Raw genomic sequence first — 72,089 nt, 5'->3', positions numbered from 1 at the left:
GCTCCCAAGTCGAGAGCACATCGGCCCGCTACAGTCCGCGGTAGTGCAATCCCCACCGCAGGCATGCCGCGCTAATATTCCGTTTCACATTTGCCAAAGCTTTAGGATGCACTTTCCATCAATAACCTCCATTAATACAGGCAACAGCGCAGTCAACAGATACACGGGTTCAATCACATTGCCTTAGGCGTTTTAGACTTCTATTCGTCCTTGGTCACAGGCATGATTTGGCAGCAAAGTAACTGGCAAAAGACTTCTGATGCATTTCACTAATACCTTTAATTGCCCACAGGTGCGGCTTCACGTAACGTTCGAAATTGCATTATGGGTTCAGTAGTCTTTAAGCAAACACCACAGTTCATGATAACACTTAATGTTGCCAAATCATATTAATAATAACATCAAAATATAGCCATTAGTGGGCTCCCCATGATCGGCATTCAGCGTTGTTAAAATATACTTTGCCAAATTGATGGACCGGAACTTGCTCCCAAGTCGAGAGCACATCGGCCCGCTACAGTCCGCGGTAGTGCAATCCCCACGGCAGGCATGCCGGGCTAATATTCTGTTTCACATTTACCAAAGCTTTAGGATGCACTTTCCATCAATAACCTCCGTTAATACAGGCAACAGCGCAGTCAACAGATACACGGGTTCAATCACATTGCCTTACGCGTTTCAGACTTCTATTCGTCCTTGGTCACAGGCATGATTTGGCAGCAAAGTAACTGGCAAAAGACTTCTGATGCATTTCACTAGTACCTTTTATTGCCCACAGGTGCGGCTTCACGTAATGTCCGAAATTGCATTATGGATTCAGTAGTCTTTAAGTAAACACCACAGTTGATGATAAAACTTAATGTTGCCAAATCATATTAATAATAACATCAAAATATAGCCATTAGTGGGCTCCCCATGATCGGCATTCAGCGTTGTTAAAATATACTTTGCCAAATTGATGGACCGGAACTTGCTCCCAAGTTGAGAGCACATCGGCCCGCTACAGTCTGCGGTAGTGCAATCCCCACGGCAGGTGTGCCGCGCTAATATTTCGTTTCACATTTGCCAAAGCTTTAGGATGCACTTTCCATCAATAACCTCCATTAATACAGGCAACAGCGCAGTCAACAGATACACGGGTTCAATCACATTGCCTTACGCGTTTCAGACTTCTATTCGTCCTTGGTCACAGGCATGATTTGGCAGCAAAGTAACTGGCAAAAGACTTCTGATGCATTTCACTAGTACCTTTTATTGCCCACAGGTGCGGCTTCACGTAATGTTCGAAATTGCATTATGGGTTCAGTAGTCTTTAAGTAAACACCACAGTTCATGATAAAACTTAATGTTGCCAAATCATATTAATAATAACATCAAAATATAGCCATTAGTGGGCTCCCCATGATCGGCATTCAGCGTTGTTAAAATATACTTTGCCAAATTGATGGATCGGAACTTGCTCCCAAGTCGAGAGCACATCGGCCTGCTACAGTCAGCGGTAGTGCAATCCCCACGGCAGGCATGCCGCACTAATATTCCGTTTCACATTTGCCAAAGCTTTAGGATGCACTTTCTATCAATAACCTCCGTTAATACAGGTAACAGCGCAGTCAACAGATACAGAGGTTCAATCACATTGCCTTACGCGTTTCAGACTTCTATTCATCCTTGGTCACAGGCATGATTTGGCAGCCAAGTAACTGGCAAAAGACTTCTGATGCATTTCACTAGTACCTTTTATTGCCCACAGGTGCGGCTTCACGTAATGTTCGAAATTGCATTATGGGTTCAGTAGTCTTTAAGTAAACACCACAGTTCATGATAAAACTTAATGTTGCCAAATCATATTAATAATAACATCAAAATATAGCCATTAGTGGGCTCCCCATGATCGGCATTCAGCGTTGTTAAAATATACTTTGCCAAATTGATGGACCGGAACTTGCTCCCAAGTCGAGAGCACATCGGCCCGCTACAGTCCGCGGTAGTGCAATCCCCACGGCAGGCATGCCGCGCTAATATTCCGTTTCACATTTGCTAAAGCTTTAGGATGCACTTTCCATCAATAACCTCCGTTAATACAGGCAACAGCGCAGTCAACAGATACACGGGTTCAATCACATTGCCTTACGCGTTTCAGACTTCTATTCGTCCTTGGTCACAGGCATGATTTGGCAACAAAGTAACTGGCAAAAGACTTCTGATGCATTTCACTAGTACCTTTTATTGCCCACACGTGCGGCTTCACGTAATGTTCGAAATTGCATTATGGGTTCAGTAGTCTTTAAGTAAACACCACAGTTCATGATAAAACTTAATGTTGCCAAATCATATTAATAATAACATCAAAATATAGCCATTAGTGGGCTCCCCATGATCGGCATTCAGCGTTGTTAAAATATACTTTGCCAAATTGATGGATCGGAACTTGCTCCCAAGTCGAGAGCACATCGGCCCGCTACAGTCCGCGGAAGTGCAATCCCCACGGCAGGCATGCCGCGCTAATATTCCGTTTCACATTTGCCAAAGCTTTAGGATGCACTTTCCATCAATAACCTCCGTTAATACAGGTAACAGCGCAGTCAACAGATACACAGGTTCAATCACATTGCCTTACGCGTTTCAGACTTCTATTCATCCTTGGTCACAGGCATGATTTGGCAGCAAAGTAACTGGCAAAAGACTTCTGATGCATTTCACTAGTACCTTTTATTGCCCAGAGGTGCGGCTTCACGTAATGTTCGAAATTGCATTATGGGTTCAGTAGTCTTTAAGTAAACACCACAGTTCATGATAAAACTTAATGTTGCCAAATCATATTAATAATAACATCAAAATATAGCCATTAGTGGGCTCCCCATGATCGGCATTCAGCGTTGTTAAAATATACTTTGCCAAATTGATGGACCGGAACTTGCTCCCAAGTCGAGAGCACATCGGCCCGCTACAGTCCGCGGTAGTGCAATCCCCATGGCAGGCATGCCGCGCTAATATTCCGTTTCACATTTGCCAAAGCTTTAGGATGCACTTTCCATCAATAACCTCCGTTAATACAGGCAACAGCGCAGTCAACAGATACACGGGTTCAATCACATTGCCTTACGCGTTTCAGACTTCTATTCGTCCTTGGTCACAGGCATGATTTGGCAGCAAAGTAACTGGCAAAAGACTTCTGATGCATTTCACTAGTACCTTTTATTGCCCACAGGTGCGGCTTCACGTAATGTTCGAAATTGCATTATGGGTTCAGTAGTCTTTAAGTAAACACCACAGTTCATGATAAAACTTAATGTTGCCAAATCATATTAATAATAACATCAAAATATAGCCATTAGTGGGCTCCCCATGATCGGCATTCAGCGTTGTTAAAATATACTTTGCCAAATTGATGGACCGGAACTTGCTCCCAAGTCGAGAGCACATCGGCCCGCTACAGTCCGCGGTAGTGCAATCCCCACGGCAGGCATGCCGCGCTAATATTCCGTTTCACATTTGCCAAAGCTTTAGGATGCACTTTCCATCAATAACCTCCATTAATACAGGCAACAGCGCAGTCAACAGATACACGGGTTCAATCACATTGCCTTAGGCGTTTCAGACTTCTATTCGTCCTTGGTCACAGGCATGATTTGGCAGCAAAGTAACTGGCAAAAGACTTCTGATGCATTTCACTAATACCTTTAATTGCCCACAGGTGCGGCTTCACGTAACGTTCGAAATTGCATTATGGGTTCAGTAGTCTTTAAGCAAACACCACAGTTCATGATAACACTTAATGTTGCCAAATCATATTAATAATAACATCAAAATATAGCCATTAGTGGGCTCCCCATGATCGGCATTCAGCGTTGTTAAAATATACTTTGCCAAATTGATGGACCGGAACTTGCTCCCAAGTCGAGAGCACATCGGCCCGCTACAGTCCGCGGTAGTGCAATCCCCACGGCAGGCATGCCGGGCTAATATTCTGTTTCACATTTGCCAAAGCTTTAGGATGCACTTTCCATCAATAACCTCCGTTAATACAGGCAACAGCGCAGTCAACAGATACACGGGTTCAATCACATTGCCTTACGCGTTTCAGACTTCTATTCGTCCTTGGTCACAGGCATGATTTGGCAGCAAAGTAACTGGCAAAAGACTTCTGATGCATTTCACTAGTACCTTTTATTGCCCACAGGTGCGGCTTCACGTAATGTCCGAAATTGCATTATGGATTCAGTAGTCTTTAAGTAAACACCACAGTTGATGATAAAACTTAATGTTGCCAAATCATATTAATAATAACATCAAAATATAGCCATTAGTGGGCTCCCCATGATCGGCATTCAGCGTTGTTAAAATATACTTTGCCAAATTGATGGACCGGAACTTGCTCCCAAGTCGAGAGCACATCGGCCCGCTACAGTCTGCGGTAGTGCAATCCCCACGGCAGGTGTGCCGCGCTAATATTTCGTTTCACATTTGCCAAAGCTTTAGGATGCACTTTCCATCAATAACCTCCATTAATACAGGCAACAGCGCAGTCAACAGATACACGGGTTCAATCACATTGCCTTACGCGTTTCAGACTTCTATTCGTCCTTGGTCACAGGCATGATTTGGCAGCAAAGTAACTGGCAAAAGACTTCTGATGCATTTCACTAGTACCTTTTATTGCCCACAGGTGCGGCTTCACGTAATGTTCGAAATTGCATTATGGGTTCAGTAGTCTTTAAGTAAACACCACAGTTCATGATAAAACTTAATGTTGCCAAATCATATTAATAATAACATCAAAATATAGCCATTAGTGGGCTCCCCATGATCGGCATTCAGCGTTGTTAAAATATACTTTGCCAAATTGATGGATCGGAACTTGCTCCCAAGTCGAGAGCACATCGGCCTGCTACAGTCAGCGGTAGTGCAATCCCCACGGCAGGCATGCCGCACTAATATTCCGTTTCACATTTGCCAAAGCTTTAGGATGCACTTTCTATCAATAACCTCCGTTAATACAGGTAACAGCGCAGTCAACAGATACAGAGGTTCAATCACATTGCCTTACGCGTTTCAGACTTCTATTCATCCTTGGTCACAGGCATGATTTGGCAGCCAAGTAACTGGCAAAAGACTTCTGATGCATTTCACTAGTACCTTTTATTGCCCACAGGTGCGGCTTCACGTAATGTTCGAAATTGCATTATGGGTTCAGTAGTCTTTAAGTAAACACCACAGTTCATGATAAAACTTAATGTTGCCAAATCATATTAATAATAACATCAAAATATAGCCATTAGTGGGCTCCCCATGATCGGCATTCAGCGTTGTTAAAATATACTTTGCCAAATTGATGGACCGGAACTTGCTCCCAAGTCGAGAGCACATCGGCCCGCTACAGTCCGCGGTAGTGCAATCCCCACGGCAGGCATGCCGCGCTAATATTCCGTTTCACATTTGCTAAAGCTTTAGGATGCACTTTCCATCAATAACCTCCGTTAATACAGGCAACAGCGCAGTCAACAGATACACGGGTTCAATCACATTGCCTTACGCGTTTCAGACTTCTATTCGTCCTTGGTCACAGGCATGATTTGGCAACAAAGTAACTGGCAAAAGACTTCTGATGCATTTCACTAGTACCTTTTATTGCCCACACGTGCGGCTTCACGTAATGTTCGAAATTGCATTATGGGTTCAGTAGTATTTAAGTAAACACCACAGTTCATGATAAAACTTAATGTTGCCAAATCATATTAATAATAACATCAAAATATAGCCATTAGTGGGCTCCCCATGATCGGCATTCAGCGTTGTTAAAATATACTTTGCCAAATTGATGGATCGGAACTTGCTCCCAAGTCGAGAGCACATCGGCCCGCTACAGTCCGCGGAAGTGCAATCCCCACGGCAGGCATGCCGCGCTAATATTCCGTTTCACATTTGCCAAAGCTTTAGGATGCACTTTCCATCAATAACCTCCGTTAATACAGGTAACAGCGCAGTCAACAGATACACAGGTTCAATCACATTGCCTTACGCGTTTCAGACTTCTATTCATCCTTGGTCACAGGCATGATTTGGCAGCAAAGTAACTGGCAAAAGACTTCTGATGCATTTCACTAGTACCTTTTATTGCCCAGAGGTGCGGCTTCACGTAATGTTCGAAATTGCATTATGGGTTCAGTAGTCTTTAAGTAAACACCACAGTTCATGATAAAACTTAATGTTGCCAAATCATATTAATAATAACATCAAAATATAGCCATTAGTGGGCTCCCCATGATCGGCATTCAGCGTTGTTAAAATATACTTTGCCAAATTGATGGACCGGAACTTGCTCCCAAGTCGAGAGCACATCGGCCCGCTACAGTCCGCGGTAGTGCAATCCCCATGGCAGGCATGCCGCGCTAATATTCCGTTTCACATTTGCCAAAGCTTTAGGATGCACTTTCCATCAATAACCTCCGTTAATACAGGCAACAGCGCAGTCAACAGATACACGGGTTCAATCACATTGCCTTACGCGTTTCAGACTTCTATTCGTCCTTGGTCACAGGCATGATTTGGCAGCAAAGTAACTGGCAAAAGACTTCTGATGCATTTCACTAGTACCTTTTATTGCCCACAGGTGCGGCTTCACGTAATGTTCGAAATTGCATTATGGGTTCAGTAGTCTTTAAGTAAACACCACAGTTCATGATAAAACTTAATGTTGCCAAATCATATTAATAATAACATCAAAATATAGCCATTAGTGGGCTCCCCATGATCGGCATTCAGCGTTGTTAAAATATACTTTGCCAAATTGATGGACCGGAACTTGCTCCCAAGTCGAGAGCACATCGGCCCGCTACAGTCCGCGGTAGTGCAATCCCCACGGCAGGCATGCCGCGCTAATATTCCGTTTCACATTTGCCAAAGCTTTAGGATGCACTTTCCATCAATAACCTCCATTAATACAGGCAACAGCGCAATCAACAGATACACGGGTTCAATCACATTGCCTTACGCGTTTCAGACTTCTATTCGTCCTTGGTCACAGGCATGATTTGGCAGCAAAGTAACTGGCAAAAGACTTCTGATGCATTTCACTAGTACCTTTTATTGCCCACAGGTGCGGCTTTAAGTAATGTTCGAAATTGCATTATGGGTTCAGTAGTCTTTAGGTAAACACCACAGTTCATGATAAAACTTAATGTTGCTAAATCATATTAATAATAACATCAAAATATAGCCATTAGTGGGCTCCCCATGATCGGCATTCAGCATTGTTAAAATATACTTTGCCAAATTGATGGACCGGAACTTGCTCCCAAGTCGAGAGTACATCGGCCCGCTACAGTCCGCGGTAGTGCAATTCCCACGGCAGGCATGCCAAACTAATATTCCATTTCACATTTGCCAAAGCTTTAGGATGCACTTTCCATCAATAACCTCCATTAATACAGGCAACAGCGCAGTCAACAGATACACGGGTTCAATCACATTGCCTTACGCGTTTCAGACTTCTATTCGTCCTTGGTCACAGGCATGATTTGGCAGCAAACTAACTGGCAAAAGACTTCTGATGCATTTCACTAGTACCTTTTATTGCCCACAGGTGCGGCTTCACGTAATGTCCGAAATTGCATTATGGGTTCAGTAGTCTTTAAGTAAACACCACAGTTGATGATAAAACTTAATGTTGCCAAATCATATTAATAATAACATCAAAATATAGCCATTAGTGGGCTCCCCATGATCGGCATTCAGCGTTGTTAAAATATACTTTGCCAAATTGATGGACCGGAACTTGCTCCCAAGTCGAGAGCACATCGGCCCGCTACAGTCCGCGGTAGTGCAATTCCCACGGCAGGCATGCCAAACTAATATTCCGTTTCACATTTGCCAAAGCTTTAGGATGCACTTTCCATCAATAACCTCCATTAATACAGGCAACAGCGCAATCAACAGATACACGGGTTCAATCACATTGCCTTACGCGTTTCAGACTTCTATTCGTCCTTGGTCACAGGCATGATTTGGCAGCAAAGTAACTGGCAAAAGACTTCTGATGCATTTCACTAGTACCTTTTATTGCCCACAGGTGCGGCTTTAAGTAATGTTCGAAATTGCATTATGGGTTCAGTAGTCTTTAGGTAAATACCACAGTTCATGATAAAACTTAATGTTGCCAAATCATATTAATAATAACATCAAAAAATAGCCATTAGTGGGCTCCCCATGATCGGCATTCAGCATTGTTAAAATATACTTTGCCAAATTGATGGACCGGAACTTGCTCCCAAGTCGAGAGTACATCGGCCCGCTACAGTCCGCGGTAGTGCAATTCCCATGGCAGGCATGCCAAACTAATATTCCGTTTCACATTTGCCAAAGCTTTAGGATGCACTTTCCATCAATAACCTCCATTAATACAGGCAACAGCGCAGTCAACAGATACACGGGTTCAATCACATTGCCTTACGCGTTTCAGACTTCTATTCGTCCTTGGTCACAGGCATGATTTGGCAGCAAACTAACTGGCAAAAGACTTCTGATGCATTTCACTAGTACCTTTTATTGCCCACAGGTGCGGCTTCACGTAATGTCCGAAATTGCATTATGGGTTCAGTAGTCTTTAAGTAAACACCACAGTTGATGATAAAACTTAATGTTGCCAAATCATATTAATAATAACATCAAAATATAGCCATTAGTGGGCTCCCCATGATCGGCATTCAGCGTTGTTAAAATATACTTTGCCAAATTGATGGACCGGAACTTGCTCCCAAGTCGAGAGCACATCGGCCCGCTACAGTCCGCGGTAGTGCAATCCCCACGGCAGGTGTGCCGCGCTAATATTTCGTTTCACATTTGCCAAAGCTTTAGGATGCACTTTCCATCAATAACCTCCGTTAATACAGGCAACAGCGCAGTCAACAGATACACGGGTTCAATCACATTGCCTTACGCGTTTCAGACTTCTATTCGTCCTTGGTCACAGGCATGATTTGGCAGCAAAGTAACTGGCAAAAGACTTCTGATGCATTTCACTAGTACCTTTTATTGCCCACAGGTGCGGCTTCACGTAATGTTTGAAATTGCATTATGGGTTCAGTAGTCTTTAAGTAAACACCACAGTTCATGATAAAACTTAATGTTGCCAAATCATATTAATAATAACATCAAAATATAGCCATTAGTGGGCTCCCCATGATCGGCATTCAGCGTTGTGAAAATATACTTTGCCAAATTGATGGATCGGAACTTGCTCCCAAGTCGAGAGCACATCGGCCTGCTACAGTCAGCGGTAGTGCAATCCCCACGGCAGGCATGCCGCACTAATATTCCGTTTCACATTTGCCAAAGCTTTAGGATGCACTTTCCATCAATAACCTCCATTAATACAGGTAACAGCGCAGTCAACAGATACAGAGGTTCAATCACATTGCCTTACGCGTTTCAGACTTCTATTCATCCTTGGTCACAGATATGATTTGGCAGCCAAGTAACTGGCAAAAGACTTCTGATGCATTTCACTAGTACCTTTTATTGCCCACAGGTGCGGCTTCACGTAATGTTCGAAATTGCATTATGGGTTCAGTAGTCTTTAAGTAAACACCACAGTTAATGATAAAACTTAATGTTGCCAAATCATATTAATAATAACATCAAAATATAGCCATTAGTGGGCTCCCCATGATCGGCATTCAGCGTTGTTAAAATATACTTTGCCAAATTGATGGACCGGAACTTGCTCCCAAGTCGAGAGCACATCGGCCCGCTACAGTCCGCGGTAGTGCAATCCCCACGGCAGGCATGCCGCGCTAATATTCCGTTTCACATTTGCTAAAGCTTTAGGATGCACTTTCCATCAATAACCTCCGTTAATACAGGCAACAGCGCAGTCAACAGATACACGGGTTCAATCACATTGCCTTACGCGTTTCAGACTTCTATTCGTCCTTGGTCACAGGCATGATTTGGCAACAAAGTAACTGGCAAAAGACTTCTGATGCATTTCACTAGTACCTTTTATTGCCCACACGTGCGGCTTCACGTAATGTTCGAAATTGCATTATGGGTTCAGTAGTCTTTAAGTAAACACCACAGTTCATGATAAAACTTAATGTTGCCAAATCATATTAATAACAACATCAAAATATAGCCATTAGTGGGCTCCCCATGATCGGCATTCAGCGTTGTTAAAATATACTTTGCCAAATTGATGGATCGGAACTTGCTCCCAAGTCGAGAGCACATCGGCCCGCTACAGTCCGCGGAAGTGCAATCCCCACGGCAGGCATGCCGCGCTAATATTCCATTTCACATTTGCCAAAGCTTTAGGATGCACTTTCCATCAATAACCTCCGTTAATACAGGTAACAGCGCAGTCAACAGATACACAGGTTCAATCACATTGCCTTACGCGTTTCAGACTTCTATTCATCCTAGGTCACAGGCATGATTTGGCAGCAAAGTAACTGGCAAAAGACTTCTGATGCATTTCACTAGTACCTTTTATTGCCCAGAGGTGCGGCTTCACGTAATGTTCGAAATTGCATTATGGGTTCAGTAGTCTTTAAGTAAACACCACAGTTCATGATAAAACTTAATGTTGCCAAATCATATTAATAATAACATCAAAATATAGCCATTAGTGGGCTCCCCATGATCGGCATTCAGCATTGTTAAAATATACTTTGCCAAATTGATGGACCGGAACTTGTTCCCAAGTCGAGAGCACATCGGCCCGCTACAGTCCGCGGTAGTGCAATCCCCACGGCAGGCATGCCGCGCTAATATTCCGTTTCACATTTGCCAAAGCTTTAGGATGCACTTTCCATCAATAACCTCCATTAATACAGGCAACAGCGCAATCAACAGATACACGGGTTCAATCACATTGTCTTACGCGTTTCAGACTTCTATTCGTCCTTGGTCACAGGCATGATTTGGCAGCAAAGTAACTGGCAAAAGACTTCTGATGCATTTCACTAGTACCTTTTATTGCCCACAGGTGCGGCTTTAAGTAATGTTCGAAATTGCATTATGGGTTCAGTAGTCTTTAGGTAAACACCACAGTTCATGATAAAACTTAATGTTGCCAAATCATATTAATAATAACATCAAAATATAGCCATTAGTGGGCTCCCCATGATCGGCATTCAGCATTGTTAAAATATACTTTGCCAAATTGATGGACCGGAACTTGCTCCCAAGTCGAGAGTACATCGGCCCGCTACAGTCCGCGGTAGTGCAATTCCCACGGCAGGCATGCCAAACTAATATTCCGTTTCACATTTGCCAAAGCTTTAGGATGCACTTTCCATCAATAACCTCCATTAATACAGGCAACAGCGCAGTCAACAGATACACGGGTTCAATCACATTGCCTTACGCGTTTCAGACTTCTATTCGTCCTTGGTCACAGGCATGATTTGGCAGCAAACTAACTGGCAAAAGACTTCTGATGCATTTCACTAGTACCTTTTATTGCCCACAGGTGCGGCTTCACGTAATGTTCGAAATTGCATTATGGGTTCAGTAGTCTTTAAGTAAAACCACAGTTCATGATAAAACTTAATGTTGCCAAATCATATTAATAATAACATCAAAATATAGCCATTAGTGGGCTCCCCATGATCGGCATTCAGCGTTGTTAAAATATACTTTGCCAAATTGATGGATCGGAACTTGCTTCCAAGTCGAGAGCACATCGGCCCGCTACAGTCCGCCGTAGTGCAATCCCCACGGCAGGCATGCCGCGCTAATATTCCGTTTCACATTTGCCAAAGCTTTAGGATGCACTTTCCATCAATAACCTCCGTTAATACAGGTAACAGCGCAGTCAACAGATACAGAGGTTCAATCACATTGCCTTACGCGTTTCAGACTTCTATTCGTCCTTGGTCACAGGCATGATTTGGCAGCAAAGTAACTGGAAAAAGACTTCTGATGCATTTCACTAGTACCTTTTATTGCCCACAGGTGCGGCTTCACGTAATGTTCGAAATTTCATTATGGGTTCAGTAGTCTTTAAGTAAAACCACAGTTCATGATAAAACTTAATGTTGCCAAATCATATTAATAATAACATCAAAATATAGCCATTAGTGGGCTCCCCATAATCGGCATTCAGCGTTGTTAAAATATACTTTGCCAAATTGATGGATCGGAACTTGCTCCCAAGTCGAGAGCACATCGGCCCGCTACAGTCCGCGGTAGTGCAATCCCCACGGCAGGCATGCCGCGCTAATATTCCGTTTCACATTTGCCAAAGCTTTAAGATGCACTTTCCATCAATAACCTCCGTTAATACAGGTAACAGCGCAGTCAACAGATACAGAGGTTCAATCACATTGCCTTACGCGTTTCAGACTTCTATTCATCCTTGGTCACAGGCATGATTTGGCAGCAAAGTAACTGGCAAAAGACTTCTGATGCATTTCACTAGTACCTTTTATTGCCCACAGGTGCGGCTTCACGTAATGTTCAAAATTGCATTATGGGTTCAGTAGTCTTTAAGTAAACACGACAGTTCATGATAAAACTTAATGTTGCCAAATCATATTAATAATAACATCAAAATATAGCCATTAGTGGGCTCCCCATGATCGGCATTCAGCGTTGTTAAAATATACTTTGCCAAATTGATGGACTGGAACTTGCTCCCAAGTCAAGAGCACATCGGCCCACTACAGTCCGCGGTAGGGCAATCCCCACGGCAGGCATGCCGCGCTAATATTCCGTTTCACATTTGCCAAAGCTTTAGGATGCACTTTCCATCAATAACCTCCGTTAATACAGGAAACAGCGCAGTCAACAGATACACGGGTTCAATCACATTGCCTTACGCGTTTCAGACTTCTATTCGTCCTTGGTCACAGGCATGATTTGGCAGCAAAGTAACTGGCAAAAGACTTCTGATGCATTTCACTAGTACCTGTTATTGCCCACACGTGCGGCTTCACGTAATGTTCGAAATTGCATTATGGGTTCAGTAGTCTTTAAGTAAACACCACAGTTCATGATAAAACTTAATGTTGCCAAATCATATTAATAATAACATCAAAATATAGCCATTAGTGGGCTCCCCATGATCGGCATTCAGCGTTGTTAAAATATACTTTGCCAAATTGATGGACCGGGACTTGCTCCCAAGTCGAGAGCACATCGGCCCGCTACAGTCCGCGGTAGTGCAATCCCCACGGCAGCCATGCCGCGCTAATATTCCGTTTCACATTTGCCAAAGCTTTAGGATGCACTTTCCATCAATAACCTCCGTTAATACAGGCAACAGCGCAGTCAACAGATACACGGGTTCAATCACATTGCCTTACGTGTTTCAGACTTCTATTCGTCCTTGGTCACAGGCATGATTTGGCAGCAAAGTAACTGGCAAAAGACTTCTGATGCATTTCACTAGTACCTTTTATTGCCCAGAGGTGCGGCTTCACGTAATGTTCGAAATTGCATTATGGGTTCAGTAGTCTTTAAGTAAACACCACAGTTCATGATAAAACTTAATGTTGCCAAATCATATTAATAATAACATCAAAATATAGCCATTAGTGGGCTCCCCATGATCGGCATTCAGCATTGTTAAAATATACTTTGCCAAATTGATGGACCGGAACTTGTTCCCAAGTCGAGAGCACATCGGCCCGCTACAGTCCGCGGTAGTGCAATCCCCACGGCAGGCATGCCGCGCTAATATTCCGTTTCACATTTGCCAAAGCTTTAGGATGCACTTTCCATCAATAACCTCCATTAATACAGGCAACAGCGCAATCAACAGATACACGGGTTCAATCACATTGTCTTACGCGTTTCAGACTTCTATTCGTCCTTGGTCACAGGCATGATTTGGCAGCAAAGTAACTGGCAAAAGACTTCTGATGCATTTCACTAGTACCTTTTATTGCCCACAGGTGCGGCTTTAAGTAATGTTCGAAATTGCATTATGGGTTCAGTAGTCTTTAGGTAAACACCACAGTTCATGATAAAACTTAATGTTGCCAAATCATATTAATAATAACATCAAAATATAGCCATTAGTGGGCTCCCCATGATCGGCATTCAGCATTGTTAAAATATACTTTGCCAAATTGATGGACCGGAACTTGCTCCCAAGTCGAGAGTACATCGGCCCGCTACAGTCCGCGGTAGTGCAATTCCCACGGCAGGCATGCCAAACTAATATTCCGTTTCACATTTGCCAAAGCTTTAGGATGCACTTTCCATCAATAACCTCCATTAATACAGGCAACAGCGCAGTCAACAGATACACGGGTTCAATCACATTGCCTTACGCGTTTCAGACTTCTATTCGTCCTTGGTCACAGGCATGATTTGGCAGCAAACTAACTGGCAAAAGACTTCTGATGCATTTCACTAGTACCTTTTATTGCCCACAGGTGCGGCTTCACGTAATGTTCGAAATTGCATTATGGGTTCAGTAGTCTTTAAGTAAAACCACAGTTCATGATAAAACTTAATGTTGCCAAATCATATTAATAATAACATCAAAATATAGCCATTAGTGGGCTCCCCATGATCGGCATTCAGCGTTGTTAAAATATACTTTGCCAAATTGATGGATCGGAACTTGCTTCCAAGTCGAGAGCACATCGGCCCGCTACAGTCCGCCGTAGTGCAATCCCCACGGCAGGCATGCCGCGCTAATATTCCGTTTCACATTTGCCAAAGCTTTAGGATGCACTTTCCATCAATAACCTCCGTTAATACAGGTAACAGCGCAGTCAACAGATACAGAGGTTCAATCACATTGCCTTACGCGTTTCAGACTTCTATTCGTCCTTGGTCACAGGCATGATTTGGCAGCAAAGTAACTGGAAAAAGACTTCTGATGCATTTCACTAGTACCTTTTATTGCCCACAGGTGCGGCTTCACGTAATGTTCGAAATTTCATTATGGGTTCAGTAGTCTTTAAGTAAAACCACAGTTCATGATAAAACTTAATGTTGCCAAATCATATTAATAATAACATCAAAATATAGCCATTAGTGGGCTCCCCATAATCGGCATTCAGCGTTGTTAAAATATACTTTGCCAAATTGATGGATCGGAACTTGCTCCCAAGTCGAGAGCACATCGGCCCGCTACAGTCCGCGGTAGTGCAATCCCCACGGCAGGCATGCCGCGCTAATATTCCGTTTCACATTTGCCAAAGCTTTAAGATGCACTTTCCATCAATAACCTCCGTTAATACAGGTAACAGCGCAGTCAACAGATACAGAGGTTCAATCACATTGCCTTACGCGTTTCAGACTTCTATTCATCCTTGGTCACAGGCATGATTTGGCAGCAAAGTAACTGGCAAAAGACTTCTGATGCATTTCACTAGTACCTTTTATTGCCCACAGGTGCGGCTTCACGTAATGTTCAAAATTGCATTATGGGTTCAGTAGTCTTTAAGTAAACACGACAGTTCATGATAAAACTTAATGTTGCCAAATCATATTAATAATAACATCAAAATATAGCCATTAGTGGGCTCCCCATGATCGGCATTCAGCGTTGTTAAAATATACTTTGCCAAATTGATGGACTGGAACTTGCTCCCAAGTCAAGAGCACATCGGCCCACTACAGTCCGCGGTAGGGCAATCCCCACGGCAGGCATGCCGCGCTAATATTCCGTTTCACATTTGCCAAAGCTTTAGGATGCACTTTCCATCAATAACCTCCGTTAATACAGGAAACAGCGCAGTCAACAGATACACGGGTTCAATCACATTGCCTTACGCGTTTCAGACTTCTATTCGTCCTTGGTCACAGGCATGATTTGGCAGCAAAGTAACTGGCAAAAGACTTCTGATGCATTTCACTAGTACCTGTTATTGCCCACACGTGCGGCTTCACGTAATGTTCGAAATTGCATTATGGGTTCAGTAGTCTTTAAGTAAACACCACAGTTCATGATAAAACTTAATGTTGCCAAATCATATTAATAATAACATCAAAATATAGCCATTAGTGGGCTCCCCATGATCGGCATTCAGCGTTGTTAAAATATACTTTGCCAAATTGATGGACCGGGACTTGCTCCCAAGTCGAGAGCACATCGGCCCGCTACAGTCCGCGGTAGTGCAATCCCCACGGCAGCCATGCCGCGCTAATATTCCGTTTCACATTTGCCAAAGCTTTAGGATGCACTTTCCATCAATAACCTCCGTTAATACAGGCAACAGCGCAGTCAACAGATACACGGGTTCAATCACATTGCCTTACGTGTTTCAGACTTCTATTCGTCCTTGGTCACAGGCATGATTTGGCAGCAAAGTAACTGGCAAAAGACTTCTGATGCATTTCACTAGTGCCTTTTATTGCCCACAGGTGCGGCTTCACGTAATATTCGAAATTGCATTATGGGTTCAGTAGTCTTTAAGTAAACACCACAGTTCATGATAAAACTTAATGTTGCCAAATCATATTAATAATAACATCAAAATATAGCCATAAGTGGGCTCCCCATGATCGGCATTCAGCGTTGTTAAAATATACTTTGCCAAATTGATGGACCGGAACTTGCTCCCAAGTCGAGAGCACATCGGCCCGCTACAGTCCGCGGTAGTGCAATCCACACGGCAGGCATGCCGCGCTAATATTCCGTTTCACATTTGCCAAAGCTTTAGGATGCACTTTCCATCAATAACCTCCGTTAATACAGGCAACAGCACAGTCAACAGATACACGGGTTCAATCACATTGCCTTACGCGTTTCAGACTTCTATTCGTCCTTGGTCAGAGGCATGATTTGGCAGCAAAGTAATTGGCAAAAGACTTCTGATGCATTTCACTAGTATCTTTTTTTGCCCACAGGTGCGGCTTCACGTAATGTTCGAAATTGCATTATGGGTTCAGTAGTCTTTAAGTAAACACCACAGTTCATGATAAAACTTAATGTTGCCAAATCATATTAATAATAACATCAAAATATAGCCATTAGTGGGCTCCCCATGATCGGCATTCAGCGTTGTTAAAATATACTTTGCCAAATTGATGGACCGGAACTTGCTCCCCAGTCGAGAGCACATCGGCCCGCTACAGTCCGCGGTAGTGCAATCCCCACCGCAGGCATGCCGCGCTAATATTCCGTTTCACATTTGCCAAAGCTTTAGGATGCACTTTCCATCAATAACTTCCATTAATACAGGCAACAGCGCAGTCAACAGATACACGGGTTCAATCACATTGCCTTAGGCGTTTCAGACTTCTATTCGTCCTTGGTCACAGGCATGATTTGGCAGCAAAGTAACTGGCAAAAGAATTCTGATGCATTTCACTAGTACCTTTTATTGCCAACAGGTGCGGCTTCACGTAATGTTCGAAATTGCATTATGGGTTCAGTAGTCTTTAAGTAAACACCACAGTTCATGATAAAACTTAATGTTGCCAAATCATATTAATAATAACATCAAAATATAGCCATTAGTGGGCTCCCCATGATCGGCATTCAGCGTTGTTAAAATATACTTTGCCAAATTGATGGACCGGAACTTGCTCCCAAGTCGAGAGCACATCGGCCCGCTACAGTCCGCGGTAGTGCAATCCCCACGGCAGGTGTGCCGCGCTAATATTCCGTTTCACATTTGCCAAAGCTTTAGGATGAACTTTCCATCAATAACCTCCGTTAATACAGGCAACAGCGCAATCAACAGATACACGGGTTCAATCACATTGCCTTACGCGTTTCAGACTTCTATTCGTCCTTGGTCACAGGCATGATTTGGCAGCAAAGTAACTGGCAAAAGACTTCTGATGCATTTCACTAGTACCTTTTATTGCCCACAGGTGCAGCTTCACGTAATGTTCGAAATTGCATTATGGGTTCAGTAGTCTTTAAGTAAACACCACAGTTCATGATAAAACTTAATGTTGCCAAATCATATTAATAATAACATCAAAATATAGCCATTAGTGGGCTCCCCATGATCGGCATTCAGCGTTGTTAAAATATACTTTGCCAAATTGATGGACCGGAACTTGCTCCCAAGTCGAGAGCACATCGGCCCGCTACAGTCCGCGGTAGTGCAATCCCCACCGCAGGCATGCCGCGCTAATATTCCGTTTCACATTTGCCAAAGCTTTAGGATGCACTTTCCATCAATAACCTCCATTAATACAGGCAACAGCGCAGTCAACAGATACACGGGTTCAATCACATTGCCTTAGGCGTTTCAGACTTCTATTCGTCCTTGGTCACAGGCATGATTTGGCAGCAAAGTAACTGGCAAAATAATTCTGATGCATTTCACTAGTACCTTTTATTGCCAACAGGTGCGGCTTCACGTAATGTTCGAAATTGCATTATGGGTTCAGTAGTCTTTAAGTAAACACCACAGTTCATGATAAAACTTAATGTTGCCAAATCATATTAATAATAACATCAAAATATAGCCATTAGTGGGCTCCCCATGATCGGCATTCAGCGTTGTTAAAATATACTTTGCCAAATTGATGGACCGGAACTTGCTCCCAAGTCGAGAGCACATCGGCCCGCTACAGTCCACGGTAGTGAAACCCCCACGGCAGGCATGCCGCGCTAATATTCCGTTTCACATTTGCCAAAGCTTTAGGATGAACTTTCCATCAATAACCTCCGTTAATACAGGCAACAGCGCAATCAACAGATACACGGGTTCAATCACATTGCCTTACGCGTTTCAGACTTCTATTCGTCCTTGGTCACAGGCATGATTTGGCAGCAAAGTAACTGGCAAAAGACTTCTGATGCATTTCACTAGTACCTTTTATTGCCCACAGGTGCAGCTTCACGTAATGTTCGAAATTGCATTATGGGTTCAGTAGTCTTTAAGTAAACACCACAGTTCATGATAAAACTTAATGTTGCCAAATCATATTAATAATAACATCAAAATATAGCCATTAGTGGGCTCCCCATGATCGGCATTCAGCGTTGTTAAAATATACTTTGCCAAATTGATGGACCGGAACTTGCTCCTAAGTCGAGAGCACATCGGCCCGCTACAGTCCGCGGTAGTGCAATCCCCATGGCAGGCATGCCGCGCTAATATTCCGTTTCACATTTGCCAAAGCTTTAGGATGCACTTTCCATCAATAACCTCCGTTAATACAGGCAACAGCGCAGTCAACAGATACACGGGTTCAATCACATTGCCTTACGCGTTTCAGACTTCTATTCGTCCTTGGTCACAGGCATGATTTGGCAGCAAAGTAACTGGCAAAAGACTTCTGATGCATTTCACTAGTACCTTTTATTGCCCACAGGTGCGGCTTCACGTAATGTCCGAAATTGCATTATGGGTTCAGTAGTCTTTAAGTAAACACCACAGTTGATGATAAAACTTAATGTTGCCAAATCATATTAATAATAACATCAAAATATAGCCATTAGTGGGCTCCCCATGATCGGCATTCAGCGTTGTTAAAATATACTTTGCCAAATTGATGGACCGGAACTTGCTCCCAAGTCGAGAGCACATCGGCCCGCTATAGTCCGCGGTAGTGCAATCCCCACGGCAGGCATGCCGCGCTAATATTCCGTTTCACATTTGCTAAAGCTTTAGGATGCACTTTCCATCAATAACCTCCGTTAATACAGGCAACAGCGCAGTCAACAGATACACGGGTTCAATCACATTGCCTTACGCGTTTCAGACTTCTATTCGTCCTTGGTCACAGGCATGATTTGGCAACAAAGTAACTGGCAAAAGACTTCTGATGCATTTCACTAGTACCTTTTATTGCCCACACGTGCGGCTTCACGTAATGTTCGAAATTGCATTATGGGTTCAGTAGTCTTTAAGTAAACACCACAGTTCATGATAAAACTTAATGTTGCCAAATCATATTAATAATAACATCAAAATATAGCCATTAGTGGGCTCCCCATGATCGGCATTCAGCGTTGTTAAAATATACTTTGCCAAACTGATGGATCGGAACTTGCTCCCAAGTCGAGAGCACATCGGCCCGCTACAGTCCGCGGAAGTGCAATCCCCACGACAGGCATGCCGCGCTAATATTCCGTTTCACATTTGCCAAAGCTTTAGGATGCACTTTCCATCAATAACCTCCGTTAATACAGGTAACAGCGCAGTCAACAGATACACAGGTTCAATCACATTGCCGTACGCGTTTCAGACTTCTATTCATCCTTGGTCACAGGCATGATTTGGCAGCAAAGTAACTGGCAAAAGACTTCTGATGCATTTCACTAGTACCTTTTATTGCCCAGAGGTGCGGCTTCACGTAATGTTCAAAATTGCATTATGGGTTCAGTAGTCTTTAAGTAAACACCACAGTTTATGATAAAACTTAATGTTGCCAAATCATATTAATAATAACATCAAAATATAGCCATTAGTGGGCTCCCCATGATCGGCATTCAGCGTTGTTAAAATATACTTTGCCAAATTGATGGACCGGAACTTGCTCCCAAGTCGAGAGCACATCGGCCCGCTACAGTCCGCGGTAGTGCAATCCCCATGGCAGGCATGCCGCGCTAATATTCCGTTTCACATTTGCCAAAGCTTTAGGATGCACTTTCCATCAATAACCTCCGTTAATACAGGCAACAGCGCAGTCAACAGATACACGGGTTCAATCACATTGCCTTACGCGTTTCAGACTTCTATTCGTCCTTGGTCACAGGCATGATTTGGCAACAAAGTAACTGGCAAAAGACTTCTGATGCATTTCACTAGTACCTTTTATTGCCCACACGTGCGGCTTCACGTAATGTTCGAAATTGCATTATGGGTTCAGTAGTCTTTAAGTAAACACCACAGTTCATGATAAAACTTAATGTTGCCAAATCATATTAATAATAACATCAAAATATAGCCATTAGTGGGCTCCCCATGATCGGCATTCAGCGTTGTTAAAATATACTTTGCCAAATTGATGGATCGGAACTTGCTCCCAAGTCGAGAGCACATCGGCCCGCTACAGTCCGCGGAAGTGCAATCCCCACGGCAGGCATGCCGCGCTAATATTCCGTTTCACATTTGCCAAAGCTTTAGGATACACTTTCCATCAATAACCTCCGTTAATACAGGTAACAGCGCAGTCAACAGATACACAGGTTCAATCACATTGCCTTACGCGTTTCAGACTTCTATTCATCCTTGGTCACAGGCATGATTTGGCAGCAAAGTAACTGGCAAAAGACTTCTGATGCATTTCACTAGTACCTTTTATTGCCCAGAGGTGCGGCTTCACGTAATGTTCAAAATTGCATTATGGGTTCAGTAGTCTTTAAGTAAACACCACAGTTTATGATAAAACTTAATGTTGCCAAATCATATTAATAATAACATCAAAATATAGCCATTAGTGGGCTCCCCATGATCGGCATTCAGCGTTGTTAAAATATACTTTGCCAAATTGATGGACCGGAACTTGCTCCCAAGTCGAGAGCACATCGGCCCGCTACAGTCCGCGGTAGTGCAATCCCCACGGCAGGCATGCCGCGCTAATATTCCGTTTCACATTTGCCAAAGCTTTAGGATGCACTTTCCATCAATAACCTCCGTTAATACAGATAACAGCGCAGTCAACAGATACACGGGTTCAATCACATTGCCTTACGCGTTTCAGACTTCTATTCGTCCTTGGTCACAGGCATGATTTGGCAGCAAAGTAACTGGCAAAAGACTTCTGATACATTTCACTAGTACCTTTTATTGCCCACAGGTGCGGCTTCACGTAATGTTCGAAATTGCATTATGGGTTCAGTAGTCTTTAAGTAAACACCACAGTTCATGATAAAACTTAATGTTGCCAAATCATATTAATAATAACATCAAAATATAGCCATTAGTGGGCTCCCCATGATCGGCATTCAGCGTTGTTAAAATATACTTTGCCAAATTGATGGACCGGAACTTGCTCCCAAGTCGAGAGCACATCGGCCCGCTACAGTCCGCGGTAGTGCAATCCCCACGGCAGGCATGCCGCGCTAATATTCCGTTTCACATTTGCCAAAGCTTTAGGATGCACTTTCCATCAATAACCTCCATTAATACAGGCAACAGCGCAGTCAACAGATACACGGGTTCAATCACATTGCCTTACGCGTTTCAGACTTCTATTCGTCCTTGGTCACAGGCATGATTTGGCAGCAAAGTAATTGGCAAAAGACTTCTGATGCATTTCACTAGTACCTTTTATTGCCCACAGGTGCGGCTTTAAGTAATGTTCGAAATTGCATTATGGGTTCAGTAGTCTTTAGGTAAACACCACAGTTCATGATAAAACTTAATGTTGCCAAATCATATTAATAATAACATCAAAATATAGCCATTAGTGGGCTCCCCATGATCGGCATTCAGCGTTGTTAAAATATACTTTGCCAAATTGATGGACCGGAACTTGCTCCCAAGTCGAGAGTACATCGGCCCGCTACAGTCCGCGGTAGTGCAATTCCCACGGCAGGCATGCCAAACTTATTATTATTATTATTATTATGTGTTCTTATATAGCGCTCGATTACCCGTAGGCATCTCGGCGCTTGCCTTGGGAACCCGTCCTGGTTTTTCCCTGTGAGATAACCGTACTGGGCATCCCCAAGGTGAAAGCCAGGCATCCCTCCGCAGGGGGGCCGTAGTGGAGATTAAGCAAGCTAATGCCCGGAGCTGCAGAGTGTGAACCTGTGACTCGAGTAGGCACCGAAACGAGAATTATCGAGTCCCTGGATATTTTGGGCTCAAGACCCTGCCGCGTCGGGAATTGAACCCTGGTCCCGGGTCTGACCTCTGCTTCAGGGTCTGCCGCCTCTAACCAGTGAGCCACACTTCTCCACATACCAGTGAGCCACACTTCCGTTTCACATTTGCCAAAGCTTTAGGATGCACTTTCCATCAATAACCTCCATTAATACAGGCAACAGCGCAGTCAACAGATACACGGGTTCAATCACATTGCCTTACGCGTTTCATACTTCTATTCGTCCTTGGTCACAGGCATGATTTGGCAGCAAAGTAACTGGCAAAAGACTTCTGATGCATTTTACTAGTACCTTTTATTGCCCACAGGTGCGGCTTCACGTAATGTTCGAAATTGCATTATGGGTTCAGTAGTCTTTAAGTAAAACCACAGTTCATGATAAAACTTAATGTTGTCAAATCTTATTAATAATAACATCAAAATATAGCCATTAGTGGGCTCCCCATGATCGGCATTCAGCGTTGTTAAAATATACTTTGCCAAATTGATGGATCGGAACTTGCTCCCAAGTCGAGAGCACATCGGCCCGCTACAGTCCGCCGTAGTGCAATCCCCACGGCAGGCATGCCGCGCTAATATTCCGTTTCACCTTTGCCAAAGCTTTAGGATGCACTTTCCATCAATAACCTCCGTTAATACAGGTAACAGCGCAGTCAACAGATACAGAGGTTCAATCACATTGCCTTACGCGTTTCAGACTTCTATTCATCCTTGGTCACAGGCATGATTTGGCAGCAAAGTAACTGGCAAAAGACTTCTGATGCATTTCACTAGTACCTTTTATTGCCCACAGGTGCGGCTTCACGTAATGTTCGAAATTGCATTATGGGTTCAGTAGTCTTTAAGTAAACACCACAGTTCATGATAAAACTTAATGTGTCCAAATCATATTAATAATAACATCAAAATATAGCCATTAGTGGGCTCCCCATGATCGGCATTCAGCGTTGTTAAAATATACTTTGCCAAATTGATGGACTGGAACTTGCTCCCAAGTCGAGAGCACATCGGCCCGCTACAGTCCGCGGTAGTGCAATCCCCACGGCAGGCATGCCGCGCTAATATTCCGTTTCACATTTGCCAAAGCTTTAGGATGCACTTTCCATCAATAACCTCCGTTAATACAGGCAACAGCGCAGTCAACAGATACACGGGTTCAATCACATTGCCTTACGCGTTTCAGACTTCTATTCGTCCTTGGTCACAGGCATGATTTGGCAGCAAAGTAACTGGCAAAAGACTTCTGATGCATTTCACTAGTACCTGTTATTGCCCACACGTGCGGCTTCACGTAATGTTCGAAATTGCATTATGGGTTCAGTAGTCTTTAAGTAAACACCACAGTTCATGATAAAACTTAATGTTGCCAAATCATATTAATAATAACATCAAAATATAGCCATTAGTGGGCTCCCCATGATCGGCATTCAGCGTTGTTAAAATATACTTTGCCAAATTGATGGACCGGAACTTGCTCCCAAGTCGAGAGCACATCGGCCCGCTACAGTCCGCGGTAGTGCAATCCCCACGGCAGGCATGCCGCGCTAATATTCCGTTTCACATTTGCCAAAGCTTTAGGATGCACTTTCCATCAATAACCTCCGTTAATACAGGCAACAGCGCAGTCAACAGATACACGGGTTCAATCACATTGCCTTACGCGTTTCAGACTTCTATTCGTCCTTGGTCACAGGCATGATTTGGCAGCAAAGTAACTGGCAAAAGACTTCTGATGCATTTCACTAGTACCTTTTATTGCCCACACGTGCGGCTTCACGTAATGTTCAAAATTGCATTATGGGTTCAGTAGTCTTTAAGTAAACACCACAGTTCATGATAAAACTTAATCTTGCCAAATCATATTAATAATAACATCAAAATATAGCCATTAGTGGGCTCCTCATGATCGGCATTCAGCGTTGTTAAAATATACTTTGCCAAATTGATGGACCGGAACTTGCTCCCAAGTCGAGAGCACATCGGCCCGCTACAGTCCGCGGTAGTGCAATCCCCACGGCAGGCATGCCGCGCTAATCCGTTTCACATTTGCCAAAGCTTTAGGATGCATTTTCCATCAATAACCTCCGGTAATACAGGCAACAGCGCAGTCAACAGATACACGGGTTCAATCACATTTCCTTACGCATTTCAGACTTCTATTCGTCCTTGGTCACATGCATGATTTGGCAGCAAAGTAACTGGCAAAAGACTTCTGATGCATTTCACTAGTACCTTTTATTGCCCACACGTGCGGCTTCACGTAATGTTCGAAATTGCATTATGGGTTCAGTAGTCTTTAAGTAAACACCACAGTTCATGATAAAACTTAATATTGCCAAATCATATTAATAATAACATCAAAATATTGCCATTAGTGGGCTCCCCATGATCGGCATTCAGCGTTGTTAAAATATACTTTGCCAAATTGATGGACCGGAACTTGCTCCCAAGTCGAGAGCACATCGGCCCGCTACAGTCTGCGGTAGTGCAATCCCCACGGCAGGCATGCCGCGCTAATATTCCGTTTCACATTTGCCAAAGCTTTAGGATGCACTTTCCATCAATAACCTCCGTTAACACAGGCAACAGCGCAGTCAACAGATACACGGGTTCAATCACATTGCCTTACGCGTTTCAGACTTCTATTCGTCCTTGGTCACAGGCATGATTTGGCAGCAAAGTAACTGGCAAAAGACTTCTGATGCATTTCACTAGTACCTTTTATTGCCCACAGGTGCGGCTTCACGTAATGTTCGAAATTGCATTATGGGTTCAGTAGTCTTTAAGTAAACACCACAGTTCATGATAAAACTTAATGTTGCCAAATCATATTAATAATAACATCAAAATATAGCCATTAGTGGGCTCCCCATGATCGGCATTCAGAGTTGTTAAAATATACTTTGCCAAATTGATGGACCGGAACTTGCTCCCGAATCGAAAGCACATCGGCCCGCTACAGTCCGCGGTAGTGCAATCCCCACGGCAGGCATGCCGCGCTAATATTCCGTTTCACATTTGCCAAAGCTTTAGGATGCACTTTCCATCAATAACCTCCATTAACACAGGCAACAGCGCAGTCAACAGATACACAGGTTCAATCACATTGCCTTACGCGTTTCAGACTTCTATTCATCCTTGGTCACAGGCATGATTTGGCAGCAAAGTAACTGGCAAAAGACTTCTGATGCATTTCACTAGTACCTTTTATTGCCCACAGGTGCGGCTTCACGTAATGTTCGAAATTGCATTATGGGTTCAGTAGTCTTTAAGTAAACACCACAGTTCATGATAAAACTTAATGTTGCCAAATCATATTAATAATAACATCAAAATATAGCCATTAGTGGGCTCCCCATGATCGGCATTCAGCGTTGTTAAAATATACTTTGCCAAATTGATAGACCGGAACTTGCTCCCAAGTCGAGAGCACATCGGCCCGCTACAGTCTGCGGTAGTGAAATCCCCACGGCAGGCATGCCGCGCTAATATTCCATTTCACATTTGCCAAAGCTTTAGGATGCACTTTCCATCAATAACCTCCGTTACGCGTTTCAGACTTCTATTCGTCCTTGGTCACAGGCATGATTTGGCAGCAAAGTCACTGGCAAAAGACTTCTGATGCATTTCACTAGTACCTTTTATTGCCCACACGTGCGGCTTCACGTAATGTTCGAAATTGCATTATGGGTTCAGTAGTCTTTAAGTAAACACCACAGTTCATGATAAAACTTAATGTTGCCAAATCATATTAATAATAACATCAAAATATAGCCATTAGTGGGCTCCCCATGATCGGCATTCAGCGTTGTTAAAATACACTTTGCCAAATTGATGGACCGGAACTTGCTCCCAAGTCGAGAGCACATCGGCCCGCTACAGTCCGCGGTAGTGCAATCCCCACGGCAGGCATGCCGCGCTAATATTCCGTTTCACATTTGCCAAAGCTTTAAGATGCATTTTCCATCAATAACCTCCGTTAATACAGGCAACAGCGCAGTCAACAAATACACGGGTTCAATCACATTGCCTTAGGCGTTTCAGACTTCTATTCGTCCTTGGTCACAGGCATGATTTGGCAGCAAAGTAACTGGCAAAAGAATTCTGATGCATTTCACTAGTACCTTTTATTGCCCACAGGTGCAGCTTCACGTAATGTTCGAAATTGCATTATGGGTTCAGTAGTCTTTAAGTAAACACCACAGTTCATGATAAAACTTAATGTTGCCAAATCATATTAATAATAACATCAAAATATAGCCATTAGTGGGCTCCCCATGATCGGCATTCAGCGTTGTTAAAATATACTTTGCCAAATTGATGGACCGGAACTTGCTCCCAAGTCGAGAGCATATCGGCCCGCTACAGTCCGCAGAAGTGCAATCCCCACGGCAGGCATGCCGCTCTAATATTCCGTTTCACATTTGCCAAAGCTTTAGGATGCACTTTCCATCAATAACCTCCGTTAATACAGGCAACAGCGCAGTCAACAGATACACGGGTTCAATCACATTGCCTTACGCGTTTCAGACTTCTATTCGTCCTTGGTCACAGGCATGATTTGGCAGCAAAGTAACTGGCAAAAGACTTCTGATGCATTTCACTAGTGCCTTTTATTGCCCACAGGTGCGGCTTCACGTAATGTTCGAAATTGCATTATGGGTTCAGTAGTCTTTAAGTAAACACCACAGTTCATGATAAAACTTAATGTTGCCAAATCATATTAATAATAACATCAAAATATAGCCATAAGTGGGCTCCCCATGATCGGCATTCAGCGTTGTTAAAATATACTTTGCCAAATTGATGGACCGGAACTTGCTCCCAAGTCGAGAGCACATCGGCCCGCTACAGTGCGCGGTAGTGCAATCCACACGGCAGGCATGCCGCGCTAATATTCCGTTTCACATTTGCCAAAGCTTTAGGATGCACTTTCCATCAATAACCTCCGTTAATACAGGCAACAGCGCAGTCAACAGATACACGGGTTCAATCACATTGCCTTACGCGTTTCAGACTTCTATTTGTCCTTGGTCAGAGGCATGATTTGGCAGCAAAGTAATTGGCAAAAGACTTCTGATGCATTTCACTAGTATCTTTTTTTGCCCACAGGTGCGGCTTCACGTAATGTTCGAAATTGCATTATGGGTTCAGTAGTCTTTAAGTAAACACCACAGTTCATGATAAAACTTAATGTTGCCAAATCATATTAATAATAACATCAAAATATAGCCATTAGTGGGCTCCCCATGATCGGCATTCAGCGTTGTTAAAATATACTTTGCCAAATTGATGGACCGGAACTTGCTCCCAAGTCGAGAGCACATCGGCCCGCTACAGTCCGCGGTAGTGCAATCCCCACCGCAGGCATGCCGCGCTAATATTCCGTTTCACATTTGCCAAAGCTTTAGGATGCACTTTCCATCAATAACCTCCATTAATACAGGCAACAGCGCAGTCAACAGATACACGGGTTCAATCACATTGCCTTAGGCGTTTCAGACTTCTATTCGTCCTTGGTCACAGGCATCATTTGGCAGCAAAGTAACTGGCAAAAGAATTCTGATGCATTTCACTAGTACCTTTTATTGCCAACAGGTGCAGCTTCACGTAATGTTCGAAATTGCATTATGGGTTCAGTAGTCTTTAAATAAACACCACAGTTCATGATAAAACTTAATGTTGCCAAATCATATTAATAATAACATCAAAATATAGCCATTGGTGGGCTCCCCATGATCGGCATTCAGCGTTGTTAAAATATACTTTGCCAAATTGATGGACCGGAACTTGCTCCCAAGTCGAGAGCACATCGGCCCGCTACAGTCCACGGTAGTGAAACCCCCACGGCAGGCATGCCGCGCTAATATTCCGTTTCACATTTGCCAAAGCTTTAGGATGAACTTTCCATCAATAACCTCCATTAATACAGGCAACAGCGCAATCAACAGATACACGGGTTCAATCACATTGCCTTACGCGTTTCAGACTTCTATTCGTCCTTGGTCACAGGCATGATTTGGCAGCAAAGTAACTGGCAAAAGACTTCTGATGCATTTCACTAGTACCTTTTATTGCCCACAGGTGCAGCTTCACGTAATGTTCGAAATTGCATTATGGGTTCAGTAGTCTTTAAGTAAACACCACAGTTCATGATAAAACTTAATGTTGCCAAATCATATTAATATTAACATCAAAATATAGCCATTAGTGGGCTCCCCATGATCGGCATTCAGCGTTGTTAAAATATACTTTGCCAAATTAATGGACCGGAACTTGCTCCCAAGTCGAGAGCATATCGGCCCGCTACAGTCCGCGGTAGTGCAATCCCCACGGCAGGCATGCCGCGCTAATATTCCGTTTCACATTTGCCAAAGCTTTAGGATGCACTTTCCATCAATAACCTCCGTTAATACAGGCAACAGCGCAGTCAACAGATACACGGGTTCAATCACATTGCCTTACGCGTTTCAGACTTCTATTCGTCCTTGGTCACAGGCATGATTTGGCAGCAAAGTAACTGGCAAAAGACTTCTGATGCATTTCACTAGTGCCTTTTATTGCCGACAGGTGCGGCTTCACGTAATGTTCGAGATTGCATTATGGGTTCAGTAGTCTTTAAGTAAACACCACAGTTCATGATAAAACTTAATGTTGCCAAATCATATTAATAATAACATCAAAATATAGCCATTAGTGGGCTCCCCATGATCGGCATTCAGCGTTGTTAAAATATACTTTGCCAAATTGATGGACCGGAACTTGCTCCCAAGTCGAGAGCACATCGGCCCGCTACAGTCCGCGGTAGTGCAATCCCCACCGCAGGCATGCCGCGGTAATATTCCGTTTCACATTTGCCAAAGCTTTAGGATGAACTTTCCATCAATAACCTCCGTTAATACAGGCAACAGCGCAATCAACAGATACACGGGTTCAATCACATTGCCTTACGCGTTTCAGACTTCTATTCGTCCTTGGTCACAGGCATGATTTGGCAGCAAAGTAACTGGCAAAAGACTTCTGATGCATTTCACTAGTACCTTTTATTGCCCACAGGTGCAGCTTCACGTAATGTTTGAAATTGCATTATGGGTTCAGTAGTCTTTAAGTAAACACCACAGTTCATGATAAAACTTAATGTTGCCAAATCATATTAATAATAACATCAAAATATAGCCATTAGTGGGCTCCCCATGATCGGCATTCAGCGTTGTTAAAATATACTTTGCCAAATTGATGGACCGGAACTTGCTCCCAAGTCGAGAGCATATCGGCCCGCTACAGTCCGCGGTAGTGCAATCCCCACGGCAGGCATGCCGCGCTAATATTCCGTTTCACATTTGCCAAAGCTTTAGGATGCACTTTCCATCAATAACCTCCGTTAATACAGGCAACAGCGCAGTCAACAGATACACGGGTTCAATCACATTGCCTTACGCGTTTCAGACTTCTATTCGTCCTTGGTCACAGGCATGATTTGGCAGCAAAGTAACTGGCAAAAGACTTCTGATGCATTTCACTAGTACCTTTTATTGCCCACAGGTGCGGCTTCACGTAATGTCCAAAATTGCATTATGGGTTCAGTAGTCTTTAAGTAAACACCACAGTTGATGATAAAACTTAATGTTGCCAAATCATATTAATAATAACATCAAAATATAGCCATTAGTGGGCTCCCCATGATCGGCATTCAGCGTTGTTAAAATATACTTTGCCAAATTGATGGACCGGAACTTGCTCCCAAGTCGAGAGCACATCGGCCCGCTACAGTCCGCGGTAGTGCAATCCCCACGGCAGGTGTGCCGTGCTAATATTTCGTTTCACATTTGCCAAAGCTTTAGGATGCACTTTCCATCAATAACCTCCGTTAATACAGGCAACAGCGCAGTCAACAGATACACGGGTTCAATCACATTGCCTTACGCGTTTCAGACTTCTATTCGTCCTTGGTCACAGGCATGATTTGGCAGCAAAGTAACTGGCAAAAGACTTCTGATGCATTTCACTAGTACCTTTTATTGCCCACAGGTGCGGCTTCACGTAATGTTCGAAATTGCATTATGGGTTCAGTAGTCTTTAAGTAAACACCACAGTTCATGATAAAACTTAATGTTGCCAAATCATATTAATAATAACATCAAAATATAGCCATTAGTGGGCTCCCCATGATCGGCATTCAGCGTTGTTAAAATATACTTTGCCAAATTGATGGATCGGAACTTGCTCCCAAGTCGAGAGCACATCGGCCTGCTACAGTCAGCGGTAGTGCAATCCCCACGGCAGGCATGCCGCACTAATATTCCGTTTCACATTTGCCAAAGCTTTAGGATGCACTTTCCATCAATAACCTCCGTTAATACAGGTAACAGCGCAGTCAACAGATACAGAGGTTCAATCACATTGCCTTACGCGTTTCAGACTTCTATTCATCCTTGGTCACAGGCATGATTTGGCAGCCAAGTAACTGGCAAAAGACTTCTGATGCATTTCACTAGTACCTTTTATTGCCCACAGGTGCGGCTTCACGTAATGTTCGAAATTGCATTATGGGTTCAGTAGTCTTTAAGTAAACACCACAGTTTATGATAAAACTTAATGTTGCCAAATCATATTAATAATACCATCAAAATATAGCCATTAGTGGGCTTCCCATGATCGGCATTCAGCGTTGTTAAAATATACTTTGCAAAATTGATGGACCGGAACTTGCTCCCAAGTCGAGAGCACATCGGCCCGCTACAGTCCGCGGTAGTGCAATCCCCACGGCAGGCATGCCGCGCTAATATTCCGTTTCACATTTGCTAAAGCTTTAGGATGCACTTTCCATCAATAACCTCCGTTAATACAGGCAACAGCGCAGTCAACAGATACACGGGTTCAATCACATTGCCTTACGCGTTTCAGACTTCTATTCGTCCTTGGTCACAGGCATGATTTGGCAACAAAGTAGCTGGCAAAAGACTTCTGATGCATTTCACTAGTACCTTTTATTGCCCACACGTGCGGCTTCACGTAATGTTTGAAATTGCATTATGGGTTCAGTAGTCTTTAAGTAAACACCACAGTTCATGATAAAACTTAATGTTGCCAAATCATATTAATAATAACATCAAAATATAGCCATTAGTGGGCTCCCCATGATCGGCATTCAGCGTTGTTAAAATATACTTTGCCAAATTGATGGATCGGAACTTGCTCCCAAGTCGAGAGCACATCGGCCCGCGACAGTCCGCGGAAGTGCAATCCCCACGGCAGGCATGCCGCGCTAATATTCCGTTTCACATTTGCCAAAGCTTTAGGATGCACTTTCCATCAATAACCTCCGTTAATACAGGTAACAGCGCAGTCAACAGATACACAGGTTCAATCACATTGCCTTACGCGTTTCAGACTTCTATTCATCCTTGGTCACAGGCATGATTTGGCAGCAAAGTAACTGGCAAAAGACTTCTGATGCATTTCACTAGTACCTTTTATTCCCCAGAGGTGCGGCTTCACGTAATGTTCGAAATTGCATTATGGGTTCAGTAGTCTTTAAGTAAACACCACAGTTCATGATAAAACTTAATGTGTCCAAATCATATTAATAATAACATCAAAATATAGCCATTAGTGGGCTCCCCATGATCGGCATTCAGCGTTGTTAAAATATACTTTGCCAAATTGATGGACTGGAACTTGCTCCCAAGTCGAGAGCACATCGGTCCGCTACAGTCCGCGGTAGTGCAATCCCCACGGCAGGCATGCCGCGCTAATATTCCGTTTCACATTTGCCAAAGCTTTAGGATGCACTTTCCATCAATAACCTCCGTTAATACAGGCAACAGCGCAGTCAACAGATACACGGGTTCAATCACATTGCCTAACGCGTTTCAGACTTCTATTCGTCCTTGGTCACAGGCATGATTTGGCAGCAAAGTAACTGGCAAAAGACTTCTGATGCATTTCACTAGTACCTGTTATTGCCCACACGTGCGGCTTCACGTAATGTTCGAAATTGCATTATGGGTTCAGTAGTCTTTAAGTAAACACCACAGTTCATGATAAAACTTAATGTTGCCAAATCATATTAATAATAACATCAAAATATAGCCATTAGTGGGCTCCCCATGATCGGCATTCAGCGTTGTTAAAATATACTTTGCCAGATTGATGGACTGGAACTTACTCCCAAGTCGAGAGCACATCGGCCCGCTACAGTCCGCGGTAGTGCAATCCCCACGGCAGGCATGCCGCGCTAATATTCCGTTTCACATTTGCCAAAGCTTTAGGATGCACTTTCCATCAATAACCTCCGTTAACACAGGCAACAGCGCAGTCAACAGATACACAGGTTCAATCACATTGCCTTACGCGTTTCAGACTTCTATTCATCCTTGGTCACAGGCATGATTTGGCAGCAAAGTAACTGGCAAAAGACTTCTGATGCATTTCACTAGTACCTTTTATTGCCCACAGGTGCGGCTTCACGTAATGTTCGAAATTGCATTATGGGTTCAGTAGTCTTTAAGTAAACACCACAGTTCATGATAAAACTTCATGTTGCCAAATCATATTAATAATAACATCAAAATATAGCCATTAGTGGGCTCCCCATGATCGGCATTCAGCGTTGTTAAAATATACTTTGCCAAATTGATAGACCGGAACTTGCTCCCAAGTCGAGAGCACATCGGCCCGCTACAGTCCGCGGTAGTGCAATCCCCACGGCAGGCATGCCGCGCTAATATTCCATTTCACATTTGCCAAAGCTTTAGGATGCACTTTCCATCAATAACCTCCGTTAATACAGGCAACAGCGCAGTCAACAGATACACGGATTCAATCACATTGCCTTACGCGTTTCAGACTTCTATTCGTCCTTGGTCACAGGCATGATTTGGCAGCAAAGTAACTGGCAAAAGACTTCTGATGCATTTCACTAGTACCTATTATTGCCCACAGGTGCGGCTTCACGTAATGTTCGAAATTGCATTACGGGTTCAGTAGTCTTTAAGTAAACACCACAGTTCATGATAAAACTTAATGTTGCCAAATCATATTAATAATAACATCAAAATATAGCCATTAGTGGGCTCCCCATGATCGGCATTCAGCGTTGTTAAAATATACTTTGCCAAATTGATAGACCGGAACTTGCTCCCAAGTCGAGAGCACATCGGCCCGCTACAGTCTGCGGTAGTGAAATCCCCACGGCAGGCATGCCGCGCTAATATTCCATTTCACATTTGCCAAAGCTTTAGGATGCACTTTCCATCAATAACCTCCGTTACGCGTTTCAGACTTCTATTCGTCCTTGGTCACAGGCATGATTTGGCAGCAAAGTAACTGGCAAAAGACTTCTGATGCATTTCACTAGTACCTTTTATTGCCCACACGTGCGGCTTCACGTAATGTTCGAAATTGCATTATGGGTTCAGTAGTCTTTAAGTAAACACCACAGTTCATGATAAAACTTAATGTTGCCAAATCATATTAATAATAACATCAAAATATAGCCATTAGTGGGCTCCCCATGATCGGCATTCAGCGTTGTTAAAATACACTTTGCCAAATTGATGGACCGGAACTTGCTCCCAAGTCGAGAGCACATCGGCCCGCTACAGTCCGCGGTAGTGCAATCCCCACAGCAGGCATGCCGCGCTAATATTCCGTTTCACATTTGCCAAAGCTTTAAGATGCATTTTCCATCAATAACCTCCGTTAATACAGGCAACAGCGCAGTCAACAGATACACGGGTTCAATCACATTGCCTTAGGCGTTTCAGACTTCTATTCGTCCTTGGTCACAGGCATGATTTGGCAGCAAAGTAACTGGCAAAAGAATTCTGATGCATTTCACTAGTACCTTTTATTGCCCACAGGTGCAGCTTCACGTAATGTTCGAAATTGCATTATGGGTTCAGTAGTCTTTAAATAAACACCACAGTTCATGATAAAACTTAATGTTGCCAAATCATATTAATAATAACATCAAAATATAGCCATTAGTGGGCTCCCCATGATCGGCATTCAGCGTTGTTAAAATATACTTTGCCAAATTGATGGACCGGAACTTGCTCCCAAGTCGAGAGCATATCGGCCCGCTACAGTCCGCGGTAGTGCAATCCCCACGACAGGCATGCCGCTCTAATATTCCGTTTCACATTTGCCAAAGCTTTAGGATGCACTTTCCATCAATAACCTCCGTTAATACAGGCAACAGCGCAGTCAACAGATACACGGGTTCAATCACATTGCCTTACGCGTTTCAGACTTCTATTCGTCCTTGGTCACAGGCATGATTTGGCAGCAAAGTAACTGGCAAAAGACTTCTGATGCATTTCACTAGTGCCTTTTATTGCCCACAGGTGCGGCTTCACGTAATGTTCGAAATTGCATTATGGGTTCAGTAGTCTTTAAGTAAACACCACAGTTCATGATAAAACTTAATGTTGCCAAATCATATTAATAATAACATCAAAATATAGCCATAAGTGGGCTCCCCATGATCGGCATTCAGCGTTGTTAAAATATACTTTGCCAAATTGATGGACCGGAACTTGCTCCCAAGTCGAGAGCACATCGGCCCGCTACAGTCCGCGGTAGTGCAATCCACACGGCAGGCATGCCGCGCTAATATTCCGTTTCACATTTGCCAAAGCTTTAGGATGCACTTTCCATCAATAACCTCCGTTAATACAGGCAACAGCGCAGTCAACAGATACACGGGTTCAATCACATTGCCTTACGCGTTTCAGACTTCTATTTGTCCTTGGTCAGAGGCATGATTTGGCAGCAAAGTAATTGGCAAAAGACTTCTGATGCATTTCACTAGTATCGTTTTTTTGCCCACAGGTGCGGCTTCACGTAATGTTCGAAATTGCATTATGGGTTCAGTAGTCTTTAAGTAAACACCACAGTTCATGATAAAACTTAATGTTGCCAAATCATATTAATAATAACATCAAAATATAGCCATTAGTGGGCTCCCCATGATCGGCATTCAGCGTTGTTAAAATATACTTTGCCAAATTGATGGACCGGAACTTGCTCCCAAGTCGAGAGCACATCGGCCCGCTACAGTCCGCGGTAGTGCAATCCCCACCGCAGGCATGCCGCGCTAATATTCCGTTTCACATTTGCCAAAGCTTTAGGATGCACTTTCCATCAATAACCTCCATTAATACAGGCAACAGCGCAGTCAACAGATACACGGGTTCAATCACATTGCCTTAGGCGTTTCAGACTTCTATTCGTCCTTGGTCACAGGCATGATTTGGCAGCAAAGTAACTGGCAAAAGAATTCTGATGCATTTCACTAGTACCTTTTATTGCCAACAGGTGCGGCTTCACGTAATGTTCGAAATTGCATTATGGGTTCAGTAGTCTTTAAATAAACACCACAGTTCATGATAAAACTTAATGTTGCCAAATCATATTAATAATAACATAAAAATATAGCCATTGGTGGGCTCCCCATGATCGGCATTCAGCGTTGTTAAAATATACTTTGCCAAATTGATGGACCGGAACCTGCTCCCAAGTCGAGAGCACATCGGCCCGCTACAGTCCACGGTAGTGAAACCCCCACGGCAGGCATGCCGTGCTAATATTCCGTTTCACATTTGCCAAAGCTTTAGGATGAACTTTCCATCAATAACCTCCATTAATACAGGCAACAGCGCAATCAACAGATACACGGGTTCAATCACATTGCCTTACGCGTTTCAGACTTCTATTCGTCCTTGGTCACAGGCATGATTTGGCAGCAAAGTAACTGGCAAAAGACTTCTGATGCATTTCACTAGTACCTTTTATTGCCCACAGGTGCAGCTTCACGTAATGTTCGAAATTGCATTATGGGTTCAGTAGTCTTTAAGTAAACACCACAGTTCATGATAAAACTTAATGTTGCCAAATCATATTAATAATAACATCAAAATATAGCCATTAGTGGGCTCCCCATGATCAGCATTCAGCGTTGTTAAAATATACTTTGCCAAATTGATGGACCGGAACTTGCTCCCAAGTCGAGAGCATATCGGCCCGCTACAGTCCGCGGTAGTGCAATCCCCACGGCAGGCATGCCGCGCTAATATTCCGTTTCACATTTGCCAAAGCTTTAGGATGCACTTTCCATCAATAACCTCCGTTAATACAGGCAACAGCGCAGTCAACAGATACACGGGTTCAATCACATTGCCTTACGCGTTTCAGACTTCTATTCGTCCTTGGTCACAGGCATGATTTGGCAGCAAATTAACTGGCAAAAGACTTCTGATGCATTTCACTAGTGCCTTTTATTGCCGACAGGTGCGGCTTCACGTAATGTTCGAGATTGCATTATGGGTTCAGTAGTCTTTAAGTAAACACCACAGTTCATGATAAAACTTAATGTTGCCAAATCATATTAATAATAACATCAAAATATAGCCATTAGTGGGCTCCCCATGATCGGCATTCAGCGTTGTTAAAATATACTTTGCCAAATTGATGGACCGGAACTTGCTCCCAAGTCGAGAGCACATCGGCCCGCTACAGTCCGCGGTAGGGCAATCCCCACCGCAGGCATGCCGCGCTAATATTCCGTTTCACATTTGCCAAAGCTTTAGGATGAACTTTCCATCAATAACCTCCGTTAATACAGGCAACAGCGCAATCAACAGATACACGGGTTCAATCACATTGCCTTACGCGTTTCAGACTTCTATTCGTCCTTGGTCACAGGCATGATTTGGCAGCAAAGTAACTGGCAAAAGACTTCTGATGCATTTCACTAGTACCTTTTATTGCCCACAGGTGCAGCTTCACGTAATGTTCGAAATTGCATTATGGGTTCAGTAGTCTTTAAGTAAACACCACAGTTCATGATAAAACTTAATGTTGCCAAATCATATTAATAATAACATCAAAATATAGCCATTAGTGGGCTCCCCATGATCGGCATTCAGCATTGTTAAAATATACTTTGCCAAATTGATGGACCGGAACTTGCTCCCAAGTCGAGAGCATATCGGCCCGCTACAGTCCGCGGTAGTGCAATCCCCACGGCAGGCATGCCGCGCTAATATTCCGTTTCACATTTGCCAAAGCTTTAGGATGCACTTTCCATCAATAACCTCCATTAATACAGGCAACAGCGCAGTCAACAGATACACGGGTTCAATCACATTGCCTTACGCGTTTCAGACTTCCATTCGTCCTTGGTCACAGGCATGATTTGGCAGCAAAGTAACTGGCAAAAGACTTCTGATGCATTTCACTAGTGCCTTTTATTGCCGACAGGTGCGGCTTCACGTAATGTTCGAGATTGCATTATGGGTTCAGTAGTCTTTAAGTAAACACCACAGTTCATGATAAAACTTAATGTTGCCAAATCATGTTAATAATAACATCAAAATATAGCCATTAGTGGGCTCCCCATGATCGGCATTCAGTGTTGTTAAAATATACTTTGCCAAATTGATGGACCGGAACTTGCTCCCAAGTCGAGAGCACATCGGCCCGCTACAGTCCGCGGTAGTGCAATCCCCACCGCAGGCATGCCGCGCTAATATTCCGTTTCACATTTGCCAAAGCTTTAGGATGCACTTTCCATCAATAACCTCCATTAATACAGGCAACAGCGCAGTCAACAGATACACGGGTTCAATCACATTGCCTTAGGCGTTTCAGACTTCTATTCGTCCTTGGTCACAGGCATGATTTGGCAGCAAAGTAACTGGCAAAAGACTTCTGATGCATTTCACTAATACCTTTAATTGCCCACAGGTGCGGCTTCACGTAACGTTCGAAATTGCATTATGGGTTCAGTAGTCTTTAAGCAAACACCACAGTTCATGATAACACTTAATGTTGCCAAATCATATTAATAATAACATCAAAATATAGCCATTAGTGGGCTCCCCATGATCGGCATTCAGCGTTGTTAAAATATACTTTGCCAAATTGATGGACCGGAACTTGCTCCCAAGTCGAGAGCACATCGGCCCGCTACAGTCCGCGGTAGTGCAATCCCCACGGCAGGCATGCCGCGCTAATATTCCGTTTCACATTTGCCAAAGCTTTAGGATGCACTTTCCATCAATAACCTCCGTTAATACAGGCAACAGCGCAGTCAACAGATACACGGGTTCAATCACATTGCCTTACGCGTTTCAGACTTCTATTCGTCCTTGGTCACAGGCATGATTTGGCAGCAAAGTAACTGGCAAAAGACTTCTGATGCATTTCACTAGTACCTTTTATTGCCCACAGGTGCGGCTTCACGTAATGTCCGAAATTGCATTATGGGTTCAGTAGTCTTTAAGTAAACACCACAGTTGATGATAAAACTTAATGTTGCCAAATCATATTAATAATAACATCAAAATATAGCCATTAGTGGGCTCCCCATGATCGGCATTCAGCGTTGTTAAAATATACTTTGCCAAATTGATGGACCGGAACTTGCTCCCAAGTCGAGAGCACATCGGCCCGCTACAGTCCGCGGTAGTGCAATCCCCACGGCAGGTGTGCCGCGCTAATATTTCGTTTCACATTTGCCAAAGCTTTAGGATGCACTTTCCATCAATAACCTCCGTTAATACAGGCAACAGCGCAGTCAACAGATACACGGGTTCAATCACATTGCCTTACGCGTTTCAGACTTCTATTCGTCCTTGGTCACAGGCATGATTTGGCAGCAAAGTAACTGGCAAAAGACTTCTGATGCATTTCACTAGTACCTTTTATTGCCCACAGGTGCGGCTTCACGTAATGTTTGAAATTGCATTATGGGTTCAGTAGTCTTTAAGTAAACACCACAGTTCATGATAAAACTTAATGTTGCCAAATCATATTAATAATAACATCAAAATATAGCCATTAGTGGGCTCCCCATGATCGGCATTCAGCGTTGTTAAAATATACTTTGCCAAATTGATGGATCGGAACTTGCTCCCAAGTCGAGAGCACATCGGCCTGCTACAGTCAGCGGTAGTGCAATCCCCACGGCAGGCATGCCGCACTAATATTCCGTTTCACATTTGCCAAAGCTTTAGGATGCACTTTCCATCAATAACCTCCGTTAATACAGGTAACAGCGCAGTCAACAGATACAGAGGTTCAATCACATTGCCTTACGCGTTTCAGACTTCTATTCATCCTTGGTCACAGGCATAATTTGGCAGCCAAGTAACTGGCAAAAGACTTCTGATGCATTTCACTAGTACCTTTTATTGCCCACAGGTGCGGCTTCACGTAATGTTCGAAATTGCATTATGGGTTCAGTAGTCTTTAAGTAAACACCACAGTTCATGATAAAACTTAATGTTGCCAAATCATATTAATAATAACATCAAAATATAGCCATTAGTGGGCTTCCCATGATCGGCATTCAGCGTTGTTAAAATATACTTTGCCAAATTGATGGACCGGAACTTGCTCCCAAGTCGAGAGCACATCGGCCCGCTACAGTCCGCGGTAGTGCAATCCCCACGGCAGGCATGCCGCGCTAATATTCCGTTTCACATTTGCTAAAGCTTTAGGATGCACTTTCCATCAATAACCTCCGTTAATACAGGCAACAGCGCAGTCAACAGATACACGGGTTCAATCACATTGCCTTACGCGTTTCAGACTTCTATTCGTCCTTGGTCACAGGCATGATTTGGCAACAAAGTAGCTGGCAAAAGACTTCTGATGCATTTCACTAGTACCTTTTATTGCACACACGTGCGGCTTCACGTAATGTTTGAAATTGCATTATGGGTTCAGTAGTCTTTAAGTAAACACCACAGTTCATGATAAAACTTAATGTTGCCAAATCATATTAATAATAACATCAAAATATAGCCATTAGTGGGCTCCCCATGATCGGCATTCAGCGTTGTTAAAATATACTTTGCCAAATTGATGGATCGGAACTTGCTCCCAAGTCGAGAGCACATCGGCCCGCTACAGTCCGCGGAAGTGCAATCCCCACGGCAGGCATGCCGCGCTAATATTCCGTTTCACATTTGCCAAAGCTTTAGGATGCACTTTCCATCAATAACCTCCGTTAATACAGGTAACAGCGCAGTCAACAGATACACAGGTTCAATCACATTGCCTTACGCGTTTCAGACTTCTATTCATCCTTGGTCACAGGCATGATTTGGCAGCAAAGTAACTGGCAAAAGACTTCTGATGCATTTCACTAGTACCTTTTATTGCCCAGAGGTGCGGCTTCACGTAATGTTCGAAATTGCATTATGGGTTCAGTAGTCTTTAAGTAAACACCACAGTTCATGATAAAACTTAATGTTGCCAAATCATATTAATAATAACATCAAAATATAGCCATTAGTGGGCTCCCCATGATCGGCATTCAGCGTTGTTAAAATATACTTTGCCAAATTGATGGACCGGAACTTGCTCCCAAGTCGAGAGCACATCGGCCCGCTACAGTCCGCGGTAGTGCAATCCCCACGGCAGGCATGCCGCGCTAATATTCCGTTTCACATTTGCCAAAGCTTTAGGATGCACTTTCCATCAATAACCTCCGTTAATACAGGCAACAGCGCAGTCAACAGATACACGGGTTCAATCACATTGCCTTACGCGTTTCAGACTTCTATTCGTCCTTGGTCACAGGCATGATTTGGCAGCAAAGTAACTGGCAAAAGACTTCTGATGCATTTCACTAGTACCTTTTATTGCCCACAGGTGCGGCTTCACGTAATGTTCGAAATTGCATTATGGGTTCAGTAGTCTTTAAGTAAACACCACAGTTCATGATAAAACTTAATGTTGCCAAATCATATTAATAATAACATCAAAATATAGCCATTAGTGGGCTCCCCATGATCGGCATTCAGCGTTGTTAAAATATACTTTGCCAAATTGATGGACCGGAACTTGCTCCCAAGTCGAGAGCACATCGGCCCGCTACAGTCCGCGGTCGTGCAATCCCCACGGCAGGCATGCCGCGCTAATATTCCGTTTCACATTTGCCGAAGCTTTAGGATGCACTTTCCATCAATAACCTCCATTAATACAGGCAACAGCGCAGTCAACAGATACACGGGTTCAATCACATTGCCTTACGCGTTTCAGACTTCTATTCGTCCTTGGTCACAGGCATGATTTGGCAGCAAAGTAACTGGCAAAAGACTTCTGATGCATTTCACTAGTACCTTTTATTGCCCACAGGTGCGGCTTTAAGTAATGTTCGAAATTGCATTATGGGTTCAGTAGTCTTTAGGTAAACACCACAGTTCATGATAAAACTTAATGTTGCCAAATCATATTAATAATAACATCAAAATATAGCCATTAGTGGGCTCCCCATGATCGGCATTCAGCGTTGTTAAAATATACTTTGCCAAATTGATGGACCGGACCTTGCTCCCAAGTCGAGAGTACATCGGCCCGCTACAGTCCGCGGTAGTGCAATTCCCACGGCAGGCATGCCAAACTAATATTCCGTTTCACATTTGCCAAAGCTTTAGGATGCACTTTCCATCAATAACCTCCATTAATACAGGCAACAGCGCAGTCAACAGATACACGGGTTCAATCACATTGCCTTACGCGTTTCAGACTTCTATTCGTCCTTGGTCACAGGCATGATTTGGCAGCAAAGTAACTGGCAAAAGACTCCTGATGCATTTCACTAGTACCTTTTATTGCCCACAGGTGCGGCTTCACGTAATGTTCGAAATTGCATTATGGGTTCAGTAGTCTTTAAGTAAAACCACAGTTCATGATAAAACTTAATGTTGCCAAATCATATTAATAATAACATCAAAATATAGCCATTAGTGGGCTCTCCATGATCGGCATTCAGCGTTGTTAAAATATACTTTGCCAAATTGATGGATCGGAACTTGCTCCCAAGTCGAGAGCACATCGGCCCGCTACAATCCGCCGTAGTGCAATCCCCACGGCAGGCATGCCGCGCTAATATTCCGTTTCACATTTGCCAAAGCTTTAGGATGCACTTTCCATCAATAACCTCCGTTAATACAGGTAACAGCGCAGTCAACAGATACAGAGGTTCAATCACATTGCCTTACGCGTTTCAGACTTCTATTCGTCCTTGGTCACAGGCATGATTTGGCAGCAAAGTAACTGGCAAAAGACTTCTGATGCATTTCACTAGTACCTTTTATTGCCCACAGGTGCGGCTTCACGTAATGTTCGAAATTGCATTATGGGTTCAGTAGTCTTTAAGTAAACACCACAGTTCATGATAAAACTTAATGTTGCCAAATCATATTTAATAATAACATCAAAATATAGCCATTAGTGGGCTCCCCATGATCGGCATTCAGCGTTGTTAAAATATACTTTGCCAAATTGATGGACTGGAACTTGCTCCCAAGTCGAGAGCACATCGGCCCGCTACAGTCCGCGGTAGTGCAATCCCCACGGCAGGCATGCCGCGCTAATATTCCGTTTCACATTTGCCAAAGCTTTAGGATGCACTTTCCATCAATAACCTCCGTTAATACAGGCAACAGCGCAGTCAACAGATACACGGGTTCAATCACATTGCCTTACGCGTTTCAGACTTCTATTCGTCCTTGGTCACAGGCATGATTTGGCAGCAAAGTAACTGGCAAAAGACTTCTGATGCATTTCACTAGTACCTGTTATTGCCCACACGTGCGGCTTCACGTAATGTTCGAAATTGCATTATGGGTTCAGTAGTCTTTAAGTAAACACCACAGTTCATGATAAAACTTAATGTTGCCAAATCATATTAATAATAACATCAAAATATAGCCATTAGTGGGCTCCCCATGATCGGCATTCAGCGTTGTTAAAATATACTTTGCCAAATTGATGGACCGGAACTTGCTCCCAAGTCGAGAGCACATCGGCCCGCTACAGTCCGCGGTAGTGCAATCCCCACGGCAGGCATGCCGCGCTAATATTCCGTTTCACATTTGCCAAAGCTTTAGGATGCACTTTCCATCAATAACCTCCGTTAATACAGGCAACAGCGCAGTCAACAGATACACGGGTTCAATCACATTGCCTTACGCGTTTCAGACTTCTATTCGTCCTTGGTCACAGGCATGATTTGGCAGCAAAGTAACTGGCAAAAGACTTCAGATGCATTTCACTAGTACCTTTTATTGCCCACACGTGCGGCTTCACGTAATGTTCAAAATTGCATTATGGGTTCAGTAGTCTTTAAGTAAACACCACAGTTCATGATAAAACTTAATGTTGCCAAATCATATTAATAATAACATCAAAATATAGCCATTAGTGGGCTCCCCATGATCGGCATTCAGCGTTGTTAAAATATACTTTGCCAAATTGATGGACCGGAACTTGCTCCCAAGTCGAGAGCACATCGGCCGGCTACAGTCCGCGGTAGTGCAATCCCCACGGCAGGCATGCCGCGCTAATCCGTTTCACATTTGCCAAAGCTTTAGGATGCATTTTCCATCAATAACCTCCGGTAATACAGGCAACAGCACAGTCAACAGATACACGGGTTCAATCACATTTCCTTACGCGTTTCAGACTTCTATTCGTCCTTGGTCACATGCATGATTTGGCAGCAAAGTAACTGGCAAAAGACTTCTGATGCATTTCACTAGTACCTTTTATTGCCCACACGTGCGGCTTCACGTAATGTTCGAAATTGCATTATGGGTTCAGTAGTCTTTAAGTAAACACCACAGTTCATGATAAAACTTAATATTGCCAAATCATATTAATAATAACATCAAAATATAGCCATTAGTGGGCTCCCCATGATCGGCATTCAGCGTTGTTAAAATATACTTTGCCAAATTGATGGACCGGAACTTGCTCCCAAGTCGAGAGCACATCGGCCCGCTACAGTCCGCGGTAGTGCAATCCCCACGGCAGGCATGCCGCGCTAATATTCCGTTTCACATTTGCCAAAGCTTTAGGATGCATTTTCCATCAATAACCTCCGTTAATACAGGCAACAGCGCAGTCAACAGATACACAGGTTCAATCACATTGCCTTGCGCGTTTCAGACTTCTATTCGTCCTTGGTCACAGGCATGATTTGGCAGCAAAGTAACTGGCAAAAGACTTCTGATGCATTTCACTAGTACCTTTTATTGCCCACAGGTGCGGCTTCACTTAATGTTCGAAATTGCATTATGGGTTCAGTAGTCTTTAAGTAAACACCACAGTTCATGATAAAACTTAATGTTGCCAAATCATATTTATAATAACATCAAAATATAGCCATTAGTGGGCTCCCCATGATCGGCATTCAGCGTTGTTAAAATATATTTTGCCAAATTGATGGACCGGAACTTGCTCCCAAGTCGAGAGCACATCGGCCCGCTACAGTCCACGGTAGTGAAATCCCCACGGCAGGCATGCCGCGCTAATATTCCGTTTCACATTTGCCAAAGCTTTAGGATGAACTTTCCATCAATAACCTCCGTTAATACAGGCAACAGCGCAGTCAACAGATACACGGGTTCAATCACATTGCCTTACGCGTTTCAGACTTCTATTCGTCCTTGGTCACAGGCATGATTTGGCAGCAAAGTAACTGGCAAAAGACTTCTGATGCATTTCACTAGTACCTTTTATTGCCCACAGGTGCGGCTTCACGTAATGTTCGAAATTGCATTATGGGTTCAGTAGTCTTTAAGTAAACACCACAGTTCATGATAAAACTTAATGTTGCCAAATCATATTAATAATAACATCAAAATATAGCCATTAGTGGGCTCCCCATGATCGGCATTCAGCGTTGTTAAAATAAACTTTGCCAAATTGATGGACCGGAACTTGATCCCAAGTCGAGAGCACTTCGGCCCGCTACAGTCCGCGGTAGTGCAATCCCCACGGCAGGCATGCCGCGCTAATATTCCGTTTCACATTTGCCAAAGCTTTAGGATGCACTTTCCATCAATAACCTCCGTTAATACAGGCAACAGCGCAGTCAACAGATACACGGGTTCAATCACATCGCCTTACGCGTTTCAGACTTCTATTCGTCCTTGGTCACAGGCATGATTTGGCAGCAAAGTAACTGGCAAAAGAGTTCTGATGCATTTCACTAGTACCTTTAATTGCCCAGAGGTGCGGCTTCACGTAACGTTCGAAATTGCATTATGGGTTCAGTAGTCTTTAAGTAAACACCACAGTTCATGATAACACTTAATGTTGCCAAATCATATTAATAATAACATCAAAATATAGCCATTAGTGGGATCCCCATGATCGGCATTCAGCGTTGTTAAAATATACTTTGCCAAATTGATGGACCGGAACTTGCTCCCAAGTCGAGAGCACATCGGCCCGCTACAGTCCGCGGTAGTGCAATCCCCACGGCAGGCATGCCGCGCTAATATTCCGTTTCACATTTGCCAAAGCTTTAGGATGCACTTTCCATCAATAACCTCCGTTAACATAGGCAACAGCGCAGTCAACAGATACACGGGTTCAATCACATTGCCTTACGCGTTTCAGACTTCTATTCGTCCTTGGTCACAGGCATGATTTGGCAGCAAAGTAACTGGCAAAAGACTTCTGATGCATTTCACTAGTACCTTTTATTGCCCACAGGTGCGGCTTCACGTAATGTTCGAAATTGCATTATGGGTTCAGTAGTCTTTAAGTAAACACCACAGTTCATGATAAAACTTAATGTTGCCAAATCATATTAATAATAACATCAAAATATAGCCATTAGTGGGCTCCCCATGATCGGCATTCAGCGTTGTTAAAATATACTTTGCCAAATTGATAGACCGAAACTTGCTCCCAAGTAGAGAGCACATCGGCCCACTACAGTCCGCGGTAGTGCAATCCCCACGGCAGGCATGCCACGCTAATATTCCATTTCACATTTGCCAAAGCTTTAGGATGCACTTTCCATCAATAACCTCCGTTAATACAGGCAACAGCGCAGTCAACAGATACACGGGTTCAATCACATTGACTTACGCGTTTCAGACTTCTATTCGTCCTTGGTCACAGGCATGATTTGGCAGCAAAGTAACTGGCAAAAGAGTTCTGATGCATTTCACTAGTACCTTTTATTGCCCACAGGTGCGGCTTCACGTAATGTTCGAAATTGCATTATGGGTTCAGTAGTCTTTAAGTAAACACCACAGTTCATGATAAAACTTAATGTTGCCAAATCATATTAATAATAACATCAAAATATAGCCATTAGTGGGCTCCCCATGATCGGCATTCAGCGTTGTTAAAATAAACTTTGCCAAATTGATGGACCGGAACTTGATCCCAAGTCGAGAGCACTTCGGCCCGCTACAGTCCGCGGTAGTGCAATCCCCACGGCAGGCATGCCGCGCTAATATTCCGTTTCACATTTGCCAAAGCTTTAGGATGCACTTTCCATCAATAACCTCCGTTAATACAGGCAACAGCGCAGTCAACAGATACACGGGTTCAATCACATCGCCTTACGCGTTTCAGACTTCTATTCGTCCTTGGTCACAGGCATGATTTGGCAGCAAAGTAACTGGCAAAAGAGTTCTGATGCATTTCACTAGTACCTTTAATTGCCCAGAGGTGCGGCTTCACGTAACGTTCGAAATTGCATTATGGGTTCAGTAGTCTTTAAGTAAACACCACAGTTCATGATAACACTTAATGTTGCCAAATCATATTAATAATAACATCAAAATATAGCCATTAGTGGGCTCCCCATGATCGGCATTCAGCGTTGTTAAAATATACTTTGCCAAATTGATGGACCGGAACTTGCTCCCAAGTCGAGAGCACATCGGCCCGCTACAGTCCGCGGTAGTGCAATCCCCACGGCAGGCATGCCGCGCTAATATTCCGTTTCACATTTGCCAAAGCTTTAGGATGCACTTTCCATCAATAACCTCCGTTAACATAGGCAACAGCGCAGTCAACAGATACACGGGTTCAATCACATTGCCTTACGCGTTTCAGACTTCTATTCATCCTTGGTCACAGGCATGATTTGGCAGCAAAGTAACTGGCAAAAGACTTCTGATGCATTTCACTAGTACCTTTTATTGCCCACAGGTGCGGCTTCACGTAATGTTCGAAATTGCATTATGGGTTCAGTAGTCTTTAAGTAAACACCACAGTTCATGATAAAACTTAATGTTGCCAAATCATATTAATAATAACATCAAAATATAGCCATTAGTGGGCTCCCCATGATCGGCATTCAGCGTTGTTAAAATATACTTTGCCAAATTGATAGACCGAAACTTGCTCCCAAGTGGAGAGCACATCGGCCCACTACAGTCCGCGGTAGTGCAATCCCCACGGCAGGCATGCCACGCTAATATTCCATTTCACATTTGCCAAAGCTATAGGATGCACTTTCCATCAATAACCTCCGTTAATACAGGCAACAGCGCAGTCAACAGATACACAGGTTCAATCACATTGCCTTACGCGTTTCAGACTTCTATTCATCCTTGGTCACAGGCATGATTTGGCAGCAAAGTAACTGGCAAAAGACTTCTGATGCATTTCACTAGTACCTTTTATTGCCCACAGGTGCGGCTTCACGTAATGTTCGAAATTGCATTATGGGTTCAGTAGTCTTTAAGTAAACACCACAGTTCATGATAAAACTTAATGTTGCCAAATCATATTAATAATAACTCAAAATATAGCCATTAGTGGGCTCCCCATGATCGGCATTCAGCGTTGTTAAAATATACTTTGCCAAATTGATAGACCGGAACTTGCTCCCAAGTCGAGAGCACATCGGCCCGCTACAGTCCGCGGTAGTGCAATCCCCACTGCAGGCATGCCGCGCTAATATTCCATTTCACATTTGCCAAAGCTTTAGGATGCACTTTCCATCAATAACCTCCGTTAATACAGGCAACAGCGCAGTCAACAGATACACGGGTTCAATCACATTGCCTTACGCGTTTCAGACTTCTATTCGTCCTTGGTCACAGGCATGATTTGGCAGCAAAGTAACTGGCAAAAGACTTCTGATGCATTTCACTAGTACCTTTTATTGCCCACAGGTGCGGCTTCACGTAATGTTCGAAATTGCATTATGGGTTCAGTAGTCTTTAAGTAAACACCACAGTTCATGATAAAACTTAATGTTGCCAAATCATATTAATAATACCATCAAAATATAGCCATTAGTGGGCTCCCCATGATCGGCATTCAGCGTTGTTAAAATATACTTTGCCAAATTGATAGACCGGAACTTGCTCCCAAGTCGAGAGCACATCGGCCCGCTACAGTCTGCGGTAGTGAAATCCCCACGGCAGGCATGCCGTGCTAATATTCCATTTCACATTTGCCAAAGCTTTAGGATGCACTTTCCATCAATAACCTCCGTTAATACAGGCAACAGCGCAGTCAACAGATACACGGGTTCAATCACATTTCCTTACGCGTTTCAGACTTCTATTCGTCCTTGGTCACATGCATGATTTGGCAGCAAAGTAACTGGCAAAAGACTTCTGATGCATTTCACTAGTACCTTTTATTGCCCACACGTGCGGCTTCACGTAATGTTCGAAATTGCATTATGGGTTCAGTAGTCTTTAAGTAAACACCACAGTTCATGATAAAACTTAATATTGCCAAATCATATTAATAATAACATCAAAATATAGCCATTAGTGGGCTCCCCATGATCGGCATTCAGCGTTGTTAAAATATACTTTGCCAAATTGATGGACCGGAACTTGCTCCCAAGTCGAGAGCACATCGGCCCGCTACAGTCCGCGGTAGTGCAATCCCCACGGCAGGCATGTCGCGCTAATATTCCGTTTCACATTTGCCAAAGCTTTAGGATGCATTTTCCATCAATAACCTCCGTTAATACAGGCAACAGCGCAGTCAACAGATACACGGGTTCAATCACATTGCCTTGCGCGTTTCAGACTTCTATTCGTCCTTGGTCACAGGCATGATTTGGCAGCAAAGTAACTGGCAAAAGACTTCTGATGCATTTCACTAGTACCTTTTATTGCCCACAGGTGCGGCTTCACTTAATGTTCGAAATTGCATTATGGGTTCAGTAGTCTTTAAGTAAACACCACAGTTCATGATAAAACTTAATGTTGCCAAATCATATTAATAATAACATCAAAATATAGCCATTAGTGGGCTCCCCATGATCGGCATTCAGCGTTGTTAAAATATACTTTGCCAAATTGATGGACCGGAACTTGCTCCCAAGTCGAGAGTACATCGGCCCGCTACAGTCCGCGGTAGTGCAATTCCCACGGCAGGCATGCCAAACTAATATTCCGTTTCACATTTGCCAAAGCTTTAGGATGCACTTTCCATCAATAACCTCCATTAATACAGGCAACAGCGCAGTCAACAGATACACGGGTTCAATCACATTGCCTTACGCGTTTCAGACTTCTATTCGTCCTTGGTCACAGGCATGATTTGGCAGCAAAGTAACTGGCAAAAGACTCCTGATGCATTTCACTAGTACCTTTTATTGCCCACAGGTGCGGCTTCACGTAATGTTCGAAATTGCATTATGGGTTCAGTAGTCTTTAAGTAAAACCACAGTTCATGATAAAACTTAATGTTGCCAAATCATATTAATAATAACATCAAAATATAGCCATTAGTGGGCTCTCCATGATCGGCATTCAGCGTTGTTAAAATATACTTTGCCAAATTGATGGATCGGAACTTGCTCCCAAGTCGAGAGCACATCGGCCCGCTACAATCCGCCGTAGTGCAATCCCCACGGCAGGCATGCCGCGCTAATATTCCGTTTCACATTTGCCAAAGCTTTAGGATGCACTTTCCATCAATAACCTCCGTTAATACAGGTAACAGCGCAGTCAACAGATACAGAGGTTCAATCACATTGCCTTACGCGTTTCAGACTTCTATTCGTCCTTGGTCACAGGCATGATTTGGCAGCAAAGTAACTGGCAAAAGACTTCTGATGCATTTCACTAGTACCTTTTATTGCCCACAGGTGCGGCTTCACGTAATGTTCGAAATTGCATTATGGGTTCAGTAGTCTTTAAGTAAACACCACAGTTCATGATAAAACTTAATGTTGCCAAATCATATTAATAATAACATCAAAATATAGCCATTAGTGGGCTCCCCATGATCGGCATTCAGCGTTGTTAAAATATACTTTGCCAAATTGATGGACTGGAACTTGCTCCCAAGTCGAGAGCACATCGGCCCGCTACAGTCCGCGGTAGTGCAATCCCCACGGCAGGCATGCCGCGCTAATATTCCGTTTCACATTTGCCAAAGCTTTAGGATGCACTTTCCGTCAATAACCTCCGTTAATACAGGCAACAGCGCAGTCAACAGATACACGGGTTCAATCACATTGCCTTACGCGTTTCAGACTTCTATTCGTCCTTGGTCACAGGCATGATTTGGCAGCAAAGTAACTGGCAAAAGACTTCTGATGCATTTCACTAGTACCTGTTATTGCCCACACGTGCGGCTTCACGTAATGTTCGAAATTGCATTATGGGTTCAGTAGTCTTTAAGTAAACACCACAGTTCATGATAAAACTTAATGTTGCCAAATCATATTAATAATAACATCAAAATATAGCCATTAGTGGGCTCCCCATGATCGGCATTCAGCGTTGTTAAAATATACTTTGCCAAATTGATGGACCGGAACTTGCTCCCAAGTCGAGAGCACATCGGCCCGCTACAGTCCGCGGTAGTGCAATCCCCACGGCAGGCATGCCGCGCTAATATTCCGTTTCACATTTGCCAAAGCTTTAGGATGCACTTTCCATCAATAACCTCCGTTAATACAGGCAACAGCGCAGTCAACAGATACACGGGTTCAATCACATTGCCTTACGCGTTTCAGACTTCTATTCGTCCTTGGTCACAGGCATGATTTGGCAGCAAAGTAACTGGCAAAAGACTTCAGATGCATTTCACTAGTACCTTTTATTGCCCACACGTGCGGCTTCACGTAATGTTCAAAATTGCATTATGGGTTCAGTAGTCTTTAAGTAAACACCACAGTTCATGATAAAACTTAATGTTGCCAAATCATATTAATAATAACATCAAAATATAGCCATTAGTGGGCTCCCCATGATCGGCATTCAGCGTTGTTAAAATATACTTTGCCAAATTGATGGACCGGAACTTGCTCCCAAGTCGAGAGCACATCGGCCGGCTACAGTCCGCGGTAGTGCAATCCCCACGGCAGGCATGCCGCGCTAATCCGTTTCACATTTGCCAAAGCTTTAGGATGCATTTTCCATCAATAACCTCCGGTAATACAGGCAACAGCACAGTCAACAGATACACGGGTTCAATCACATTTCCTTACGCGTTTCAGACTTCTATTCGTCCTTGGTCACATGCATGATTTGGCAGCAAAGTAACTGGCAAAAGACTTCTGATGCATTTCACTAGTACCTTTTATTGCCCACACGTGCGGCTTCACGTAATGTTCGAAATTGCATTATGGGTTCAGTAGTCTTTAAGTAAACACCACAGTTCATGATAAAACTTAATATTGCCAAATCATATTAATAATAACATCAAAATATAGCCATTAGTGGGCTCCCCATGATCGGCATTCAGCGTTGTTAAAATATACTTTGCCAAATTGATGGACCGGAACTTGCTCCCAAGTCGAGAGCACATCGGCCCGCTACAGTCCGCGGTAGTGCAATCCCCACGGCAGGCATGCCGCGCTAATATTCCGTTTCACATTTGCCAAAGCTTTAGGATGCATTTTCCATCAATAACCTCCGTTAATACAGGCAACAGCGCAGTCAACAGATACACAGGTTCAATCACATTGCCTTGCGCGTTTCAGACTTCTATTCGTCCTTGGTCACAGGCATGATTTGGCAGCAAAGTAACTGGCAAAAGACTTCTGATGCATTTCACTAGTACCTTTTATTGCCCACAGGTGCGGCTTCACTTAATGTTCGAAATTGCATTATGGGTTCAGTAGTCTTTAAGTAAACACCACAGTTCATGATAAAACTTAATGTTGCCAAATCATATTAATAATAACATCAAAATATAGCCATTAGTGGGCTCCCCATGATCGGCATTCAGCGTTGTTAAAATATATTTTGCCAAATTGATGGACCGGAACTTGCTCCCAAGTCGAGAGCACATAGGCCCGCTACAGTCCACGGTAGTGAAATCCCCACGGCAGGCATGCCGCGCTAATATTCCGTTTCACATTTGCCAAAGCTTTAGGATGCACTTTCCATCAATAACCTCCGTTAATACAGGTAACAGCGCAGTCAACAGATACAGAGGTTCAATCACATTGCCTTACGCGTTTCAGACTTCTATTCGTCCTTGGTCACAGGCATGATTTGGCAGCAAAGTAACTGGCAAAAGACTTCTGATGCATTTCACTAGTACCTTTTATTGCCCACAGGTGCGGCTTCACGTAATGTTCGAAATTGCATTATGGGTTCAGTAGTCTTTAAGTAAACACCACAGTTCATGATAAAACTTAATGTTGCCAAATCATATTAATAATAACATCAAAATATAGCCATTAGTGGGCTCCCCATGATCGGCATTCAGCGTTGTTAAAATATACTTTGCCAAATTGATGGACTGGAACTTGCTCCCAAGTCGAGAGCACATCGGCCCGCTACAGTCCGCGGTAGTGCAATCCCCACGGCAGGCATGCCGCGCTAATATTCCGTTTCACATTTGCCAAAGCTTTAGGATGCACTTTCCGTCAATAACCTCCGTTAATACAGGCAACAGCGCAGTCAACAGATACACGGGTTCAATCACATTGCCTTACGCGTTTCAGACTTCTATTCGTCCTTGGTCACAGGCATGATTTGGCAGCAAAGTAACTGGCAAAAGACTTCTGATGCATTTCACTAGTACCTGTTATTGCCCACACGTGCGGCTTCACGTAATGTTCGAAATTGCATTATGGGTTCAGTAGTCTTTAAGTAAACACCACAGTTCATGATAAAACTTAATGTTGCCAAATCATATTAATAATAACATCAAAATATAGCCATTAGTGGGCTCCCCATGATCGGCATTCAGCGTTGTTAAAATATACTTTGCCAAATTGATGGACCGGAACTTGCTCCCAAGTCGAGAGCACATCGGCCCGCTACAGTCCGCGGTAGTGCAATCCCCACGGCAGGCATGCCGCGCTAATATTCCGTTTCACATTTGCCAAAGCTTTAGGATGCACTTTCCATCAATAACCTCCGTTAATACAGGCAACAGCGCAGTCAACAGATACACGGGTTCAATCACATTGCCTTACGCGTTTCAGACTTCTATTCGTCCTTGGTCACAGGCATGATTTGGCAGCAAAGTAACTGGCAAAAGACTTCAGATGCATTTCACTAGTACCTTTTATTGCCCACACGTGCGGCTTCACGTAATGTTCAAAATTGCATTATGGGTTCAGTAGTCTTTAAGTAAACACCACAGTTCATGATAAAACTTAATGTTGCCAAATCATATTAATAATAACATCAAAATATAGCCATTAGTGGGCTCCCCATGATCGGCATTCAGCGTTGTTAAAATATACTTTGCCAAATTGATGGACCGGAACTTGCTCCCAAGTCGAGAGCACATCGGCCGGCTACAGTCCGCGGTAGTGCAATCCCCACGGCAGGCATGCCGCGCTAATCCGTTTCACATTTGCCAAAGCTTTAGGATGCATTTTCCATCAATAACCTCCGGTAATACAGGCAACAGCACAGTCAACAGATACACGGGTTCAATCACATTTCCTTACGCGTTTCAGACTTCTATTCGTCCTTGGTCACATGCATGATTTGGCAGCAAAGTAACTGGCAAAAGACTTCTGATGCATTTCACTAGTACCTTTTATTGCCCACACGTGCGGCTTCACGTAATGTTCGAAATTGCATTATGGGTTCAGTAGTCTTTAAGTAAACACCACAGTTCATGATAAAACTTAATATTGCCAAATCATATTAATAATAACATCAAAATATAGCCATTAGTGGGCTCCCCATGATCGGCATTCAGCGTTGTTAAAATATACTTTGCCAAATTGATGGACCGGAACTTGCTCCCAAGTCGAGAGCACATCGGCCCGCTACAGTCCGCGGTAGTGCAATCCCCACGGCAGGCATGCCGCGCTAATATTCCGTTTCACATTTGCCAAAGCTTTAGGATGCATTTTCCATCAATAACCTCCGTTAATACAGGCAACAGCGCAGTCAACAGATACACAGGTTCAATCACATTGCCTTGCGCGTTTCAGACTTCTATTCGTCCTTGGTCACAGGCATGATTTGGCAGCAAAGTAACTGGCAAAAGACTTCTGATGCATTTCACTAGTACCTTTTATTGCCCACAGGTGCGGCTTCACTTAATGTTCGAAATTGCATTATGGGTTCAGTAGTCTTTAAGTAAACACCACAGTTCATGATAAAACTTAATGTTGCCAAATCATATTAATAATAACATCAAAATATAGCCATTAGTGGGCTCCCCATGATCGGCATTCAGCGTTGTTAAAATATATTTTGCCAAATTGATGGACCGGAACTTGCTCCCAAGTCGAGAGCACATCGGCCCGCTACAGTCCACGGTAGTGAAATCCCCACGGCAGGCATGCCGCGCTAATATTCCGTTTCACATTTGCCAAAGCTTTAGGATGAACTTTCCATCAATAACCTCCGTTAATACAGGCAACAGCGCAGTCAACAGATACACGGGTTCAATCACATTGCCTTACGCGTTTCAGACTTCTATTCGTCCTTGGTCACAGGCATGATTTGGCAGCAAAGTAACTGGCAAAAGACTTCTGATGCATTTCACTAGTACCTTTTATTGCCCACAGGTGCGGCTTCACGTAATGTTCGAAATTGCATTATGGGTTCAGTAGTCTTTAAGTAAACACCACAGTTCATGATAAAACTTAATGTTGCCAAATCATATTAATAATAACATCAAAATATAGCCATTAGTGGGCTCCCCATGATCGGCATTCAGCGTTGTTAAAATAAACTTTGCCAAATTGATGGACCGGAACTTGATCCCAAGTCGAGAGCACTTCGGCCCGCTACAGTCCGCGGTAGTGCAATCCCCACGGCAGGCATGCCGCGCTAATATTCCGTTTCACATTTGCCAAAGCTTTAGGATGCACTTTCCATCAATAACCTCCGTTAATACAGGCAACAGCGCAGTCAACAGATACACGGGTTCAATCACATCGCCTTACGCGTTTCAGACTTCTATTCGTCCTTGGTCACAGGCATGATTTGGCAGCAAAGTAACTGGCAAAAGAGTTCTGATGCATTTCACTAGTACCTTTAATTGCCCAGAGGTGCGGCTTCACGTAACGTTCGAAATTGCATTATGGGTTCAGTAGTCTTTAAGTAAACACCACAGTTCATGATAACACTTAATGTTGCCAAATCATATTAATAATAACATCAAAATATAGCCATTAGTGGGCTCCCCATGATCGGCATTCAGCGTTGTTAAAATATACTTTGCCAAATTGATGGACCGGAACTTGCTCCCAAGTCGAGAGCACATCGGCCCGCTACAGTCCGCGGTAGTGCAATCCCCACGGCAGGCATGCCGCGCTAATATTCCGTTTCACATTTGCCAAAGCTTTAGGATGCACTTTCCATCAATAACCTCCGTTAACACAGGCAACAGCGCAGTCAACAGATACACGGGTTCAATCACATTGCCTTACGCGTTTCAGACTTCTATTCGTCCTTGGTCACAGGCATGATTTGGCAGCAAAGTAACTGGCAAAAGACTTCTGATGCATTTCACTAGTACCTTTTATTGCCCACAGGTGCGGCTTCACGTAATGTTCGAAATTGCATTATGGGTTCAGTAGTCTTTAAGTAAACACCACAGTTCATGATAAAACTTAATGTTGCCAAATCATATTAATAATAACATCAAAATATAGCCATTAGTGGGCTCCCCATGATCGGCATTCAGCGTTGTTAAAATATACTTTGCCAAATTGATAGACCGAAACTTGCTCCCAAGTGGAGAGCACATCGGCCCACTACAGTCCGCGGTAGTGCAATCCCCACGGCAGGCATGCCACGCTAATATTCCATTTCACATTTGCCAAAGCTTTAGGATGCACTTTCCATCAATAACCTCCGTTAATACAGGCAACAGCGCAGTCAACAGATACACGGGTTCAATCACATTGCCTTACGCGTTTCAGACTTCTATTCGTCCTTGGTCACAGGCATGATTTGGCAGCAAAGTAACTGGCAAAAGAGTTCTGATGCATTTCACTAGTACCTTTTATTGCCCACAGGTGCGGCTTCACGTAATGTTCGAAATTGCATTATGGGTTCAGTAGTCTTTAAGTAAACACCACAGTTCATGATAAAACTTAATGTTGCCAAATCATATTAATAATAACATCAAAATATAGCCATTAGTGGGCTCCCCATGATCGGCATTCAGCGTTGTTAAAATAAACTTTGCCAAATTGATGGACCGGAACTTGATCCCAAGTCGAGAGCACTTCGGCCCGCTACAGTCCGCGGTAGTGCAATCCCCACGGCAGGCATGCCGCGCTAATATTCCGTTTCACATTTGCCAAAGCTTTAGGATGCACTTTCCATCAATAACCTCCGTTAATACAGGCAACAGCGCAGTCAACAGATACACGGGTTCAATCACATCGCCTTACGCGTTTCAGACTTCTATTCGTCCTTGGTCACAGGCATGATTTGGCAGCAAAGTAACTGGCAAAAGAGTTCTGATGCATTTCACTAGTACCTTTAATTGCCCAGAGGTGCGGCTTCACGTAACGTTCGAAATTGCATTATGGGTTCAGTAGTCTTTAAGTAAACACCACAGTTCATGATAACACTTAATGTTGCCAAATCATATTAATAATAACATCAAAATATAGCCATTAGTGGGCTCCCCATGATCGGCATTCAGCGTTGTTAAAATATACTTTGCCAAATTGATGGACCGGAACTTGCTCCCAAGTCGAGAGCACATCGGCCCGCTACAGTCCGCGGTAGTGCAATCCCCACGGCAGGCATGCCGCGCTAATATTCAGTTTCACATTTGCCAAAGCTTTAGGATGCACTTTCCATCAATAACCTCCGTTAACATAGGCAACAGCGCAGTCAACAGATACACGGGTTCAATCACATTGCCTTACGCGTTTCAGACTTCTATTCGTCCTTGGTCACAGGCATGATTTGGCAGCAAAGTAACTGGCAAAAGACTTCTGATGCATTTCACTAGTACCTTTTATTGCCCACAGGTGCGGCTTCACGTAATGTTCGAAATTGCATTATGGGTTCAGTAGTCTTTAAGTAAACACCACAGTTCATGATAAAACTTAATGTTGCCAAATCATATTAATAATAACATCAAAATATAGCCATTAGTGGGCTCCCCATGATCGGCATTCAGCGTTGTTAAAATATACTTTGCCAAATTGATAGACCGAAACTTGCTCCCAAGTGGAGAGCACATCGGCCCACTACAGTCCGCGGTAGTGCAATCCCCACGGCAGGCATGCCACGCTAATATTCCATTTCACATTTGCCAAAGCTTTAGGATGCACTTTCCATCAATAACCTCCGTTAATACAGGCAACAGCGCAGTCAACAGATACACAGGTTCAATCACATTGCCTTACGCGTTTCAGACTTCTATTCGTCCTTGGTCACAGGCATGATTTGGCAGCAAAGTAACTGGCAAAAGACTTCTGATGCATTTCACTAGTACCTTTTATTGCCCACAGGTGCGGCTTCACGTAATGTTCGAAATTGCATTATGGGTTCAGTAGTCTTTAAGTAACCACCACAGTTCATGATAAAACTTAATGTTGCCAAATCATATTAATAATAACATCAAAATATAGCCATTAGTGGGCTCCCCATGATCGGCATTCAGCATTGTTAAAATATACTTTGCCAAATTGATAGACCGGAACTTGCTCCCAAGTCGAGAGCACATCGGCCCGCTACAGTCTGCGGTAGTGAAATCCCCACGGCAGGCATGCCGTGCTAATATTCCATTTCACATTTGCCAAAGCTTTAGGATGCACTTTCCATCAATAACCTCCGTTAATACAGGCAACAGCGCAGTCAACAGATACACGGGTTCAATCACATTGCCTTACGCGTTTCAGACTTCTATTCGTCCTTGGTCACAGGCATGATTTGGCAGCAAAGTAACTGGCAAAAGACTTCTGATGCATTTCACTAGTACCTTTTATTGCCCACACGTGCGGCTTCACGTAATGTTGAAAATTGCATTATGGGTTCAGTAGTCTTTAAGTAAACACCACAGTTCATGATAAAACTTAATGTTGCCAAATCATATTAATAATAACATCAAAATATAGCCATTAGTGGGCTCCCCATGATCGGCATTCAGCGTTGTTAAAATATACTTTGCCAAATTGATGGACCGGAACTTGCTCCCAAGTCGAGAGCACATCGGCCGGCTACAGTCCGCGGTAGTGCAATCCCCACGGCAGGCATGCCGCGCTAATCCGTTTCACATTTGCCAAAGCTTTAGGATGCATTTTCCATCAATAACCTCCGGTAATACAGGCAACAGCGCAGTCAACAGATACACGGGTTCAATCACATTTCCTTACGCGTTTCAGACTTCTATTCGTCCTTGGTCACATGCATGATTTGGCAGCAAAGTAACTGGCAAAAGACTTCTGATGCATTTCACTAGTACCTTTTATTGCCCACACGTGCGGCTTCACGTAATGTTCGAAATTGCATTATGGGTTCAGTAGTCTTTAAGTAAACACCACAGTTCATGATAAAACTTAATATTGCCAAATCATATTAATAATAACATCAAAATATAGCCATTAGTGGGCTCCCCATGATCGGCATTCAGCGTTGTTAAAATATACTTTGCCAAATTGATGGACCGGAACTTGCTCCCAAGTCGAGAGCACATCGGCCCGCTACAGTCCGCGGTAGTGCAATCCCCACGGCAGGCATGTCGCGCTAATATTCCGTTTCACATTTGCCAAAGCTTTAGGATGCATTTTCCATCAATAACCTCCGTTAATACAGGCAACAGCGCAGTCAACAGATACACGGGTTCAATCACATTGCCTTGCGCGTTTCAGACTTCTATTCGTCCTTGGTCACAGGCATGATTTGGCAGCAAAGTAACTGGCAAAAGACTTCTGATGCATTTCACTAGTACCTTTTATTGCCCACAGGTGCGGCTTCACTTAATGTTCGAAATTGCATTATGGGTTCAGTAGTCTTTAAGTAAACACCACAGTTCATGATAAAACTTAATGTTGCCAAATCATATTAATAATAACATCAAAATATAGCCATTAGTGGGCTCCCCATGATCGGCATTCAGCGTTGTTAAAATATATTTTGCCAAATTGATGGACCGGAACTTGCTCCCAAGTCGAGAGCACATCGGCCCGCTACAGTCCACGGTAGTGAAATCCCCACGGCAGGCATGCCGCGCTAATATTCCGTTTCACATTTGCCAAAGCTTTAGGATGAACTTTCCATCAATAACCTCCGTTAATACAGGCAACAGCGCAGTCAACAGATACACGGGTTCAATCACATTGCCTTACGCGTTTCAGACTTCTATTCGTCCTTGGTCACAGGCATGATTTGGCAGCAAAGTAACTGGCAAAAGACTTCTGATGCATTTCACTAGTACCTTTTATTGCCCACAGGTGCGGCTTCACGTAATGTTCGAAATTGCATTATGGGTTCAGTAGTCTTTAAGTAAACACCACAGTTCATGATAAAACTTAATGTTGCCAAATCATATTAATAATAACATCAAAATATAGCCATTAGTGGGCTCCCCATGATCGGCATTCAGCGTTGTTAAAATAAACTTTGCCAAATTGATGGACCGGAACTTGATCTCAAGTCGAGAGCACTTCGGCCCGCTACAGTCCGCGGTAGTGCAATCCCCACGGCAGGCATGCCGCGCTAATATTCCGTTTCACATTTGCCAAAGCTTTAGGATGCACTTTCCATCAATAACCTCCGTTAATACAGGCAACAGCGCAGTCAACAGATACACGGGTTCAATCACATCGCCTTACGCGTTTCAGACTTCTATTCGTCCTTGGTCACAGGCATGATTTGGCAGCAAAGTAACTGGCAAAAGAGTTCTGATGCATTTCAATAGTACCTTTAATTGCCCAGAGGTGCGGCTTCACGTAACGTTCGAAATTGCATTATGGGTTCAGTAGTCTTTAAGTAAACACCACAGTTCATGATAACACTTAATGTTGCCAAATCATATTAATAATAACATCAAAATATAGCCATTAGTGGGCTCCCCATGATCGGCATTCAGCGTTGTTAAAATATACTTTGCCAAATTGATGGACCGGAACTTGCTCCCAAGTCGAGAGCACATCGGCCCGCTACAGTCCGCGGTAGTGCAATCCCCACGGCAGGCATGCCGCGCTAATATTCCGTTTCACATTTGCCAAAGCTTTAGGATGCACTTTCCATCAATAACCTCTGTTAACATAGGCAACAGCGCAGTCAACAGATACACAGGTTCAATCACATTGCCTTACGCGTTTCAGACTTTTATTCGTCCTTGGTCACAGGCATGATTTGGCAGCAAAGTAACTGGCAAAAGACTTCTGATGCATTTCACTAGTACCTTTTATTGCCCACAGGTGCGGCTTCACGTAATGTTCGAAATTGCATTATGGGTTCAGTAGTCTTTAAGTAAACACCACAGTTCATGATAAAACTTAATGTTGCCAAATCATATTAATAATAACATCAAAATATAGCCATTAGTGGGCTCCCCATGATCGGCATTCAGCGTTGTTAAAATATACTTTGCCAAATTGATAGACCGAAACTTGCTCCCAAGTCGAGAGCACATCGGCCCACTACAGTCCGCGGTAGTGCAATCCCCACGGCAGGCATGCCACGCTAATATTCCATTTCACATTTGCCAAAGCTTTAGGATGCACTTTCCATCAATAACCTCCGTTAATACAGGAAACAGCGCAGTCAACAGATACACAGGTTCAATCACATTGCCTTACGCGTTTCAGACTTCTATTCATCCTTGGTCACAGGCATGATTTGGCAGCAAAGTAACTGGCAAAAGACTTCTGATGCATTTCACTAGTACCTTTTATTGCCCACAGGTGCGGCTTCACGTAATGTTCGAAATTGCATTATGGGTTCAGTAGTCTTTAAGTAAACACCACAGTTCATGATAAAACTTAATGTTGCCAAATCATATTAATAATAACATCAAAATATAGCCATTAGTGGGCTCCCCATGATCGGCATTCAGCGTTGTTAAAATATACTTTGCCAAATTGATAGACCGGAACTTGCTCCCAAGTCGAGAGCACATCGGCCAGCTACAGTCCGCGGTAGTGCAATCCCCACGGCAGGCATGCCGCGCTAATATTCCATTTCACATTTGCCAAAGCTTTAGGATGCACTTTCCATCAATAACCTCCGTTAATACAGGCAACAGCGCAGTCAACAGATACATGGGTTCAATCACATTGCCTTACGCGTTTCAGACTTCTATTCGTCCTTGGTCACAGGCATGATTTGGCAGCAAAGTAACTGGCAAAAGACTTCTGATGCATTTCACTAGTACCTTTTATTGCCCACAGGTGCGGCTTCACGTAATGTTCGAAATTGCATTATGGGTTCAGTAGTCTTTAAGTAAACACCACAGTTCATGATAAAACTTAATGTTGCCAAATCATATTAATAATAACATCAAAATATAGCCATTAGTGGGCTCCCCATGATCGGCATTCAGCGTTGTTAAAATATACTTTGCCAAATTGATAGACCGGAACTTGCTCCCAAGTCGAGAGCACATCGGCCCGCTACAGTCTGCGGTAGTGAAATCCCCACGGCAGGCATGCCGTGCTAATATTCCATTTCACATTTGCCAAAGCTTTAGGATGCACTTTCCATCAATAACCTCCGTTAATACAGGCAACAGCGCAGTCAACAGATACACGGGTTCAATCACATTGCCTTACGCGTTTCAGACTTCTATTCGTCCTTGGTCACAGGCATGATTTGGAAGCAAAGTAACTGGCAAAAGACTTCTGATGCATTTCACTAGTACCTTTTATTGCCCACACGTGCGGCTTCACGTAATGTTCGAAATTGCATTATGGGTTCAGTAGTCTTTAAGTAAACACCACAGTTCATGATAAAACTTAATGTTGCCAAATCATATTAATAATAACATCAAAATATAGCCATTAGTGGGCTCCCCATGATCGGCATTCAGAGTTGTTAAAATATACTTTGCCAAATTGATGGACCGGAACTTGCTCCCGAATCGAGAGCACATCGGCCCGCTACAGTCCGCGGTAGTGCAATCCCCACGGCAGGTATGCCGCGCTAATATTCCGTTTCACATTTGCCAAAGCTTTAGGATGCACTTTCCATCAATAACCTCCGTTAATACAGGCAACAGCGCAGTCAACAGATACACGGGTTCAATCACATTGCCTTGCGCGTTTCAGACTTCTATTCGTCCTTGGTCACAGGCATGATTTGGCAGCAAAGTAACTGGCAAAAGAATTCTGATGCATTTCACTAGTACCTTTTATTGCCAACAGGTGCGGCTTCACGTAATGTTCGAAATTGCATTATGGGTTCAGTAGTCTTTAAGTAAACACCACAGTTCATGATAAAACTTAATGTTGCCAAATCATATTAATAATAACATCAAAATATAGCCATTAGTGGGCTCCCCATGATCGGCATTCAGCGTTGTTAAAATATACTTTGCCAAATTGATGGACCGGAACTTGCTCCCAAGTCGAGAGCACATCGGCCCGCTACAGTCCACGGTAGTGAAACCCCCACGGCAGGCATGCCGCGCTAATATTTTGTCATGTATTCCTATAGGTTCTGAATCGATCCCCCTATTCCTGACCCTATTCTGGTTAAACTAACTATCAAATTAACTAACAGTCAGCCCATGAGGCAAGAACAGCCCCCTTGATGCAGATACCGTTATCTGACGCAGTCACACTACGGCACAGGAACGTGTTATCTGATTAGGTCATAACGCTTGAGATCTAATTAGACAAGCGACATTCCTCCAGCCCCTGATAAGGCATACGACGTTCTCATAACAAATCAAACCTATGACAACCTGGAAAAATCCGTGCGGCCATTGTTTTGATTTCACAGAGAACTTTAGTAAAGAATGTGCTAACGAGCAAGTCGTATGACATCTTTATTGACGTATCTATGTCCATCCTTACGTCAATCTCGGCACCTTTAAGGTATAAATATTGCCGATCTTGCCCTATGCAAACACACGCGTGGTGACAAGATGGAGCAGCCATCCTTGCCGAAGCCGAGAGCAGAAGCAGACCCCGCTGGCGCAGCCCCGCCTTCCTGACGCGATGAGAGACGCGCTGCTATCTCAAGCCGAGAGACCCAGCACCGGCGCTTTCGGGCAGCCCTCGCAGGCAGCCTGGAATATCGAGAGCAGAGAAAGAGATACCATTCCTCATTCATCCTAAATTCCAGGTACAGAACTGAATAACCCCTCACAGAGAATTCTTTAGTTATTCACTTGGCAAAAACAAACTTAACTTAAACTGTAACTTTCTATTCCCGCCCACGCATTAGACTTAGGTCAGGTACACGGGGTAGGCGTATTTAGAAACACCAGTTGAGTACGTTTAGTCAAATGTATATGTGTATGTAAATATATTTTAATCATTTTAAACATCATATGGCTCAGAAACCATATCAATGTTTTTACAGTATTACTTTATACTATTGCTTTTAATGTATGCACTTTACTTAACTATAAGTATTGCAATAATATCGATCCATTTCTCTTGTACGAGAAAAGAGACTGATCAATAAATAACACCTTTTTATTGAACACGCCCGTCTCTTCCTTTTCTCTACAATCTGATGAGACTAAGAATGCACGTACTGACTGAGTAAAATAATTGCCTTGTGCTCACACGACTCTCGAGATTGACTCTTGATTAGGGGAGAGCAAAGTTGTCATGTTCTATGGTTGTCAGAAACTAAATCCCTTCTTGTCTAATCATGGAAGTTAATTCCTCCTTGAACATTCGAGAAAGTTTCTAGCGAACTCTGAGCTACGCTGGCAAACCCAAAACTTAAGTCTAGTATCGACAGTAGTAGACCTAGTTAACGTCTGGCCTAGGCCTTTACTGCTGTAGGTACTATTCCAATGCGCAGAGCCTATTGGGAAAATAGGAGCTACACTACATGGCGCCCAACGCGTTTGGAAAGGGCGATAAAACTAACGTAAGACATTTAGAGTAACTCAGTCGTGCTATCTCACTCAGACCCCTTTTCCCAAAAACTCCAAAGACGTCTGGAGTGGGTGAAAGGTAATATCCTCCAAAACCTCGCAGGAGGGAACTCCTATGTATGGTTCTTGGTATAGTCAACGTTGAAGGATAAACAGTTCCAAAATATTGTGCATCTAATCTTTGTTCCATAAGAAACCTGATCGGCAAACAAAAGACATAAGCTTCCTGTCGGTAAAATGGCAGAGAGTGATGATGAAAGAGAGGCAGTTAGATTAGCAACTGAACTCGCAAATGCTGATGCTACCATGCAAGCAGCAGACGCGGATATAATACTCATTCCGGTCATCAAAAGGAGATCTATAACCCTAAAGCTTATAGAAAATGGACTGACACCTAGAGGTGGCACAGTCATATTCGTAATTGAGGCACACGAATATCGGCAGACAGAGGTATACTATTCATGGATACATTTTCCAGCAGCAAATGCTGTAACAAAGTACTTCCACTACTACAAAATAGAGGAACCTCCTAATGAGTACACTCCTTTCGAGGAGGTGGAAGTACCACTCAAATTCCAAGAGCATTTGCTCTTATTTGATGGCGCCCTAAAACATAACAATCACATTACAAGGCTCGGTCCTTTAGGTAGACCAGGAGCAACGTGGCCGGTCTTAGCCGGATACACACCACACCCAGACATCGAAGGGATGTCTACAGGAGAGCTGTTAATACAGCTAAAACAATTACTAAAAATTCACAGACAATTAGTTCAGTATGTAATGCGGACTTCAACAATTCAGCCAGCTATTAAACTACCACAGCTGACCCCTCACCAGGGGAACACAAATAAAATCACACCACAGAACATCCAATCCTGCCTAGGAAAAGTTCCGGCTAAACGGGAACAGATACCATTCTGGTTGGCACAGAAAATCACCCAAATAGAGGCGGTGTTTCCTGACACCACCCCGCTGGAAAAACACAGGATTCTGACTATATGTCTCCCAATGGGAATCGCACCACACATAGAAGACTGTGACACTTGGGGTACAGTCTTTGCTTCCATCTACACAAAAACGCACGGTGTTCCATCCATTTCGGTGATACCAGATGTGCTAAAACAAATTCAAGATGAATACGGTCCAGAACCTGCTTTAACTCTTGGTATGAAATTACTGAAAGACTTCAAGCAGGTCTCGGCTATATTATTAGCCAACATAAAAGGTGAAGCAGCAAACGTGGCGATCCGCCAGAGGTTAAAAGAGACAGATATAGCAGACCAACCAGCTGAAATTGCCAGAATCATAGAAAAATCTTATGAGGAACTAGGTAGAGATAGTTTAGGTGGAATACCAGTAAAACCGCAACTGACTGAAAGTCCAGAAAAATTATTTTTTAATAATAATTCACCAAAAAAGAACTGGGATGGAAATAAACAATCCAATCCTAAAGAAAAGAAATTCCAGTCCAGAGGAAGGTCTCCTAGGCGAAGAGAAAAATCTCCAAACCGAAGACAGAGGTCACCGCAGAGTGACCCCTCTGGGAATAGATATAACCTTAGAAATAGGGATAATATTAAAAAACCTGATAGATATCAAGACATTGATACACGTCCCTCTCAATCTTTTCAGAATTCCTCGCAGAAATCGGAAAGAAGAGGACGATCAGAACAAAGAGAAGAGCACGCCAAGTCCAAAGACAAGGAACGTGCTCAACTAAAAAAGAAATTACAATTTCCAAAAAAGAAGGTAGCCAGTATCAAGGTAGTTAACAATGCCGAGAATACTGAGGACACAACTGAAAAACGGAGAGTGGGCTCAGACAATGCTAGACAGCGCAGCAGAGGTGAGCATAGCTCGCAAAGTCCTTATGAATCATCTGGAGACAGTGGACACGAATGAATATCTTCAAGTGGAAACTGCAGACACCAGAGTTAGCAAACCCCACAAGATATACGAGATAACATTACGTATAGAGGGAGATAAGACTAGGAAAATAAGGGGACTATTTTGGGATAATCTCTCCAAGGGCTATGATATCCTTCTAGCTGAAAAAGACTGGCCACCAGAGTTTGTCAGAGAGTGCCCTCATGGCGAAGAAGTAATTATGCCTGCCTTCTCGAATCAAATCCCGATTCATAAAAAATTCACACTTGCTAGAAAGTGGGCAGTGGCCTTAGCACCTGCTTTATATAAAAATCATGTAGGATGGGATGAGGATTCTCCTCCTCACAAAATCCAGTTAAAATCACAACCTACTGCACAAAGGCAGTACCCAATTAAGCAAGAGGCTAAAAAACAGGTAAATGAAATACTAGATCAGCTAGAATACCAGGGGGTGATTGAAACTTGCACCTCACAAATGAACAATCCTTTGTTTCCGGTCTCCAAACCAGACAATTCATATCGTCTAGTTTTGGATTACCGACACCTTAACACATGTTGCAAAACCTTTGCAGTGCAAAACTCACACAGTGCTGCACTAATGAATAACATTGTGCGGAAAAAATACAAAACAACCTTGGACATCTCCAATGGATTCTTTTGTCAAAACATAGCACCAGAGAGCAGATATTTAACTGCATTCTCAGTAAATGGCACTCAAAAGCAATTCTGTCGGTTAGCCCAGGGGCATTATCTTATGTCGATGACATTTACTTAACAGATGATGACTTGGATACTCACTTGAAAAGAGTGAACACCATAATACTTGGGTTCGCAGCAGAGGGTTACAAATTCAACTTTAAAAAGTCCAGAATTGCCCATCTGACAGTCCTGTTCTTAGGATATGAGTTATCAAGTGAAGGCAAAAGCCTGGCTGACAATTTCCTAGAGAAATGTGCCGTAATCCAAGCTCCTAAAACACTAAAAAACCTACAGTCAATTCTAGGCTTCCTAAATTTCGGAAGAACATACATTGCAAATTACGCAGAAAGGGTCAAACCCCTTTATGATCTGATTAAACCAGACTTTAAAAGATCCAATTGGACTCAAACACACACAGAAATTTTGAGATCCTTACAAACAGACATGCTAATTAAAACAAAATTAGAAACACGTGATAACACACGCAATCTTGTGATTCGAGTCATCCCAGGGAGATGCGGATTCACATACCTGACCTCTAATGAGGGAGAAAAGGTACCAATTGCACTCAAATCACACTTGTATACAGAAGCTGAACAGAAATTCAGTAATACAGAAAAAATCATTCGTGCAGTTCAAAACGCAATAGCTAGAGAAAAAGACATAGCTGACGGTAGACATATCACAGTCAGAACAGCAGAATCAGCCTTTGAGGCACTAACAACACCGTGTAATTTACCAACAATAACATTGAATCCGGAATGGATACAATGGGTGAATTCGATCGCAACGGACAAAGTATACTACTACTTTGATCCAGAACTAGAAGAATTAAAAAATCTAAAATATGAAAAGACGTATCCTCTGCCAATCGACATTCTGCCTCTACGACATTACGCCTGTGTAATCTATACAGACGGACATGCTCAACCCTCCGTTTGGGGATAACAAGCATACAACCCCACATGTGAGATTACAAAAGAAGTGTGGCGCGGAGGTATATTAAAACCTCTATTAACAAAATCACACTCAGTAGAAACTAATTCAGAACAACAAACTGAAATAATCGCATTGAAAATGGCGCTAGATAATGCGGATCGCGAATTCCCGACACTTATAGTGTCAGATTCATATTACTGCGTCAAATCATATAACAGCGATTTGCAGACATGGATTCAGAACGGTTACAAAGATGACACAGATGCACCAATAAAGCAGAAACTGCTCTGGGAACAAATAGCTCTTTTACAAAAAGAACTACCAAAGACTCACGTGACTCACTCACTGAGTCATCAGCGTGATGGCGTGCACGTTGTAGGGAATTCATTGGCTGAAACAGCCGCAGCGGCAGCCACTAAATCGGCTCCCGTAGTTCGAAAAAAGCGTACATTAAAATACATTGACGGTGAAACATTGCTGGCGGTAAAAACGTCATCAAAAGGCGACTGCTCAGCGTTACCGATCAACTATCCACTCAATTATACATACATAATCGATGCAAACTCCGTCCCTTTTGCTCGAATCCCTGGAGTGGGGGATAGAGTGATTCCAAACATGGACAGGAGAAGCTTGTTAATCGCAGACGCACATATGGGTGAGGGTCTTGGACACCTCAAACTAAAAGATTCTCTGGAAGATTTACAATCACGGTACTGGTGGCCAGGCATGAGCCTACATCATACCATGTTTGTAAAAAACTGCCCAAACTGCAACGGAAATCGCAGTGGGGAGAGAAAAAATATAATACGGTGGAATCTGACTGCAGATAACATCACCAGTAAAAAGAATGGCTTGCGATTGACATATACAGGCTAGTTTCCACTTATAATATAGATCCTCAGCACTCGGCTGACGTCCGGACTGTTATACAAAGATTTGCGAGTCTAAATGGCATATACGCTAAGAGCATGTTACGTTTGACCATTGTTTTCACTCAAGCCCACCAGCCTGGGGGGAAACATGGCCAAATGAGCACAGCCCAGCGGGAATCTTCTCACTTCCTTCCTGAGGGTACGGGATGGTGTAAAGAAAAAACCAAGGCAGAAAGCAATCTATAATGAAAAGGATATTAGGTTCGGGAGCTGGGTGGGTCAAACATCTAATAAGTGTCCAACGTAGTCTAAATAACTTGCCAAGAAATTCTCTGAAGGGATTCAGTCCGTACAAATTATTATTTGGAACTAGAATGATTATCTCTGACCTCGACAGTCAGACTTCAGTGGTTAAAGAAAAAAGCTTTGATGTCAAAGACCGTTTGGCTATTTTGCAGGACTTAAACAAAACAAGAAAAGACCTGAGCAACATACAGTTGAAACAACAGCCAACGACCACTGAAGAATCACCACCTGTCCCAGCAAGACCTGTCTGGATTCCAAAAGTCGGGGATCTAGTCAGGGAGAAGATCGCGGTAAAGAAGGAATTTGGGCCTTCTTACAGAAAAGCAGTTCCAGTCTTGTCTGTCAACGGGACAAGATCGGTTGTACTACCGCCACTTGCTGGAAAAAAGGAGAACCGAGTTGTATCCATCGACCTGGTAAAACCACAACATGTGGCCGATAACAAACAGTAGGCCAAGTGGACTCCCAATTAGTAGCAGAACACCAAGGTTTGCTACCAGTACAGAGGTCCTAACAAAGAGGCTCATCACATTCGAAACGCCTACAGAAGAACAACAAGGACTATGCAACAATGCAATAGAACTAAGACCTCTGAAAACCCAAATAAAAACATTTAGCAGAGACACACCAATCTACAATGAAGTACCGAGTGACAATGCAAGAAACAAAAATCCTGAAGCAATTGGAACAATTGACAGAACTGCATCCGGGTACTTCATCAACTTCGATGATTCCTCTGAAGGCTTCAGTGAATCAAAGACACAGCCATCATCAAAATCCTTTAAAGACAAAGCTAAGGAACTTTTGAAAAAACTGAAAGAAACATATCTGATTTCTCCATGGATTGAATTTTGGGTGGGTTTTGGTGCATTTATCCTCATACTTTGGCTCATCATGGTATTAACTTTGGGACGCTTCGTTGAGGGAAAATATGCTAAAATGGACACAGCAAGTCAGAACATCAACTTGGTCCTCAAACCACACACATCTTCACACGTCGAGAAAAGAGAACTTTCTTCAGCCAACTTCACAGCCAATCCTATACCTGGTGGGGTAGCCTGGGACAACACTGACTATGAAATTTATGGTCCGGTCGAGATCCTGAAATATCTACACCAAATCAAGATCTCCTTGAGTGACTTTGCAAAACCAAACTCATTTGCTGATGATTGGGACTTCGAAAGCATTAATAACATGATGTCTGACTTAGTAATGTCTGCTAAATTTACAAAACATGATTATTTGCAAGGTTCTACAAATTATGATAGTATGAATTGCTATAACCACTATGGTAACCATTTTTTGCATAAATCTGCACAACCTAGAAATGTTTTAAATTATAATCAATGGGAACATTGTGCTACACCTCCAAAAGGGAGCTCAAGAACCGTTTACGACAAATATTCATATTTTTCAGGTTTTAACACAAGTAATGCTGAAACATTTTATTTTAAATTGTCAAACAAGACAGGGATGAAAACCATGATAACCAACACAAAATTGATATATTCAGATTCATTCTTTGAAAAAATGAATACTTTTGGATTTGATTATTGGGACAAAAATGTTGATTTGAAAAGTGTTTGGGGTACAAAAGATTGGCAAGTACAGGGTATAGAAGCTTTGTTTAGAGCCTGCATGATCCCAGAACAAATGATATTTTTAAATGACACTGTTCAACAAACCACCTGTCTTGGCTTAGCCAAAATCAAAGATTTAAATAACCTGTATATTCCAAAGCCAACAATGTTTAGCAATAGCTCTGATACAGATGAAGAGATAGACGTAAACCATATACTAAACCAAAACAGAACACATCCTGATTGGAAACAATGGTTGATCTGGCCCACAGATACAAATAACTGTCAAGAAAGATTCCTGAATAAAACACAGGGTTTCAAAATGACCAGGCCAGACCCTAGATATCCCCAAAGACATCACCCAGGGATAATAACAACCTACAGTGTGGGCAAATTATGCCTTCAGTGGCTACAAACTTCCACACTGCCTGAAATTAAGCAACACCTAACTTTACTTACTGATGGTGCTGACTTGCGTGATTTCATAATGGGACCACGCAAACAGCGTCAAAAGCGTTTCATAGCAGCCTCTGTATATGCAGCATACAATGAGGCCTGGAAGGTTACTCAAATTGAGACAGCAGAAAGAATACGGGAAATTGACCGTATTAATTTGGAAAAATCACTTTCTGTAGTGGACAATGGGTTAATGACTCTGTCCTCCAGAATTTTTTCATTGGACAGCATTGTGTCTTCAGCAATCGATATATTATCGCAAGACTTACTGTTATTACAACATGGTCAGTCACAATTGCGTTCTATTGTACAGCTTGGCTGGACGTTACAAAATCTGCGTTCAGGCTATGTGCCTTGGCGTTTAATCAACACAACGTCACTATTCCAAATCTTTAACCTTACTGATAGACAAATCGGTATGGCGCAA

The sequence above is a fragment of the Lissotriton helveticus genome, chromosome 1_1 (genome assembly GCF_964261635.1).
Source record: "Lissotriton helveticus chromosome 1_1, aLisHel1.1, whole genome shotgun sequence".
Lineage (NCBI taxonomy): Eukaryota > Metazoa > Chordata > Amphibia > Caudata > Salamandridae > Lissotriton > Lissotriton helveticus.
This window is presented reverse-complemented; position numbering follows the sequence as displayed.